Source organism: Neltuma alba, unplaced genomic scaffold, assembly GCF_004799145.2.
Source record: "Neltuma alba isolate B1F8T4 unplaced genomic scaffold, ASM479914v2 tig00003662_pilon, whole genome shotgun sequence".
Classification (NCBI taxonomy): Eukaryota; Viridiplantae; Streptophyta; class Magnoliopsida; order Fabales; family Fabaceae; genus Neltuma; species Neltuma alba.
The window spans coordinates 1-63,073 of NW_021633374.1; the positions used below are offsets into that span (position 1 = coordinate 1).

Genomic DNA, 63,073 nt, shown 5'->3' on the forward strand with positions numbered 1-63,073 from the left:
AACAGGGAAAACCCTAGGCTCTGATACCATGAAGAACGAAGGGCTTTAGATTATCCAAGAAGGGAACACAGCATTTCAGAGAAGAAAAATCTTTTTATTCATCTGGAATAAATCCGGTAAATACAAAAAGAAAAAAACACAAAATGATGGGCCATCTTATCTGGTACATTAGAGGCCCTATTTAAAGAAGAAGAACTCAAGTCTACAAGCAGGCCCAAAACGAGAGTTTTAGGCCCACACTTAACTAGAACTGACCCCTACTAAATACAAGTATTCCTTATTTCTTACAAAAGAGAAATTCGGATTGGTGCTGGAAGCTGATGAGTTCGACATAATCTGTGAAGTTTGTCGATGGAACATACATACTACTGAAGGCACCATTATTCGATGCCCCTGCGGACATTTCGTCCACTCTATGTGCATCATCGGTCACCTGAGGGCTAATGCGAAGTGTCCCTATAAGAACTGTAGAAACTATGAGATAGAAGAATAATGAGAAAATGAAGAACCCTCATCAGCATTTGAAATCGGTCAGAAGCACATGTACATTGGTCTTAAACGATTGGATAACAAAGTGTTTTCCTATCAATGCTGTTAAGCATCTTTTTTCTTTTCTTTTTTTTTCCTTTTTTGTAATAATCTGTTGAGGATCCTTACATAGATGGAGGCGCGAGGTTTAAATTGTAATATCCCAAATTTTATGGATTTGAGTAAAGCATGATGAAGGAGAAATTTTTAGAGAAATTGTTGAGATTAAGACCTTTAAAATATGGTCTAAATAATTATAAAGTTAATTTCAGGAATTTAGGACCTGTTTTTTTGGAAATTCAAGGAAAAATAGTTAGAGGATAATTTTTGAGTTGAGCTGAGATTTTTAGGAAAATTATTTCATAGACCAAAGGAGCTAATGGAAGAAGAAAATTCATATAAAATATCCAGGTTTGATTTCTGGAATTATCTTATTATCCTGGAAAAATAGAGAATGATCAAATTGAAGGGAAAATAAAGACCAAAGGGTGTAATATTTGATTGGCAAGTTTCTTGACCCTCACTCTCACAGAGGATTTCGAGCCCGCCCATGCCCATTGTAATATGAAGAATTGAGAGCCAATTTTGTTCTGTGTTTTAGCACCAAATTTCAGTCCTTGGAACAAAGTGAAATAAAACATTAACTGATTTAGTTTTGAATTGCGCACAGAGGTGGCTTTCTATTAGCTTTAAAATTGAAGATACAATGATTGGCAATAATTGTCTTGATCAGAGCTTCATTAGATGTCACAATGAGTACTGCCATGAGTCATACATACTTATGGCTAAACTTTAAAATTTTACTCATTTTAGGTTCTTATATAATATTGTACCGTTCTTGAACGAAGAAAAGAAGAAACAAGCTAAAGTGCAGGATAATGATGTCTAAAGTGTAGGAAAGCTAATTTAAGAGTACAGATGTTCACAAAGCTTGACCATGTTCATTATATTCAGTAAATAGGTAAGTATGTTAAAGAAATCAAAATATAAAAACCCTAATTTTATCAGTGTAATATTCAAATAAATCCTCATTTTCCCCCTCTCACTTTGAAGTATTTTATTTCTCTTTATTTTATTGAAATAGGTTATGCAGTGTTTACTAAAGAACTCTACCAAAAGAAGTCGAAGAATTACAACTCAATAAAATCAGGGAATGCACATTTGAAAAAAGCTTGGGATAAGTTGTTTGAGAAGCAAAAGATGGAATATGACAGAAGGGCAAAGGAATTAAGACCAAATATCAACATGGGAATAAAGTGCTATCTATACTATTAGGCTTCAACCAAAGCAAGAAGAGGAGATAGGTCTAGATGGATTATGCTTGGATGCTTATGGAAATGATGTTATTTTATTTTTTTCTCACTTAGGCGTGGCATTGATTGTAAGGTTATTGACAGTTAAGGGTGTTTGAAATGACTACTGATAGTTTCATGGTTGATAACTCATTTTGTAGCAAGAACAAATTTAATTATGTTGAATTCTATATAACATTATTACTTAATGTTCTCTTCATATATTACATGTTTTCTTATTCTTTAGGTTTTAAACAAAAAAATGAGAATATTACATTACATTATATTAGCAGAGATATTAACAAATGAAGGCTTATAAATTAACAACTGTTAATGTATAAATTAACAGGCGTATGTGTCCAGATTAACAAGTGATGGTCCGATTGACAGTAAATTTTGCAGCATAAAAATTGACAAGTGATGTAATATCATCAATTACTTTCATATTCATATATAACATATTTCTATGTTTTTTTTAAGCTAGAAACAGAATAATTCTCAAAATGATAACATATGTTAGCAGAAAAATTAACAAGTAACAGTACTATTATTAACATTTATGGCTACAGACATTGAAAACGGATACATGGAGTATTGACAACTAAAGGTGTTGTTAACCTCAAATTTGCAATTCAATTATAGTTAACTTAAAATATGAATATTATATCATATTATAACACATTATAACTAGAATGTATTGCTGAAATTTATGTTAATTGAATGACATATTTTAAAGGATTAAGATGCAAATTTGCCCTGAAAGTTTTTGCTTAGAAGCTCTAAATATCCGGAAGTTTTTTTTTTTTAGCTCAATACTACTCTGGAAGTTTTCAAATCATAGTAATGCCGTTATATCTAGGTTAAGTTTGACTACTAGTTGATCAAATATGTTGAGTTAGCAGGTCCACGTGTCATTCACATCATTTTTTTAAGGTTAAGGTGCAAATCTACCCCGAAAGTTTTTATTCTGGAGCATTGGGTATCCGAAAGTTTCCAAATTGTTGCAATATTGTGCCAATTGTTATATATGTTAGGTTTGATCATTAACTGACCAAATTCACTAAGCTGGTAAGTCTATGTGTGATCTACTTCATTTTTTTTTTCAAGTTATCTACTTTATTCCTGGTTCAAAACCCTAATTCTATTTCTCCCACAGAAAAATAACCCTTTGCACGCATTTGTTGTTTCATTATTCACTCTTAGTTTGCTACTTTTTATAAGAACAAAAATATAGCGGAAAAAATATAGTAAATAATAAATGTAGAGGAGAAGCTCATGAGTGTTCTTGAAAATTTTAATGATGATGTTGATCTCGAGAATATCTACAGGCTTGGAAAGTATAGAAGCAATGATTTTTCCCAGATAGAGTTAGTGCTAAATTCTCAGTTTGAACAAAAATGAAGTGGATGACATGTGGACCTATACCTTAGCATATTTGGTCAGTTAATGATCAAATTTAACATGGATAACAGTTGGAGCAACATTGCTCCAAATTGAAAACTTCTAGACATCCAGCACTCTTGTCTAAAAATTTTAAGGGTAAACTTGCACTTTAGCTCATAAAAGAAAATGACGTGGATGACATGTGGCCTCGCCAACTTAGCATATTTGGTCAACTAATAGTTAAACCTAACCTAGATAAAAGCTAGGCCGACATTGCTACAATTTGAAAGCTTATAGGGTGACATTAAGCTCAAAAAAATTTCTAATACCTGGCATTTCTAAGTAAAAACTTTCGGGATAAATTTGTACCTCCATTCTATAATAATCCATGTATTTGGTGAATACATAAGAGAACTTGTACATGCCCTATATTTTCAAACTCTTTTAAGAACTCTTTTTCTTTTGCCAACGATCTTTTTAAAGAACTAGCATTTATATGTTGCAGTGGAGTAATCACTAATAAACACATAGCGAACAGGTAAATGTATAGACATTAAACTTAAAAAAATTGTTGGCAAGAAAAGGAAAAACTAAAACAAGTTAATGTTGTAATTTTATTGTTCTTCTCTGACTATATGGAAGCTTGTTTTCCTCCAAAAATCTAATCAGCCTCAGAGTATGTGTAATTTTTTGAAAACAAAATCTTATATAATGATATAGTGTTCTCGTGAGTTCTCAGAATCCAACTCACCTAAACTTTTATGAAAAAAAAAAAAAACTTTGTTCATTGGGTTGTTTTGGATATATTGTTAATCAAAATGTCTTCTTTGATAATTTTATTAGTTGATTTTTTTAATTTTCCTCCATTTCTCTTTAGAGTTCTACAATAACTATCTAATTTACAACTTTTACTAGCTCCTCCAACGGCTTTTTCTGAAAATGTCTAAGCCACCTTAAATAATTTTCTATTATTTTCTCTTTAATAGATGTCACACCAACTTTTCTTTACATAAATTCATTATGAATCTAATTTTTTTTTATATGACCACATATTCATCTTAATATTCTTATATTTGATGTCTCAATGCTATGCTTGTCTCTTTGAAGCTCAACATTTATTACTGTATAATATATTAAAGGTCTTTTGTAATTGTGAAACTTCCCTTTAAGCTTACTTGGCACTTTCGGTTAGCATACATCTCATTTAAATCATATGCAAAAGCTATTTGAATTTCAATTGTGAGATTTATGCCATTAAATACAAAATTATATTTAAAAAAAAGATTGAGAATCATGACCCTTCACACCGTTGATTGGATGGAAAAAAAATATGGGAGGAAAGAAAAGGAGGGGAAAAAATGGAGGAAACAACTTTTCCTCTTCTTGAATGAGGAGGAAAATTTAAAAGAGATAACAAGAAGAAAGAAAATAGTTTTATAGCAGGAAGAAACAAAATGTGTGGTGAAAGAGAAGGTGTGAAAATTAACTAAAATAATATGAATAATATCAAAATTAAATAGAAGTAAAATGGGAAATTAATAAACAGAATTTGAGACTACTTGTAAATATCTCTTAAAAAAAACATGTCGTACTCCACAATTATCTCTTACGAAAAAGATGGAGAGGGCAGTAAATAGCTACCCTTTTCATTTACTAAAAAAAAAAAAAAAAACCATATTAAAAAACAAAAAATTTAAAAAAAAAAACGCATACTAAAGCGTCTTGACAAGGGAGGAGGTAGTATTTAAAGTTGCCCTGCTGTAAATATAAACTAAGTAGGTGCGTGCAAATTTCTTTCTTTCTTTCTTTCTTTTTTTTTTGGCCAGAAGGTCATTGCAAATTTCACATCAACACTTTCTTTTTTATTTGATTATATACTTTATTTTGCATAACAAACATCTAACCGTCAACCTTTAAACAGAAAACCGTTAAACAGAAAAAGAAGCAAACTTTGAACTGTTGTCAATAAGCTAGTAATTACTCCTAAAATTTATTTTTACAAGAGATAATTAATCAAAGTATATTATTTAAAATACTGGTTAAAATTAGTTGAAGATAATAAATATGTAATAAAAAAATGTAACATTTTTTTCTAAAAATACCATCATTTATAAGAAAGAAACAAAATGTGTGGTGAAAAGAGAAGGTGTGAAAATTAACCACAATAATATTAATAATATCAAAAATTAAATAGAAGTAAAATGGGAAATTAATAAACAGAATTTGAGACTACTTGTAAATATCTCTTAAAAAAAAAACATGTCGTACTCCACAATTATCTCTTATGAAAAGATGGAGAGGGCAGTAAATTGCTACTCTTTTCATTTACTAAAAAAAATATATGAAAAACCATATTACAATACAAATTTTTTTTAAAAAAAAACACATACTAAAGCGTCTTGACAATTTCAATTTGTAAAGTTTTCCAAAATTATTTTTCCATAATTTAAAAAAATTGCAAACCTCCTCACATTGGCAAGGTTTTTATAAATGGAACTTTCATAATAAAAATAAGAAAAATCACATGAAAAGAACCTAAAAATGACTAAACTTCAAATCAGGAATCCTTAATTTGTAAGTTAAATCCAGTCAAAACTTTTAAAATATACGAAACAAATCTGATTTGAGATTTTATATTTTTCTAATTCTCTTTATGGGATTTTTTTTTCATAAAAATATTCCGTCATTTTTTTGCGAAGTTTTTATTTGAACTTTGCAATATTATAAAAGACTTTTAAATATAAAATATATAATAAATTTTATTGAAAAAATAAATATACAAGAACAGTCCCCTTAAAGCCTCAACTCTTACTCCGTTATTCTCATCCTCGAGGAAAGACGCAAACTGGTAACAGAATTTGAGAGAAAGAAACGAGAAGCTGAGCGGAAGCAAGACCGCAAGAATGGTTCGTCTTTTCTTTGATTACTTCATTACTTATATTGTGTTCTTCATTGATCTGCTTCGGTTTTTTGTGCGCGCTGTGTTCTAGGAAATCTGCGTGTTAATTCAAATGCTGTAGGCTCTGCGAATCTGAACAGAGAAAACAGAGAAAGCCTTTTGCTAATTTCGGTGTCCTTTTACATTCTTGCATTATGTAGCGATGGGCCATTCTTTCTTTGACATAACTAGACGGAAAGTTTGTGGCGCAGTCAAATGCATTTGTAGATTTCATATTAAAGGTTCAAATGCACAAGTCTTTGCAGTTTGATTGCTCTGTCATTCTTTTTTTTCTTCATAACTTTTAGAATTTTCAAAATGGCGCTTGTTCCGTCTCACGCTTCGATGAAGATGGAAAGAAGAGAGTGCTAAAACCGACTATATTCTTCATGCCACATTGTCCAGCACACTTGTACAATAACGTATTGGAAGCAAATTGGAATTGTGATCTGTTACGTAAAGTTGTCATATTTGAGAACAGCTTTAATTCCTATAAGATGACGGGAAGGCCAGATCATTTAAGACCTATTTGGACTGCTCACAGATTTACAGATGAACTCATAATGAGGCATTATTGTTGTGTGTCAAAAGAAGTGACGAGACATTATTGTTTACCTGTTGAAAGCTTGAGTTGGATGTTTTTCAGCCCTACTGCCGAGATGGATCTACGATTTATGGAGAATATTCCTCGCAAAGTAGAAAAGAAAATAGAGTTACAGATTGATCCTTGTAGGGTGAAAAACATTGATAAAAACAATAGAAAGTGGCATCGACAGGTTTTGAGAGTTATGAATTCTATCGTTAGGAATGAACTGAGACAAAAGGGATGCTCTGTATGGTCATATTAGTATGAATATTTGTTGTAAATCAATTTTTGACTATTTAACTAGCTGAGAAAGTATCACCCTCCAATATATATGACTTGAATTGAATGAGCATCTATACATATTGAATTTCTCTATTTTTTTTCTTTTTACTTTTAAACTACTACCTCCTCTTTTTCATGTAACATCTCGTTTGAATTTTATTTTGATCCTAAATATAAGATTCCAATCTATTTTGTCTCTTATATTTATTTATTTTTTTTCAAGATAGTTCTTCTAATAATGATAATTATAGTCAACAAACTTGATTAGTAAGGATATTTTAAAAAAAATAACACTTATTTATTACAAATAACTAATTTAATTTATTGTCTTAATCTACTCACTTTAAAGATTCTGAATACTCATCACTCCTGACTAAAATTTTTTGGGACAAATTTGCACTTTACCCCAGAAAAGAAAATGACGTGGATAATATGCGGATCAGCCAACTTAGCACATTTGATCAACTAACAGTCAAACTTAATCTAGATAAAAGCAAGGCCGACATTGCTATGATTTGAAAATTTTCAAGGTGACATTAAACCAAAAAAAATTCCTGATATCCAGTGCTCTTAAGTAAAAACTTTCGGGACTAATTTACACCCTAATCCTATAATAATCCATGTATTTTGTGAATACATAAGAGAACTTGTGCATGCCATATATTTTCAAACTCTTTTAAGGACTCTTTCTTTTGCCAACAATCTTTTTAAAGAACTAGTACTTATATGTTGCAGTGGAGTAATCAATAATAAACACAGAAAACTAATAAATGTATGGACATCAAACTAAAAAAGCTGTTGGCAAAAAAGGAAAAAACTAAAACAAATTAATGTTGTAATTTTATTGTTCTTCTCTGACTATACGCAAGCTTTTTCCCCCAAACTCTAATTAGTCTCAGAGTATGTGTAATTTTTTAAAACAAAATCTTTTATAACAATACAGTGTCTTGGTGAGCTCCCAAAACTCAACTTACCTGAACTTTTGTCAATAAAAAACTTTGTTCATTGGGTTGTTTTGGATATATTGTTAATCAAAATATCTTCTTAGATAACTTTCTTAACTGTTCTTTTAATTTTCCTCCATTTCTCTTTAGAGGACTCTAATAACTGTCTAACTTATCACTTTTGCTGGCTCCTCCAACGGCTTTTTTTGAATATGCCTAAGCCACATTAAATAATTTTCTATTATTTTCTCTTTAATAGATGCCACGCCAACTTTTCTTTATGTAAATTTATTATGAGTGTAATTTTTTTTATATGATCACATATCCATCTTAACTAGAACCTTCTTCCCTGTGCAATGCACAGGATGACACATTAAAATGGTTGATACTACTGAAAAATATTTTATTATATTCCTCCTCTTCTATTGTAAAAAAAAAAAATTCATCTTTTTTTCTTAACTTTTGGAAATATGATTTTTCTTATATATGATTTGGACAATAAAATATAATATTTAAGTATCTAATGTTGACAGGTTTACTAAATACTGATTTCACATTAAATTTTTTAGTAAAACTACCTATATTGTTATTCTCCCTGATAAAACATCAATGTTTAGTTTCAAAAAACTGTGAAAGGTGTAACCACAATTATTGTGTCATTAAAATAATTAAATTCACAAAGGTAGAAAACAAAAAGGTTGAGTGTCAGTTTCAGGATAACATATATTGCATAAATGAGATGTTAAGAAATTCTATGAATAATTTGTTTGCGAAACTCCATTTGCATCTTTTCCAATAGCGTTTATAGTGCCCCTCAACTATCAGTTTCATAGTATTAAGTATCAATTGGATAGTTATTTAATTACCTAACCCGACCCATTTTGACATTATCGGGTATTACGAGATTTTATAATTAAAGTAGATATCCTGATATTTATTATTTCAGTTTTATGCTTATCTCTTTAAAACTCAGCATTTATTACTGCATAATATTAGTGGTCTTATATGATGAAACTTTCCTTTAAGTTTACATGGTGCTTTGGGTTAGTATACATCTCATTTTGAATCATACAAAAGCTATTTTAATCACTTTGACGACAATAAAGCTAACATTTTCCACTCTCCTAACTGAACAAAAATCGCATTTCCCCTCTTCTTCGAAGCACATATATAATTAAATCCGATAAGCATACTCCTAAATCATTCTCCTAGTTACGATAAATTAATAATTAAAATGGAATATAACATCAAAAATAGTGAAAGATACTGTATCTCCACAATACGATCGTAATTCATACCATCCCAATCATTTAAAGGCCCCTTCCTCCAAAACATGAAGAAAAATACTTCATTGACTTAGAAGTCATGAACAAAGACTTTAGTGCCACTAGCTTATTGACAACTGATAGTCGAAGTTTGTTTCTTTTTCTGTTTAAAGGTTGCTGAATAGATATTCATTGTCTAAAATAAAGTACTACCTCCAGTCCTTAATATAAAATCCTGTTTGACTTTTATTTTGATCCTAAATATAAGATTCCAATCTGTTTTGTCTCTCATATTTATACTTTTTTTTTCCAAAGTAACCCTTCTAACAATAATAGTTCTAGTCAATACACTTAATTAGCAAGGATATTTTAGGAAAGACAATATTTATTTAGGACAAATAACTAACTCAACTTACTTTCTTAATCTCTTCAAATTAGTCAACTGGCTCTTATAATTAGAACCGGAGGTAGTATAATTTATCTCTATTGTTGATGACTAACTCTTCAAGGTAGTCAACTGGCTCTTATAAACTTCTCTTTAGAATTAACTGGGTGTAAAATAGATGGCTCGTGCGGAAGGCGGTGGAGAATCCGACGAGGGCGACAAAGCGAAGCGCTTGAAGAAAAAATACCGACAAACCAGCCACACAGGTGATGACGATCTAAACAGAGATGATGACCAGGTTGAGAAGACGAAATCCTTCAAAGACTCCCTTCTAGGAGGCCAAACTGAACAGGTGACGAAAGATGAGAAAGGACGTGGAGTGTTTGAGGATGCATGGGCGGAATACATCAAGGGGCTCCAAAACTTTTTTACTGCAGAGAATGATGGCTCACTCCCGAATGGGTCAACAGATGGGACAGAGGACGAGGATGAAGAGTGCCCTACTCTCAGGATTTCGAGGGAGGAGTATGAACAGTGGTGCGCACCTTGGAGGAACTCCCTCATAGTGAAGCTCCTCGGTAAGACAGTTCCACTCTGGGTAATGAGAGACAGTCTCCACAAGATATGGAAGACAGACAAGCCGTATTCTACGAGGGACATCGACAATGGTTACTTCGTGATCTCTTTTGAAAATGAAGACGATATGAACCGCATCTATAGTGAGGGACCTTGGATGGTTTCGGACAGGTATCTAGTGGTTCAGAGGTGGCGACCAAACTTCGACCCGTGGTGTGCAGAAATCCAAAAAAAGATCGCAGTGTGGGTTCGTATACCTCTTCTACCTCTTGAATTTTTCAATGCAGTAAGTCTAAAGAGAATCGGAGGCTTATTAGGACAGACCTTAAAAATTGATCGTATGACATATGCTAGCGAGCGGGGGAGATTTGCCCGAATCTGTATCGAAATAGATCTGAATAAACGCCTGAAAGCAGCTATCAGAATCTTTGGGAAGAGAAGGTGTGTCGAATACGAAGGCTTGCACCTAATATGCTTTAGTTGCGGCAAGTACGGTCACCACAGGGATATGTGCCTAGAGAGAGAGGTTCCTCATGCTCAAGGCCCAGACAGCCAAAGAAACCGGAAAGCCAACCCAGCAGAAGGAACGACGGAGGAAATTGACCCCAAAATCAGGAATGATGAAAACGGAGCCGAAAATGTGCAAAGTACCAAAGCCGCTGAAGCTTCAGGGGTAAAGCGCCACAGAGGGACCAGGAATACCACGGTGGCAGACGACGGCGCTCAGGCGTTGCAGGAAGGACTAGGGGTCTGGAACCTCGTCCAACGGCCTAGGAGGCGAAGATCGGGAAATACCGGGAAATCAGGCGGTGACTTTCAAAGCTCAGAGAGATTGGCGCGATATGCAACTGAGGAGCGTGGTCTTCGGGAGCATAGTGCCCGAGGTCAACACATTAATATAAATGAGGCCTTATCTCAGGAGACATATCAGGCAAGAAATGAGCAATACAAATATGAGAAACCCAGATCTTTTGGCAAGGAAATAACGAACCAAAAAAGGTGGGTCCCTGTGACCCAGAGAAACACACCGAAGGCAGGGAAAAATCTCAACGGTAAAGAGAATCTGTCAAGAAAGGAAAACACAGGAGGCGGGCCGACTCTGCCTCAGGCCCAAAACGCAAGAGATCATTTCCTCAAAGCACCCAACCCCTTTCAAGCTCTCTGGACTGACCCAAATGAAGAAGCCATGGATGAAGAACGTGGGCCAATCACAGAAATTGAACCAGAAACTCAACAAAACATAGGAGTGGCCTCATCCAGGGGTAAAACGCAAAGCGAACGCAACCTTCAAAGCTTGACATGTGTTGCGGAATCCTCAATAGTGGCGACCGGAACTGAGACTGACTCGCACAATATGAACTCTAGGGGGCCTATAAGCATCGATCCCCCCAGCAACGGTTTCCCATGATTTGCCTCTTTTGGAATTGTAGAGGAACCGGCTCCAAAATATTACCGGGGCTAATAAAAGAAATCAAAAAAAAATATTGTGTTGACTTCATTGCACTCTTTGAAACTAAATGCGGAGGTTCGCAAGCTCGCATGAGATGCCAAAAACTTGGTTTTGACAAGTACGAAATTGTTGACGCAAATGGTCTCCAGGGAGGTATTTGGATAGCTTGGAACGAGGTGGATCTCTCCGTCTCAGTTGTTCAAAGCTCAGATCAATTTATTCATGTTCTGGTACAGAAGAGCCAAGATAAGATGCTTATCACCTCCATCTATGCAAGTACTAATGTCAACAAACGACGGCAACTGTGGTATAATCTAGCCAACTTACGTCCTGAAGACAACTGTCCTTGGATTCTTGGAGGCGACTTTAATGCCACCCTATTCCACCATGAACGCTACTCAACCGCTACCCACCCCACCTCAGTTGACAGAGACTTCATCTCATGGTTTGAGGAACTGGAACTCAATGATCTCGGGTGTCATGGCCCGCTTTTCACCTGGAAAAGGGAGGGTTGTGAGAGCAGATTAGACCGAGTTGTGGCAAACAATAAGTTCAACGAAGTCTTTGGGGATGCATCAGTGAGAAACCTGCCGTGGTTCAAATCTGATCATAGGCCGATACTCCTATCAACAACTCGACATCAACCAAGAACCAAACAAGAACGGCCTTTCCGAGTGGTAGCTTCGTGGTGCCTGCATGAGGATTTCACCAGGATGGTCAAAGCTGCATGGGAAACCGAGGCGCACTGGACGGAGAATGTCAAAAACTTTACTAATGAAGTTGGGTCGTGGAGCTATAATGTCTTTGGCCACCTCGGTAAACAAAAGAGCCGAATTATGGGGCGTCTGGACGGCATCTCTAAGGCCTATGGCTATCAAAATTACACCTCCTCTGTGGATCAACTCCAGAAAAAACTGTGGCTGGAACTGGAGGAAATCCTTATTCAAGAAGAGCTCTTGTGGGCCCAGAAGGCGAAATGCGACTGGTATACAATGGGGGATAAAAACTCCAAGTACTTCCATGCTAGAGCTAACGGCAGGAAAAAAGGAACAGAATTGAAGCACTCAAGAATGAGAGAGGGGATTGGATAGATGACGTTCAGGAGATAAAAGGATGGCTACCAGCTTCTTCATCAATTTATTCAGAAATGACGACCACATCGTCCACCCCACGCTCTCGTGCTCCTCTTTTCCGACTATAGAGGAATCCATTCTAACAGATATCTCGAAGGCGGTCACAAATGAGGAAATCAAGGCGGCAGTTTTCAGCATGGGGGCACTCAAATCCCCAGGCCCTGATGGACTGAATGCCTTATTTTTCCAAAGCCAATGGGAGACAATTGGTCCTTCTGTTATCAAGACGGTTAGGACAGCCTTTGAAAAGCCGGAGACCATTCGAAGCCTCAATAACACATTCATAGTGCTGATTCCTAAGAGGGAGTATCCTGAGTCTATTAGTGATTTTCGCCCTATAAGCCTTTGTAACGTGGTTTATAAGACTATTACAAAAGTTATAGCTAACCGAATAAAATGCTTTCTACCGCAGGTAGTCTCCCCCAACCAATGCAGCTTTGTTCCCGGCCGTACGAGTGCTGATAATATCATTGTCGCTCAAGAAGTCATACACTCTATGAAAAACATGAAACGGAAGAAAGGCTTCATGGTGATCAAAGTTGACTTAGAAAAAGCTTATGACCGTGTCCGTTGGGATTTCGTCATGGAATGCCTCACTGAACTAAACATACCTCACAAGCTACAAGAAGTCATTAGAGCCTGTATTTCAACCTCCTCCATGCAGATACTTTGGGAAGGGAGCAAGGCAGATGAGTTTACCCCCTCTAGAGGCCTACGACAAGGGGATCCGATTTCCCCATACCTTTTCGTGTTATGCATGGAAAAGCTAGCACATCTGATCCAAGAAGAGGTTGATGCTAAAAGATGGAGACCAATACGACTAGGTAAGGATGGCCCCCCTATTTCTCACTTATTTTTTGCTGACGATCTGCTATTGTTCACAGAAGCTAATATGGAGCAAGTCGGAGTCATTAAGCAAGTTCTCAAAATTTTTGCGAAGCCTCAGGACAACGCGTCAGCATGAGCAAAACTAGAGTTTTCTTCTCTAGTAACATCAACCACACTCGGTGTTCGCAGATGAGCGGAGAGCTGGGCTTTTCTAGATCGACCAATCTTGGGAGATATCTAGGGGCTCCTCTGCACCACGAGAGAGTTACTTCGGAGACCTACCAGTTCATACTCGATAAAGTCCGTAGCAGACTAAGCACATGGAGTGCGTCTCGGATATCTTTTGCAGGCCGCGATACCTTGGTCAAGGCTGTTATTGCTGCCATGCCGACTTATTCCATGCAGACGGCTAACATCCCTACTCACACCTGTGACAATGTAGAAAAGAGAGCCCGAAACTTCCTGTGGGGCGCTACCGACGAAACAAGGAAGATCCACCTCATCTCTTGGGACAAAGTGTGCAGTGAAAAAAGGTTCGGCGGTTTGGGTATGAAACACCTGAAGCAGCAGAATCGCGCTTTTATGATGAAGCTGGGCTGGGGACTTGTCAAGGACCATCAGTCTTTGTGGGCTCGAGTCATCAGAGGGAAGTATGGGTGCGGTGATGACCTTCTGCCACATATAAACCCCCGAAAACCAGGCTCGAATGCTTGGAATGGCATCAAGAGAAACTGGAAGGAGGTTGCAGATGGCATCCAACAGATTCGGGAAGGCAATGGCGACGTGCGTGTCAGATGGAAATGGGAAAAAAGCGGCGAGTTCACTGTTCGCTCGGCCTATCGGTCACTGGACCAACAGCGTGACGGCTCTTCGGTTAGATGGACGGAGATGTGGAAGCTCAAAATTCCTCAACGATGTAAAACCTTTGCATGGATTCTGATGCATGACCGACTCATCACAAATCAGTTGAAGAAGCGCATTAACCTTCATCCTACGGGTTTATGTGATCGATGCAAACACCTCCCCGAAGACACTCTTCACGCAATGAGAGACTGTGCCGAGATCAAGAGAATGTGGGAGGCGCTCATCTCACCTTCGCACCATAACAGGTTCTTCTCTTGCGGACTACATGAGTGGGTTCACCTGAATATGGCGAGAAAGGTGAGTGACAAGTCTAGTTACTGGAAGGGATTGTTTATCATTATATGCTGGCTCCTATGGAGGGATAGGAATGAATATATACGCATGAACGCTGAGACTAACATCCATGGCATCCATGGCCGAGCTACTGCCATCTTGGGGAGCATGGTGAATGCGCAGAAGAAGCTATCCAGTGTGAACCTTCATGGTGTCAGGATGGATGATAATGCTGACAACCTAAATTTAAAGGATTTTGAGGCGTCGGTTGAGGTTGATGGGGCTTTCTCGCACTACAGCCAAAACGCTGCATGTGGTGGCGTTTTGAGAGAAAAGGAGGGTAGAGTGGTTGAAGGCTTTCAGTTTAAGCTCGTTGCAGGAGATGAACTCACGGCTGAGTTATGGGGCTGCTTAATGGGACTCAAAAGAGCTTGGGATAATGGGCTCAGGAATATTCTCCTCCGATGCGACTCACAAAGGGCGTTGTCCCTTATACATAACGAACCGTCAGACCTTCATGATGACTTTCGCTTGATTACAGAAATCAAAGAAATGCTGAGACGCGATTGGCGAGTAACGTGTAGGTATATCCCTCGTGACGATAATCGGGTAGCAGACTCTTTGGCAAGAAAGGCACTGGAGCTTGGTATTGGGCTACGAATCCTAACCCCTGAGGCCACTAGGAACTTCTATCAGGAAGACACAGGGGACTGAGGGCCCTTGTATTTGCTTTTCTCTAGTGTTTTGTTCTCTTAGTTCCAGTATATCAAAAAAAAAAAAAACTCTTCATCTCTCAAGCTAGGATCCAGACTGGAAGTTATAATGAGAAGGTTTTGGAGTGGTTTTCGAGTATTTATTATCATATTCTACAAAGAAAACATAGCAAGTGAATATTGTTGACAGTTCCAGCATCATATGATTGAGTTTGTTCAAAACTTATTTATATATATTCTTTGATATGCCAATATATGATATAGAAAGCCTATTACAGGCGGCTTTTGGAGTTACCTCTTTGGAATGAGGGAACGGGTAGCCCAGCTATCTTCAAACAAAACTGATTTCAAGGACCCAGCAATAGGATGGATACTTGGATTTCTCTTTATTGTTGGCTTTCTTGGCCTCTTCTCGGTTGTGCCTCTAAGGAAGGTGTGATGCAAAATTGCTCTTTCTTTTTTTATCAACTCATCAATAATTATACTTTAATTAAAATAAGAAACCTGCATATTCTCTATCTCTTTATAGTTACTTCAGCAGCATAATGCTTCATGTCTTTACCGCTTTAGTTTTTTTTTTTAATTCATATTTTGTTGTATCTTGCAGATTATGATCACTGACTTTAAATTGACATATCCAAGTGGGACTGCAACTGCACATCTAATCAACGGCTTCCATACTGCTCAAGAAGCCACACTAGCAAAGTAAGGCACTGCCAAAAAAAAAAAATTACAAAATCAAATATTGGGCAGAAGTTACTAATCCTAACTAATTGAATTGTTCTTCCAGGAAGCAAGTGAAAATGTCGGGAAAATTCTTCACTTTCAATTTCATATGGGGTTTCTTTCAGTGGTCCTACACTGCTTCTGATGATTGTGGATTTCAAGCCTTCCCTTCAATGGGGCAGAAAGCATACAAGTACGCCATCACATCTCCTTCCTTTCTAATGACACACTTATTTAATTGGGGAAAAGTAAATTTTAGAGCAGCATCATCTTCAACTATTAGGTGAGTTCATTTCAGCCTTTAGTTATTTGCAGGTTCTGCTTTGATTTTTCTACAATCTACACTGGAGTGGGAATGATTTGTCCACGTATCATCAATATATCACTCCTGCTTCGAGGAATTCTTTCTTGGGCGATTGGTACCCTCCAGGTCTTGACGAAAACAACATGCCAGATCTTGAAGGTTACAAGGTAAGTCTCTTGGTTTAAAGCATCTTATTGGTCTATATTACTCTTGATAAGCATCTTAATTTTGGCTCATTATTAGATCCTAGAAGATGACAGAAGCCTATGGATAAAGTCTGGGCTTCACCTAGCCAACAGTATCTGAAATTGGATCTTCTAAATTAAGAGATCGTCTGAAGTATTCAATTTAGTGATTTGAGTTACCTAAGTTTTATATGGATGGTCTACGTTGTTAATGTTTTGTTATTTATGTTGATATGTATATATAAGGGAAACAAAAATAAATCTGATAAAAACACTTCTCATTGTAAACTTAAAAAGAACTGTAAATTGTCTAAATTAAATCCAGGTAGCTCAAATTGCTCAATTGAACAAATTACAAAATCCCTCATCTAAGAGGTTCCAAGTGCAAATCTATAACTGAGCAGCCTAAGCCGTGAACAGCTCTTGCCGCTATGTTTACTAACTATCTATTGATCTTGAATTCAGATATTCATAGCCATAGCCATGATCCTGGGAGATGGTTTGTATAACTTCTTCAAGACGCTAGGCCATACCATCACTGGATTGTATCAACAAATCAGGGACAAATGACGGGAAAATGTTCTTCCTGTTGTAGATCAGAACTCTCCTTCACGTCCTCAGCAATCCTTCGATTTCCTCCCATCTCTTTCTCAAAGATCAGACCCCCACATGGTTTACAGTTGCAGGCTATGTTCCAATTCCCATTGTCTCAGTGATTACTCTTCCACACATCTTTCACCAGCTAAAAGAGTACTACATGTTGGTTATCGACATTCTAGCTCCACCCTTAGCATTCAGCAATGCTAATGGTTGTGGCTGACAGATTGGTCACTTGCATCCACTTATGGAAAGCTTGCCATATTCACAAATGGAGCATGGGCTGGAGCATCACATGGTGGGATTCTTGCTGGCCCGGTAGCCTGCAGAGTGATGATGAATATCGTCTCCATGGCCTCTGACCTCACACAAGATTTCAAGACAGGCTACCTTACCCTAGCTTCACCGCGCTCCATGTTTGTGAGCCAAATAATTGGCACTGCAATGGGACGTGTGATTTCTCCCTGTGTCTTTTGGGTTTTCTACAGAGCACTTGATGACCTTGGGACTCCTAAAAGTGAATACCCTGCTCCATATGCTATTTTGTACAAGAACATGGCCATCCTTGGGCTGGAGGGCTTCTCATCTCTACCAGAGAACTACCTCCTGCTGTGTTATGTCTTCCTTCGCTCTGCCATTTTGATAAATTTGATTAAAGATCTGATGGGTCAGAGAGGGTGGTTCATACCATTTCCAATGGCAATGGCCATACCTTTCTATTTAGGGCCATATTTTGCCATTGACATGTGTGTAGGAAGTCTGATATTGTTCGTTTGGCAGAAGGTAAACAAGGCAAAAGCAGATGCTTTTGGGCCAGCAGTTGCTTCTGGTTTGATATGTGGGGATGGAATATGGACTCTACCTGCTTCAATACTTGCTCTTGCTGGGATTAAGCCAACAATTTGCATGACGTTCTTTTCCAGAGCTACAAATAAAAGGGTCGGTGAGTTTTTAGGTTCTTGAGGCAAAGTTTGGCTTGGTATCAATATCTTATGCCTTACTGTCTGTCATTCTGTTGGACAACACCTTTTTTAGTTATGAACTTTGAAGTTAAAGATGTGCCAGGCACCAATATAGGTGAAGCAACTAAAATATGAAGAATGAAAAAAAAAAAAAAAAAGTGGTATGTTATAAAGCAGATATATCATAGGGGGGGAAAAAAGTATATGTGCACAAGTTTAGATTGCATTATGTGATTTGAGGTTTCTAGAAGACCTCCATTTCAAATATGCTTTCTCCAAACTCCGTATAAATTTCACTGCATATGATATTATTGCTGCTTATCAGCGTTTACTTATCTTCTTCCACCAAGACAAAACTGACAATCACCAACTTCAGTAATTTCCTAGTCACCATGTTTTCGGACAGACGTTTAAATGTAAGAGAAGAAGAACAATAACTAGAGTGGGGTAGGCACGTGATCTCAAGCATTGTCAACAAAAATTAATTGTCCCAAAAAATCGAGATGAAATACCCATTAAATATATGTCCTCTATTCTTAAAAAAAGGTAATTTTAGGGAAAGCATTAAATCCTCCATAATTCTTCTTCTAATATCTATGGAAGGCCTCAACCAATATGTAGTGGCTCTCTCACTTTTTAATAGATTGCCCACGTAACACTCAAGGAAGATAAGCTTGTTCATTGAATCCCAGTATGAAAAAGAAGAAAACGTTAAAAGAATTTCATTCTATCTTCTAGTCACGATGGGGTTTGTGCGTGCGTGCTTGTGTGTGTGTGTTTCTCGTTTATAAGCCAGAGTGAGGCGTGTTCAGCAAAGCCGTTACTGTTCAACCATTTTAACGAGGGAAATGACAGCACGCTCTCAATGAGTCCAATCTTCTTCGCTTCCGTCAGTTTCCTAGATAAAACAAATATAAATGCAATCAGGAAACTATCAGGTTAGGAGTGCCTATTACTGCTGTAAACTATCAACTGTGAAAAAAAGGGTTTAGTGGCCGCTAGGGTGAATGCCTATGAAAGCCAGCATGCGAAATCTCATCAATAACTACCTTTGAAGTACTCGAAAATTCTTCAATGTCATCATCATTTTCGGCCTACATTGTAATGTACGACGTTAGATTCCCGACTCCAATAACCATCGCTAATAAGTTGGCTTTTACCATTGGCAAAAACGAAGTCAGCTATTTCCTTGGCATTTTACACAACGTTATTTTGTACTTAAAGATTCGCTTAATATTGACATTAAAATAGTTGAAATTCATAAAATATGCAAGAGGTGTGAACCATCCTCACATTTCTCCTCACAGATACGTTGCATTTGATATCCATGTTAGTATTCTTAAAGTTTACCTCTTGCTCCACTTTCCTGAACAACGTGGATATGGTAGCCTGAACAAGTGAAGCGCGATTACCAAACGAGACTTCTTTAGATGGAGCCATCAAAGAACATTCAAACAGTTTCTTGGACTTAGATCCCGAAGCATACTTTCTATTCTTCTGAAGGACTCGAGTTCCTCTTAAAGCATTATCATGACGAAGATCAACTGCAAGAGCATATGGATTTCCTTTCCGTGTCTATGAATTAAGGTTAATATTAATAACGTAGAGTTGCACCAAATTAATCAAATTATATTATTTAAAATACTAGTTAAGATTAGCTGAAGACAATAAATATGTAATAAAAAATGTAACTTTTTCTCTAAAAATACCCTCATTTATAAGAAAGAAAATGTGTGGTGACAAGAGAAGGCGTGAAAATTAACTACAATAATATAAATAGTATCAACAATCAAATAGAAGTAAAATGGGAAATTAACAAACCGAATTTGAGATGACTTGTAAATATCTCTTACCAAAAACAATGTTATACTCCATAATTATCTCTTATGAAAAAAAATGGAAAGGTAGTAAATTGTTACTCTTTTCATTTACTAAAAAAAAATATGAAAAACCATATTAAAAAGTTTTTTTTTAAAAAAATGCACACTAAAGCGTCTTGACAATTTCAAGCTGTAAGGTTTTCCCAAAAAAATTCTTTTTCCATAATTTAAAAAAAATTGCAAACCTCCATACATTGGCAAGGTTTTTATATATGGAACTTTCATAAATAAAAATAGGAAAAATCACATAAAAGGAACCTAAAAATGACTAAATTTCAAATCAGGAATCCTTAATCTGTAAGTGAAATACAGTCAAAACTTTTAAAATGTGCAAAACAACTCTGATTTGAGATTTTATATTTTTCTATTTTTTTATGGGATTTTTTTCATAAAAATATTCCGTCATTTTTTTGTGAAGTTTTTATTTGAACTTTGTTATATTACAAAAGACTTTTAAATATAAAATATATAATAAATTTTGTTTAAAAAAATAAACATACAAGAGCTTTATGATTCACAAATATAAAATATATAATATTTAAAGTTTTTATGTACATTTATTGATAAGATTTAGATCTAAATATTCAAAAAAAAATACTAAGCACAATACTTTTTTTTTTTAAAATTCTAATTGTTTTCTCCCCATACATCGTATATTTTGCACCAAAAGAAAAGAAACTTGGTTTCGTAATATAAATATTTATTTCATGCTCACGAAAGATGGGGTTCCTAATCACCCCTCAAGAAGTTCCTTAGTCAAATCTACTGTTGAAATCTTGTGTTTCAACCCAGCAATTCTCTCAGAACTCAAAAGGCATCGTAACTACGTTGATGCGAGATAATGCAATCAACCATCCTTTTCGCGCTGAGGTGGAGGAAACTAGGGAAGTGCTTTATAATTTACCGTCAGTCATGCTGTTGCATGCGAAACGAGAGGCAATGGCATGTGCTGATATTCTAGCAAGGGAAGCTCAGAGAATGGGAGACGACTTGGAAGTATTATCTCAGGTGCCAATATCATGCAGAGCGCAAGTCGCGAGAGACCAAGAATTGGTAGATGTCAGTTTTAGAAATGCTGACTAACCTCATCTTTTTGTAACCCAAGCTTATGCTTGCCTTTCCACTCGAAAAAAAAAAAGGCATCGTAACGTTTTTATTTGATGTATGCAAAAAATAATATTTGCAAAACTTAAATAAAAGTATAAATAAATTTAACATTTATTTTTTTTTTTAAACTTATACCATTTATGCGTGAATTATTTTATAATTTATTCCTATGTATCATTAACCATGTGTAAAATAAATATAATTATTTGAAAAATATATTAAAATATACGTATGATAAGTATTATGATTTATGAAGAATTAATGATTTTCAAATTTAATTATGAGACAAATTTTAAACCTGGTTATTTGATCAACAAAGAATTATATTATTAAACAATTTTAAACCAAATTGTTGTAATTTTTTGTATTGAAATCCATTTAATTATATGACAACCTTGCTCGTATCTTCATTAAAGAATAATAAAAGTAAGCACTATCAAATATTTATTTAATAATCAACTAATAACGTCACAAAAATATCACACATTGTGTCCAACTCCAGGAAAAAAAAACTTTTAAGTTTTCTTTTTCTCTTTATGAATCAAACCATTCATTTTTTTTAAAAAAATTACAACTCAAACTTTTCACAATTATCACCTTCGTTTTTGAAGTTTGAATTTTTAATATCATTTATTCGTATGGTTCTTATTTACATTTACAATAAGAAGGAAAAGGAAATACCTGTTTATAATTACGATGTTCATTTTATCTTCTGCTTTTTAAAAAAAAATTTGCAAACAGTATTTGTTTATTTGACTACTCAAGAATAAGCTCTACGCTACTCTACAGAGTAGAAACTACAAAACTCACAAATCAAGTAACTGGATGTAATCGCGTGTAATCGTGCCCATACAGCTTCAACTCTATATTTATATCGATCTCCGCCTCGATGATCTCGTTCTTCTCATCCACAGTAATCCCATTCAATTCTGAGCCTATTAGGCTCAGCATTTCAAGGCCATAATTTATTTTTTTAAATTTAAATATGTCCTTATAATAAATGATTAAAAAAATAAAAAATATGATATTAACATGAGCTTATAAATAATTTAAAATTATTATATTATGTAAATTGATAATTTTTTCATTATTTAAAAAATCATACTCATTTTGGTAATTTTAGAAACTAAAATTACTTATTCAATTATAATTCAAACAACTTACTTTCACAAACTAACTTATTTATAAAAATTAATCTAAACATAAGTCACATTACCCAAAGTAACTTTTACTCAATCTCACTTTTCTAAAAATCAAATTACAAATAATTTACTTTTTTACACTGCTAATCCAAATATAACCTCTATAAATTAAAGTAATGAAGTGAGGATTGAGGAAAGACGCAAAGGGTAGTGGTAACAAAGCTGTTGAACTTGAAAGAAAGAAGCGAGGGGCTGAAAGTGGAAGCAACAATGGTTTGTCTTCTCAAAATGTGAAGTCTCACATCGGCTGGAGAGAAGAGATGTTACATTTGGTATCAGAGCCAGGATCGAATCGGTGTGCTAGCAAGGACGCTGGGTCCACATCAGCTGGAGAGGGAGATGTTTCATTTTGGTATCAGAGCCTGTAGTCTTGCAACTCTATGATTTGTTTGTTGCATTGTATATAGATGATGGTGACATTATACAGTTTTCAACATATCCTTCCCTGCTAACATCTTAGTTTTATGTGTTATATTATTTTTTTCTTCTTTTGTTTTGTTTGTGTTAAGGTGGGTTGCATCCTTAAGAGAGGAGAAATGGTATAAAACTAAGAAGTTCAAAACATTATTATTATTTTTTATTTATAAGTAAAAGCAATGCAATTTTGAGCTGGCTAAAAGAGATAATATTGCATTTGTATAAATAGATTTGAAAGTTAGACATGAAATTAATAGAATGAGATGTCAAATAAACAATAAATAAAAAGAATCATGTGCATTAAGCTTGATAACTAAGCTTTGCATCGCATTTAACAACAAAATTGTATGAGAAATATATCTTTTAACATAAGTATGAAACTATTGATTTGAGTATGAATAATATTAATAATAGTGCAAACAAATGTTTCTAGAAATTTGTTATTTAGTTAGACTCTTCATAGGAGAAGCAATAAATACATTTCTCATGATAGCTTGCCCTTATTATTTTTTTTATGCAACTAATTCATCAGGAGAATTCATAAAATTTATTATCAAATATTTTCTTACTATTTAGAGGAAAATGTAAGACCTTTTTGATGACAAAATAAGTGTAAATATGAAAAATAAAGGAAAAACAAATTCTGTGGACTTTTAAGATAGTGACAATTAAAACTTGATGATATTAGGTCAGAGAGAGAGAGAGAATTGTTGTAAGTGCATGTTAAAATCTTGGGTGATTATATTATCATATGCTAAGTCTTGATTGTAGGAATTTGTGGTAAGAGGGTCAATAATAATAATATGTAATTGAGATAATCTAATAATTTTTAAATGCATAAAAGATAGTGTCTGACATTAATACCTTGAACCACAAAACTATAAAGAATACTGGCCATTTAATAACAAGTAAATGAAAACCAAATATTTGAAAAAAGAGTGGAATTAAAATGAATGCTCTTTATTAAGAGATATTAAGTAGATTGACTTAATTTGACGATATTTAAGCTCATCTCATGAGGATACATAGCTTGTGATTTGACCTAAATGTCTTGTATACTTAAGAATGCATTTTTGAAAGTATAAGGAATTTAAATACGATATGAGTTGTCACAGGTCATAATGAAAAAGCAATGTTGAAAATATACGAGTTATATGAAACTCAAGGCAATAAGAAACTATTGTACGATTAAAACAACAACTCTGATACAAAATTAGTGATGTACAATGTTTTTGATAATATATATGTTGGTGTTTGATGTTGGATATCGTAGATTGTGCATTAAATATAAATACTTCTATATGCGTTTATTTTTTTATTAATATAATTGATCGATAAAAAGAAGAAAAAAAAGAAGAACAAGAAGGAGAAATAGAGATTAACTGTTAGGAATATTAATAAACAAGAGAAAGATTTAGTAACTGAAACTTAAGGTATATGTCACCAAAATATGTTGTTGATAGATACTTTGAATTAAGTATAAGACCATGGGTAATAGTAAAGACACTATGAAAATTATGAATAAATATATAGTATAATAGAGTGGCTAGGGTTAAATGAATAAAAGCTTGTTTTTGATATATATATATATATATATATATATATTTAAGTGTGGATTTGTTTGTATTGATGTATTTTTTTTGACTTAGAGTTCACATAAAGTGATGTTGGCAAGATAAAGTGTTTAGTGAATTGCTATTTCTCTTTTTGAATTTCCAAAATTTTACATTAAAAACACTTTTGAATATTTTACTTGAAAGTCTAGGAATCAAAGAATTTTTCCTATTAAATTCATTCTCAAATTTTTTTTGAAGGTTGGTAATTATACATAAATTAAATAATGTTATTTCTTATTTTTCATGCTAAGAAGATTTATCTACCTATAAAGAGAGTAATAGTCAAACTTTATTAAAAAAAAAAAGAAAAAGAAGGAGAAATTACTTTTGAATGGGTAAAAAAAAAATTAACATATTTTTACATGTTAACGAACCTAATAACAATATGATCCTTGGATTACAAATTCTTATAAATTCTATACTCACATAAGAAATGTTATAAAAGAGTGAGCAAAATATATACTACCTCCGGTCCTTAATATAAGACCCTGTTTGACTTTTATTTTGGTCCTAAATATAAGACCCCAATCCACTTTGTCTCTTATATTTATACATTTCTTTCCAAAATAATCCTTCTAATAATAAGAGTTATAGTCAATACACTTGATTAGCAAGGATATTTTATGAAAGACAACACCTATTTAGGACAAATAACTAACTCAACTTACTTCCTTAATCTTCTCAAATTAGTCAACTGGCTCTTATAATTAGGACCAGAGGTAGTATATAATAAAATGAATGAGTACTTTAGATAATTAATAATAGAAAAACAAGTATTCTTGTACTTCAAGTATTATTTAAAGTGAAATGTTGGATTAGGAAGTATGACTAATTTCATAGAAGTTCATTGATATCCTCTTTTTCTAAAGCAAATCGACTTCGATTCTTGAATAATCGACATCACTTCTGCTTCTATTGTAACAAAAGATTTCCTTTTTATGTGGAAAAGGCCTGTATCAATAATTATGATTTTACGTATGGACAATTCCTCAATAATTGTGAGTATTATTCATATGAAAGTGTTACTATCGGTAGCTTAGGATTATCTACCTAGGGAGTCTATCGCCTCTAGGATTTTAGAAAAATGAGAACTCCTTTTTCTCTGGTTCCTTAAACTCTGAAGAATTCGGCGGAGCTGCCTGTTTCGAGAAGAAGCGAGCTGTTCTGAATGCTCGATTAGTTCCACTAGGTAAAGCTCCACTCCTTCTCGGATGTTCGATCGCCAGCTAGGTCAGATTGGAACAATAATTTGTTAGAACATATTATCTTTTTATAAGCTTAAAAATTTTTATTTACACATATATATAAGATTTTTGAAATTTTATAATAAATTATTTTATTTTTAATTTGAAAGATGCCTTTAGAATCAGAAGGAATTAGAAAACCCTCGTAAATGGTGTTTTGACAAATAATATATGCTCTGAGTATATGTGTGTGTATATATTTTCCCTCTATATGTGTATGTTTAGTATGTTGCTCATGATATATTAGTTTGGCATTGTGCTGGTGACTAGTTTGAATGTATTATTCCTACTATATTTAAAATAAAAAATCTAAGGCATACTATTATGTAAATTCATGCTCTCATATCATATTTGCTTATTTTGAAACAATCTCAAGGTTGAATGATGAATAAAATACATATGTACAGGAAAGAGTTGATTCGCTTAATGATAAGCATTATATTAGTGAGTATGAATCTATTTCAACTTGTTTACAGCCCATAAGATGATACTCCTCCGGTCCTTAATATAAGACCAATTTAACTAATTTGATTAGATTAAGGAAGTTAGGTAAATTAGTTAATTATAAGAAAAGTGACACATTTTTCCTAAAACACCATAATCATCTTTCTTAATATTCCCTCTCCCTCTTTTACTTGATTATGGTTGAGGGAGTATTTATAGGGGTAATTTAGAGAAAATTGATAAATATGAGAAAGGGGTCTTATATTTAGGACCAAAACTAACTCAAAAATTGGGTCCTATATTAAGGACCGGAGGAGTACTAAACAATATTCAATAAACGTACACATGTATGTGTATTTTAGATACAGTAGTAAACTTCATCCATATCTTATATGACTGCTTTACCACTAAAACATTACTGAATGTTTGAATAAATAAAAATTTATCCTTAAAGATGAGTTAAGAAAAATGCTGTGAACTAGAAAATTTTTTGTGCAAATTAAAAGAAAAGGAACATTCTTTGAATTATAATTGGCTCAGTATTTTTAATCAATATTCATTCTTCATTTATGAATATTTTATTCAGAAAGTTATAGAAAATTATTTGAAAATATTCCAAAACATTAGGGAATAATGATAAATAATAGTTACAGGTGTGGGTTTGTTCTTAACATACATCCATTTAGATGAAGAAGATGGAGTTGTATTAAAAATGGCATGCATAGTCTTCTAATTATATTTTGAAATAGTCATATAAATTACTACAGTTAAACATTTTGATTAAATCCTAAGATTAGTTTCGTGAGAAAATTAGAGGATAAGGGTTACTTACACCTAAGGTTTATGGCAATCGTCTCTGTATGTGGATGTGACATTATTTATTTGTATGAAATTAACATAAATAAATGAAAAAAAAAAAAGATAGAGTAAATTGGTTGAGATTTTTGATAAAATAGTAGAGTTAGTAATATAAAATGCATGGCTCTTAAGAATTTTTTTTAAAAAAAACAAAGATAAAAAGACAATAGTTAGACTAGATAGTTATGAATAGATGAGAATAAAAGTTTTTAGATGCACTCCATTTGATAAACTTGAACAAATCAGGGATATATATATATATATGTATGTATATATGGAAGCACCGGCGCAAACTGCTTTGAACCAACCACGTTGTAGGGCAAGAATAAAAGAACCGTGGACTCCAAGTGATTTACGTACCAATCGTGATAGACAAAGAACATTGTTGCGGAAAGTGGAAATATGTACGAAGATTCTCGGCAACTCTCTATTCTATCACGATTTTCGACACCTCCTGCTAACTTAATCGATTTCTAAACATCTACGTAGGGTTTTGGGTGCAGAGTCAAAGATGCGGATGGTAATATATGGTTTGGTAGCTTTGAATCGTCTCAGGATTCTATGTGGCAGCTTTGTCTTGCAATATTGATGCAAGAAGATTTCAAATGGATTGGAAACATAGAGATATTTGATCCTATTCTTTCTGTAACGGAATGCCAAGTTTTAGACGCTCTTCGTTGTTCCGTGCCACGTTTCGATGAAGATGGAAAGAAGAGAGTGCTAAAACCGACTATATTCTTCATGCTACATTGTCCAGTACACTTGTACAATAACGTATTGGAAGCAAATTGGAATTGTGATCTATTGTCATATTTGGTGACAGCTGTAATTCCTATAAGATGACGGGGAGGCCAGATCATTTAAGACCTATTTGGACTGCTCACAGATTTACAGATGAACTCATAATGAGGCATTATTGTTATGTGTCAGAAAAAATAACGAGACATTATTGTTTACCTGTTGAAACTTTGAGTTGGATGTTTGTCAGCCCTACTGCCGAGACGGATCTACGATTTATGGATAATATTCCTCGCAAAGTAGAAAAGAAAATAGAGTTACAGATTGATCCTTGTAGAGTGAAAAACATTGACAAAAACAATAGAAAGTGGCATTGACAAGTTTTGAGAGTTATGAATTCTATCGTTAGGAATGAACTGAGACAAAGGGGATGCTCTGTATGGTCATATTAGTATGAATATTTGTTGTAAATCAATTTTTAACCATTTAACTAGCTGAAAAAGTATCACCTTCCAATATATATGACTTGAATTGAATGAGCATCTATACATATTGAATTTCTCTATTTTTTCTTTTTACTTTTAAAATACTACCTCCTGTTTTTCATGTAAGATCTTGTTTGATTTTTATTTTGGTCCTAAATATAAGATTCCAATACATTTTGTCTATCATATTTATCTATTTTTTTAAAGATTGTTCTTCTAATAATGGTAGTTCTAGTAAACAAAATTGATTAGCAAGGATATTTTGAGAAAAATAACACTTATTTATTACAAATAGCAAATTTAATTTATTGTCTTAATCTACTCACTTTAAAGATTCCGAATAATCATCACTCTTGACTAAATAATTTGGGACAAATTTGCACTTTAACCCAGAAAAAAAAATGACGTGGATGACTCATGGATTAGCCAACTCAGCACATTTGGTCAACTAGCAGTCAAACTTAATTTAGATAAAAGCAAGGGCGACATTGCTACAATTTGAAAATTTTCAGGGTGACATTAAACCAAAAAAAATTACGGATATCCAGTGCTCTTAAGTAAAAACTTTCAGGACAAATTTGTATCATAATCCTATAATAATAATCCATGTATTTTGTGAATACATAAGAGAACTTGTACATGCCATATATTTTCAAAGTCTTTTAAGGACTCTTTCTTTTGCCAACAATCTTTTTAAAGAACTAGTATTTATATGTTGCAGTGGAGTAATCAATAATAAACACATAGAAAACTAATAAACGTATGGACATCAAACTAAAAAAGTTGTTGGCAAAAAAACTTTGTTCATTGGGTTGTTTTGGATATATTGTTAATCAAAATATCTTCTTAGATAGCTTTCTTAACTGTTCTTTTTAATTTTCCTCCATTTCTCTTTAGAGGACTCTAATAATTAATTGTCTAATTTATCACTTTTGCTGGCTCCTCCAATGGCTTTTTTTGAATATGCCTAAGCCACATTAAATAATTTTCTATTATTTTCTCTTTAATAGATGCCACGCCAACTTTTCTTTATGTAAATTTATTATGAATCTAATTTTTTTATATGATCACATATCCATCTTAATATCCTGATATTTATTATTTCAGTTTTATGCTCATCTCTTTAAAGCTCAGCATTTATTACTGTATAATATTAGTGGTCTTATATGATGAAACTTTCCTTTAAGTTTACATGGTGCTTTGGGTTAGTATACATCTCATTTTGAATCATACAAAAGCTATTTTAATTTAAGATTGTGAGATTTATGTCATTAACTACAAAAATTATATATAAAAAAAGAATGAGAATCATGAACCTTCACACACTTGATTAGATGGGAAAAAAATTATGGGAGGAAACAAAATAAGGAGGAAAAATGAAGGAGGAACCAACTTTTCCTCTACTTGAATGGGGAGGAAAATTTAAAAGAGACAAAAATAAGAAAGAAAATGAATGAGGGGACACACCACACTTTCCTTCCAAGAGATTTTGGAAGAAAGCTTCAACCTCTTTCCCGCGTTCCCCACCCTTCTTGCTCTACTCTGAAACTCTTCATATTCTCAGTACCTCCAGATCCCACCTTCCAACTTTGGTTATGCAAATATGGGATTTTTTTTTTTTTTTTTTTTGCTTTTAGGTCGAATAACCAGATAGATTAGAAATATTGACAATGTTTTACTCTGAGCATGTTGCTCCATCCCAAGGAACGCTCGCTTTCAGCACTTCTGCGTTTTGATTTTGTGTCAAGACTTTGTTTGCCGTATTTCACACACACACACACGTGTGTGTGTGTGTGTGTGTGTGTAAGACTGTGTGTGTATTTGAAGCTCACGTGATAACCCGCGAATTAATGGAAATTATTTGCTTTCAGAAGTTAATCACTTTGACGACAATAAAGCTAACCGAACAAAAATCGCATTTCCCCTCTTCTTCGAAGCACATATATAATTAAATCCGATAAGCATACTCCTAAATCATTCTCCTAGTTACGATAAATTAATAATTAAAATGGAATATACTATCAAAAATAGTGAAATATACTGTATCTCCACAATACGATCATACTTCATACCATCCCAATCATTTAAAGGCCCCTTCCTCCAAAAAATGAAGAAAAACACTTCATTGACTTAGAAGTCATGAACAAAGACTTCAGTTTTTCTCACTCCGAACAAAAACTACGTTCACTTCGTGGGCTAGAAAATGCTTAGTTTTTCTGCAAGGGACAAAAATCTCCGAAATAAAGTCATTCTGTGTTTGGATTCAATCACATTACGACACAAAAATCTTCATGTCCTATTAGATGAGCTGTGTGGAGCATCCATTTCTTATTCAAGTCAGACACACTATTCCAAATTTCTGATGTTGATATTCTTCAATAAATACTCAATGAACCTTGTGCGGTATCTTTCAACTTTAGCCAAACTTCTCAGCAAGACTCATACCCTCAAGAGATTCCAAATCCTTTTACAAAATCCCAAGATTCTAACACATTCTATGCTCCCTATAGAGAGAAGAGAGAAATAGCTCAAACAGAAGAGCAGAATCACAACATGAAGGACATGGAGTTAGAAAAAGAAGACCTTTCTGTGGAGAAGGTGTTCTTTGTGGTGAGCTTTGTGCTAAGTGTACTGTTCTGTTCATAGTGATGAAACTGAACCTCACCACTGGGATTATACCTTCACCTAACGTTTCTGCCGGGCTATTGGGTTTCTTTTTTGTGAACACTTGGACTAAGTTCTTGAGTAAGTCAGGCATGTTAAGGCAGCCATTTACAAGGCAGGAGAATACTGTTTTCGAGACCTGTATTGTTGCCTCCTCTGGCATAGCCTTCAGTAGTAATATCTCCTTTCACAACATATCCTAGTCCCTAATATAATTTATCTCTATTGTTGATGACTAACTCTTCATCTCTCAAGCTAGGATCCAGACTGGAAGTTATAATGAGAAGGTTTTGGAGTATTTATTATCATATTCTACAAAGAAAACATAGCAAGTGAATATTGTTGACAGTTCCAGCATCATATGATTGAGTTTGTTCAAAACTTATTTTATATATTCTTTGATATGCCAATATATGATATAGAAAGCCTATTACAGGCGGCTTTTGGAGTTACCTCTTTGGAATGAGGGAACGGGTAGCCCAGCTATCTTCAAACAAAACTGATTTCAAGGACCCAGCAATAGGATGGATACTTGGATTTCTCTTTATTGTTGGCTTTCTTGGCCTCTTCTCGGTTGTGCCTCTAAGGAAGGTGTGATGCAAAATTGCTCTTTCTTTTTTTATCAACTCATCAATAATTATACTTTAATTAAAATAAGAACCTGCATATTCTCTATCTCTTTATAGTTACTTCAGCAGCATAATGCTTCATGTCTTTACCACTTTAGTTTTTTTTTTTTTTTAATTCATATTTTGTTGTATGTTGCAGATTATGATCACTGACTTTAAATTGACATATCCAAGTGGGACTGCAACTGCACATCTAATCAACGGCTTCCATACTGCTCAAGAAGCCACACTAGCAAAGTAAGGCACTGCCAAAAAAAAAATTACAAAATCAAATGTTGGGCAGAAGTTACTGATCCTAACTAATTGAATTGTTCTTCCAGGAAGCAAGTGAAAGTGTCGGGAAAATTCATCACTTTCAATTCATATGGGGTTTCTTTCAGTAGTCCTACACTGCTTCTGATGATTATGGATTCCGAGCCTTCCCTTCAATGGGGCTGAAAGCATACAAGTACGCCATCACATCTCCTTCCTTTCTAATGACACACTTATTTAATTGGGGAAAAGTAAATTTTAGAGCAGCATCATCTTCAACTATTAGGTGAGTTCATTTCAGCCTTTAGTTATTTGCAGGTTCTGCTTTGATTTTTCTACAATCTACATTGGAGTGGGAATGATTTGTCCACGTATCATCAATATATCACTCCTGCTTCGAGGAATTCTTTCTTGGGCGATTGGTCCCCTCCAGGCCTTGACGAAAACAACATGCAAGATCTTGAAGGTTACAAGGTAAGTCTCTTGGTTTAAAGCATCTTATTGGTCTGTATTCCTCTTGATAAGCATCTTAATTTTGGCTCATTATTAGATCCTAGAAGATGACAGAAACCTATGGATAAAGTCTGGGCTTCACCTAGCCAACAGTATCTGAAATTGTATCTTCTAAACTAAGAGATCGTCTGAAGTTTCAATTTAGTGATTTGAGTTACCCAAGTTTTATATGGATGGTCTACGTTGTTAATGCTTTGTTATTTATGTTGATATGTATATATAAGGGAAGCAAAAATAAATCTGATAAAAACACTTCTCATTGTAAACTTAAAAAGAACTGTAAATTGTCTAAATTAAATCTAGGTAGCTCAAATTGCTCAATTGAACAAATTACAAAATCCCTCATCTAAGAGGCTCCAAGTGCAAATCTATAACTGAGCAGCCTAAGCCCTGAACAGCTCTTGCCGCTATGTTTACTAACTATCTATTGATCTTGAATTCAGATATTCATAGCCATAGCCATGATCCTGGGAGATGGTTTGTATAACTTCTTCAAGACGCTAGGCCATACCATCACTGGATTGTATCAACAAATCAGGGACAAATGACGGGAAAATGTTCTTCCTGTTGTAGATCAGAACTCTCCTTCAGGTCCTCGGCAATCCTTCGATTTCCGGCACCACACCCAACTCTTTCTCAAAGATCAGATCCCCACATCGTTTACAGTTGCAGGCTATGTTCCAATTCCCATTGTCTCAGTGATTACTCTTCCACACATCTTTCTCCAGCTAAAAGGGTACTACATGTTGGTTATCTACATTCTAGCTCCACCCTTAGCATTCTGTAATGCTAATGGTTGTGGCTGACAGATTGGTCACTTGCATCCACTTATGGAAAGCTTGCCATATTCACAAATGGAGCATGGGCTGGAGCATCACATGGTGGGATTCTTGCTGGCCCGGTAGCCTGCAGAGTGATGATGAATATCGTCTCCACAGCCTCTGACCTCACACAAGATTTCAAGATAGGCTACCTTACCCTAGCTTCACTACGCTCCATGTTTGTGAGCCAAATAATTGGCACTGCAATGGGATGTGTGATTTCTCCTTGTGTCTTTTGGGTTTTCTACAGAGCTCTTGATGACCTTGGGACTCCTAAAAGTGGATACCCTGCTCCATATGCTATTTTGTACAAGAACATGGCCATCCTTGGGCTGGAGGGCTTTCATCTCTACCAAAGAACTACCTCCTGCTGTGTTATGTCTTCCTTGGCTCTGCCATTTTGATAAATTTTATTAAAGACCTGATGGGTGCGAGAGGGAGGTTCATACCATTTCTGATGGAAATAGCTATACCTTTCTATTTAGGGCCATATTTTGCCATTGACGTGTGTAGGAAGTCTGATATTGTTCATTTGGCAGAAGGTAAACAAGGCCAAAGTAGATACTTTTGCGCCAGCAGTTGCTTCTGGTTTGATATGTGGGGATGGAATATGGACTCTACCTGCTTCAATACTTGCTCTTCTGGGATTAAGCGAACAATTTGCATGAAGTTCTTGTCCAGAGCTACAAATAAAAGGGGCGGTGGGTTTTTAGGTTCTTGAGGCAAAGTTTGGCTTGGTATCAATATCTTATGCCTTACTGTCTGTCATTCTGTTGGACAGCACCTTTTTTAGTTATGAACTTTAAAGTTAAAGATGTGCCAGGCACCAATATAGGTGAAGCAACTAAAATATGAAGAATGAAAAAAAAGTGGTATGTTATAAAGCAGATATATCATGGAAAAAAAAAAAAAAAGTATATGTACACAAGTTTAGATTGCACTATGTAATTTGAGGTTTCTAGAAGATCTCGATTTCAAATATGCTTTCTCTAAACTCCGTATAAATTTCACTGTATATGATATTATTGCTGCTTATTAGCATTTACTTATCTTCTTCCACAAAGACAAAACTGACAATCACCAACTTCAGTAATTTCCTAGTCAACATGTTTCGAACAAACGTCTAAATGTAAGAGAAGAAAAACAATACAACTAGAGTGGGGTAGGCACGTGATCTCAATCATTGTCAACAAAAATTAATTGTCGCAAGAAATCGAGATGAAATATCCATTAAATATATGTCCTCTATTCTTAAAAAAAGGTAATTTTAGGGAAAGCATTAAATCCTCCATAATTCTTCTTCTAATATCCATGGAAGGCCTCAACCAATATGTAGTGGCTCTCTCACTTTTTAATAGATTGCCCACGTAACACTCAAAGAAGATAAGCTTGTCCATTGAATCCCAGTATGAAAAAGAAGAAAACGTTAAAAGAATTTCATTCTATCTCCTACTCACGGTGGGGTGTGTGTGTGTGTGTATTTCTCATTTATAAGCCAGAGTGGGGCGTGTTCAGCAAAGCCGTTACTGTTCAACCATTTTAACGAGGGAAATGACATCACGCTCTCAATGAGTCCAATCTTCATCGCTTCCGTCAGTTTCCTAGATAAAACAAATATAAATGCAATGGAAAATATCAGGTTAGGAGTGTCTATTACTGCTGTAAACTATCAACTGTGAAAAAAAGGGTTTAGTGGCCGCTAGGGTGAATGCCTATGAAAGCCAGCATGCGAAATCTCATCAATAACTACCTTTGAAGTACTCGAAAATTCTTCAATGTCATCATCATTTTCAGCCTACATTGTAATGTACGAGTACGGCGTTAGATTCCTGACTCCAATAACCATCGCTAATAAGTTGGCTTTTTCCATTGGCAAAAACGAAGTCAGTTATTTCCTTGGCATTTTACACAACGTTATTTTATACTTAAAGATTCGCTTAATATTGACATTAAAATAGTTGAAATTCATAAAATATGCAAGAGATGTGAACCGTCCTAACATTTCTCCTTACAGCTACGTTGCATTTGATATCCATGTTAGTATTCTTAAAGTTTACCTCTTGCTCCACTTTCCTAAACAACGTGGATATGGTAGACTGAACAAGTGAAGCGCGATTACGAAACAAGACTTCTTCAGATGGAGCCATCAAAGAACATTCAAGCAGTTTCTTGCACTTAGATCCCGAAGCATACTTTCTATTCTTCCGAAGGTCTCGAGTTCCTCTCAAAGCGTTATCATGACCAAGATCAACTGCAAGAGCATATGGATTTTCTTTCTGTGTCTATGAATTAAGGTTAATAACGTAGAGTTGCACCAAAAACACAATGTAAAGTCAGTGTGTTTCTGATAATACATGTAAATTGGTGAGCAAAGACCTCAAGGCTTAAAATAAAGTCCAAAAGAAAAAGTTGCTGAAATTCTCTAACAAATCAATTATAAGGATATTTAAACTACTACGATCATTCACAGCAGTCTTAGCTTCCACCTCTTTTTTGAGCACAGAAACATCAGGACTATCCAAACCAGAAGAAATTTCCGCAAATCTAAAACAGCAAAACAAATAAGTATGCATTTCCGTCTCAGATGACAAATTTCAACTTAAGCCAGCCAGGTCAGTTTAAAAAACTTAGTGTAATTTAATTAGACATAATGCCTTAAGACAACCGGGAATATAAATTTCTTATGAATTCATGGCTGGAGATCAGATCTAAGTGATGAAAAGGCTAATACTTGTATGTTTTTCCAGAAGGTCTGTCTGAGTGATGAACTGGAACCACCTCCTTCGCATCTTCCAAGATGTCTTCACTCTTCGACATATAATTTTCAGGTGTCTCTGGGTGCTCCTTTGCATGCTGCATCTTATTTTTGGCAGCACGTTGAGTGGCTGCGGATGCGGAACCAGCTCCACCTGCAAACTCATAGTCAGCTTGTTGTCCCTGGAAAAAAAGTCAAGAATCAGCTTAAAAGACTTTACTCTCATTATTCCTCATTCCGTATAAGAGGAAGTAAAAGCTGCTTCTCATATAGCCGTACGCAACTGTCATTGATCAACAACGTTTACCTCATACATTTCCTTTGGAAAATCAAGTCTAGTTTCTTCAGGGTTTTCATCTTTCCTCCCAATCCACCATGCATCTGAAAATAGAATCTGGGAAATCTAGATATTGTGAATAACAAACACGGGTTTGGTTGGCGGGAAGAAGTTGAATGGAATGATAGCCCATTACTGTTAGTTTAGGAACAATAACAAGCCACAAGAGGATGAGCGTAAGAAAAATGCAGAATTGTCAAAGGGAAGAAAAATGCAGAGTTGTCAAACCCATAAAGATTGCAACTGCGATACAATTAAGGAAAATACCCCCCCCCGGCGATTTGCAGGCGAAAGATATCAGCTCAGATTCTCAAAACACATATCCTGATTATTACATGCACAAACATCTGCCGAGGCCTGAGAGGCGCGTTGGGAAGGGATAAATGCAAATTACAGAGAATGCAATCTTACAGTTTCACCTGATCGCTGCAAGCATAATTCATGCCTGCATCAGCAGATTTACAATTTTTGTCGATGTTGAATCCAAATCAGAATGCCGAGCTTGTTTGTTAACTTCCGTAATCCACTTCGTAGCTCTCAGAGTTAAAATTGAAACGGAAAGAGCGGTTCGGAAGAGAAAAGTGTATAGTCAAGAAGGGAAGTAAACCAACCATAGTATCAAAATAATCCTCGCACAGTGCATTCCTTCCATCTCTGGAGAACTGCAAAGTTAGATATCCGTTCTTTGGATATAAGATTGTTCCAAATAACTTCATTTGGCCCTGAAAAAATGGAAGTAAATATGAATCAGATCAGTTGATCTACTGTAGAAAATCAAATTTTCACACTTCTCAAATTTATAGAGTGCTCAAGATGGTCCAAAATAAAAAATAATGAAAGAAATATATATTTCCTCTTTTACACTCTGGTTTCTATCCACCAAACCAAACAAGCATATAGGAACATGCACTAATAAATCAGCGGCCATCTTTAAAATGCTCTTAAAAATGACCAAGTAAGCGTATTCACGCTGTAAACTTGCAACCACAAATAGTGATTCGAATTGAAGGCTGAGAAAATTTGCAGTCCAATGTCCACGTTACGACTTCCGCTCTCATACCCGTAGGAACCAAAAACACAGCAAATGCATCAATTGAAACTACAAAATGCGTTGAAGGAAAGCGTTGAAAAACCTGAGGGAAATCGACGTAGAGAACGGGGTTTTTTGTTCCTAAATTCTTGAGATCACCGATCTTGCCGCCGCGGCCGATGGGAGCAATGTGACCTGGAAATGAGAAGAGGTACTTGTTCCTTCGCTGGGATTTCTTCACAATGTCTTTGCCGAGGTGCTTAAGCACTGTGTTTGAAGGATTGAGACGACGAGAGGCTTTGGCTGGGATCTCAGAAATTACTCCATTAGAGAAGGCCAATCTTTTGAGCCTCTGGCGCTCTGCAGCTTCTGGATTTAGCTCCTTACGCGCTTCATTCTTCTTCTTCCAACGCCGGATTGCCATTCTTGTTTCGTGATTCTGTAGAACAAGTCTCTGGTCCCAGGATCAGGAAAAGCACTCACGCTCGGCTCTTCCGCTGAGTGGCGGGAAACAACTTTTTTTCGGGGAGGAAGAAAACTAGAATAAGTTTTTATTCTTAATTTTCCTATCAAATTTTGTTATTGTTTAATTATTTATATGTAATTCTAAAACTTATTTTGTAACGTAATTTATATTATAAATTCAGCCTTATATTTATATTTATATTTAAGGCTAAAAGGGTATAATTTACGAATACAAATTTAAAGTTGCTCTGCTGTAAATTAAGCAGGTGCGTGCAAATTTCACGTCAATACTTCCTTTTTCCCCCCCTTTGGATTTGGAGAACCATACCTCATATACTTTATTTTAGATAACGAATATCTATCCAGCAACCTTTAAACAGAAAGAAACAAACTTGACTGTCAGTTGAATAAGCTAGTGGCACTAAATAATGAGTTAGGGACTCTTTTCGTTTACTGAAAAATGGAAAACCATTTTCACAAAATACTGATTTTTTTTTAAAAGACGTACAATGAAAGCATCTCAACAATTTCAATCTGTAATGTTCTTCCAAAATAAAAAATAAAATTCTATGCTTGAAAAAAATTGCAAACCTCCTTGCATTGGAAGGGGGTTTTTTATACACGAAACTTTCATAAATAAAAATATTCTGTTATTTTCTTTGTAAAGTTTTGTCTAAACTTTGTAATGTTACAAAAACTTAAAATTATTATTAGATTGTACATGTCTTTAGCAAAAGGAAAAAAAAAAAAAAGGCTACATACCTATCCATATAAAATATAAATATAAAATAAATTTTATAAAAAATATTAACTATACAAGAACTTTATTATTCACAAGTCAATTTTTCCCGACCATTATATAGGTTATAATATTTCAACCCTTTCATGTACACGCATGGATAGGATTTCGATTTAAATATTAAAATGCTAATATAATACATTTTTTAAAAAATTTAATTATCTCTCTCTATTATATTTTACCACAAGAAACCTAATTTCATAATATAAATATTCATTTCATGCTTAAAATTATCAAAAGTAAGAAAAGCGAAAAAATAAACAAATATAATTTTGTTACTCGCATCTTCGTTAAAGAATAATAAAAATAATGCCCTATCAAATGTTTAATCAACTAATAACATCACAGAACAATACATATTGTGTCTGACCCAGGTGAGAAAAAAACTTTTAAATTCTCTTTTTCTCTCTATGGATCAAACCATTCATTTTTTTAAAAAAATACAAATAAAACTTTTCAAAATTATCAACTTAGTTTTTGAATTAAAAAATTAAATTAATATTATTGTTGCATCACAAAACTTATCATAAATTTCATAGTGCTTAATATTTTATTCATTAAAACAAAATTAAGATTTTCTGACGTTTTGATTAGTTTGAATTTTTTTTAATGTCATTCATTAAAAAATTTTTGCATGGTTTCTTATTACATTCACAATATAAGAAGAAAAAGAATAACTATTTAAATTATGACGTCTATTTTTAGCTTTTTCTTTTTTTTTAAAAAAAAAAAGGCAAACGGTATTTAACTACTACGGGAAATCTACTCTACAGTCTACACAGTTACAAAACTGGGCAAATCAAATAATTGCATGGTAGTCTCATGTAATCCCCTAAGCCCCGTACAGCTTCAGCTCCATATCGATCTTCGCCTTGATTTTTCCGTTCTTCTCATCCAGAGTCCACACTAGCTTCCATGGTTGCTGAATCAGAAGTTCACAAAATTTCCCCAATGCAGCGTTTCTGGGAACCCCAATTAACGGAAAACGACACTGAAGCTGATCGCTACTAGTGCTGCTTTAGGGTTTTGGTTCTGGGATGAGAGCTCATGGCTGTTGCTAGTGCTGCACTGATCGCTCCCTCTTTATATTGCATTTCTCGATTCAATTATAATGTCAAATGCCAAGAAGATCATAAGGTCTTCCTTTCGGACTTCCCTGCAGAATATGGCTCTGGGTTTTGTGGTTCGATTCTTTGTATAGGGTCACAAGCGAAGAGGACTGATATTGTGACTGGGAAGAGGAGATTGAATGCAGTTGATACCCGCATTGTCGAAAATGCTCAGACGAAATCCACGATTGAAATCCCAATTACCTGCTACCAGGTGATTAACCTCTTTCTGACAATTGTTTTTAGGATTCTGTTTTCTTTATGGACCCGTTTTCTTAAAAATTTACGTGGTTGGTTCAGTCATATTTTGTGTCCTAACTATTCAGTAATTCTTCTTGTCTTCATTCTTAACTTATTGCGAACAGAAGACATTTAGGTGTTTGGGAATCCGTTGGATTTGGTCACAACGTGGTTTTGTCTAAAATTATGAGTAGTTTTTGTCTTGTAAATCGCAAAACCATGTTTTCGACTCAGCACCTCTGGAGTTTTGATTTCATGGTAATTAAATACTATGCGACGTTCTCATATTAGGATGGTGTTCCCCTTCCAATGACATGTTCACGTGCATGGAATCTTGGTCTTAGAAAATTGGTTCCCGATCTTATTAGACACAGGATCTACCAAGATATCTTCGATGAGTAAGAGAATGTGAGATAGAATATACTCACTGGCATCTCTTAACTTTTCATCTTGTTCCTATAGCCGCTTTTCATGTTAGATTTTGCATGGGATGATTGTGGATTGGGTGCAGGGGATGAGTGGTTTCAGTAGCTGTGCTGAGTTGTATGATTTCAAGTTTAAATTTGGACTTTAAAGTAAAGCATTTGTAAAATATCCAAATGTCCACCTTTTAATACCCCATCCATGCCAACTCTCTTCCTCTTCAGATGTTTATTATGCAACTTGCTTCATATTATGTTGCAGCTAATTGGAGTTCCTGATAAAGCTGAGAAAGATGAAATTGTTAAGTCAGTCATGGCTTTGAAAAAGGCAGATATTGAAGAAGGTTACACCATGGATGTTGTTGTATCTCGCCAGGTAGATAAATAATGTCAATTATATTTTGTGATATTTCCCCCCTTTCTTTTGCACTTTTTGGTCTTAAACAGATGCACACAGTTATCTGTGTTGTTTTTCTTCTTACGATATTATAATTGATTTGTAGGATCTTCTAATGGATGTTAGGGATAAGCTTCTTTTTGAACCAGAATATGCTGGCAGTCTAAAAGAAAAGATTCCCCCAAAAGCTTCACTACGTATTCCTTGGTCTTGGTTTCCTGGTGCTCTTTGCCTTCTTCAACAGGTAGACATGACATATGTTCCAGTTACTCCAGATCTTAAATATGTCTCGTGTGCAATAGTTTTTCTATCTGAAGATTTTTGACTGCTAGTTTTCTGTTATTTCGATACAGGTTGGAGAATCACAGCTTGTGCTTGACATTGGACGTTTAGGTCTCCAACATCAAGATGCCAAGCCATATGTACATGATTTGCTTCTTTCTATGGCTCTAGCTGAGGTAATCAATGTCAACAGGGAGGTCGGAAACTTAATCTGGAATTTTATAGAAGCATTCTCGTGCACGCTTCCTAATGATAGATGCTTTTTTGAAGTGTGCGATTGCAAAGATTGGCTTTGAGAAGAACAAAGTGTCTCAAGGTTTTGAAGCTCTTGCTCGTGCTCAATGTCTTCTAAGAAGTAGACCATCTTTAGCGAAAATGACATTGCTATCACAGGTAAGACACATCTTCTTTACATTAAATTTATTGCTTAATTCCCTTAGGTGTTGATTTGTTGTTCTACATGAAGCTTATATTACAAGACAAAGATTTGACTTTAACCACCATGCCCAAGAAAAGATGAAGAAGAAAACAATCGTTGATTCTTTTGATGTGATTGCAAGACATCATCATGCTCTTTGGAACATTCATTTACGTCTAGGATAATTTCCTTGGCAGAGAAAATGTTTATTTACACTCTGTGGTTAGGTAATTTTGCTAGCAATTATTCAACAAGAAAGTCTGGTTCCTGATGCTTTGGCCATCCTCCATGAATCCCTGATATTATTATAAATTTATCATTTTGGTGTGCTTCTCTAATTTGTGTGTTCCTATGTTACTGTTAATTATCTCTGCCATCATATTTTTGTCAATCTTCCTCGCTATCCTCTTTGCTTGCTTATGTTTTTTGGCTGTTATTGCAGGAGCATTTGCAATGTTTACTGCACATATTGAAACAATTTAAGAGACAACGATACCATTTTATTCATATTTTTCTTAGGCCGTTGTATTCATACTATTCACACCTGCTTCTATAATTATGTGAACACCAATGTAATGTTTATTAATTTTATCCAAGTTAATATATTCGTCGCAGAATCTTCTTTTTCAGTGTTAAATGGATCTCCTATTTCTTGTCAACATTATGGGTTTAGAAAAAACAGCTAGATCATGAATAATAATGTGTTTGGGGCTGCTTGGTGTCTTGTTCAGACGAAAGTGTGATTTGAATAACTATCTCCGTAAGAGATTTCACAGCCAGAAATATGAAATTGCTATCAATGTTAATCCCCATAATGAATTAAACAGTGGAAAGTTACAAATTATCGAATAATTATTACTTAATTTCCTCATCCTAGAAGATTTAATATAACATTAAATTATTTAGTTATCTTAATTGTTAATTGTCAAATAAAATACATCTGAGCCATTAATTATTTAGATGTTTATACTTGATATCAATATACAAATTTAATTCATTTTATATATGATTTTGAGCATAAAATCAATACAAATCTATGACTAATTACCATGAACGTTTAATCACATTAGCTCTCATTGCTATTAAAGGTCTCTGTTGTCTTTACTTGTAAATTATTCTGTGCTTAATCTCTAGATTGAACAATCTCTTGAGGAGCTCGCACCTGCTTGCACATTGGAACTATTGAGCATGCCACAAACCCCTGAATATGCTGATCGCAGACAAGGAGCAATTGCAGCTTTGCGTGAGTTGCTGAGACAGGGTCTTGATGTTGAAACTTCATGTCAAGTTGAGGATTGGCCTTCATTCCTAAACCAAGCCTTCAGCAGGTTGCTGGCTGCTGAGATGGTTGATCTTCTTCCCTGGGATAACTTAGCTGCAACAAGGAAGAATAAGAAGACAATTGAATCACAGAACCAGAGGGTGGTTATCGATTCAAATTGTTTCTATAGGGCTTTTATAGCTCATGTGGCACTTGGATTTTCAAGAAAGCAAAAGGATTTGGTAATACGATTTTCTGAAGCTTCATGATTATTTGGATATCTTTCTCTTCCCCATGTAGTCTACCATAGCATGAATACATTTAATACTAATCTCCAGGGTAAACTACCATTTACCTCTTGTAGCTTGGCCCAAAATCAGCATGCTCTCTATTAATGTGTCATTTAACGCCTTATGATTTGTTCAATTGCCACTTAACCACCCTGTAATATTTTCAATTTTTAACAAAAATAAACATGATTGTACCCGTTGTACTACTTCATTGTTAAATGTCCTCTTCACTCGTATCTAGAACATGTCCTAGTGTGTTGGGGCTATTGCTGGGATTCAGTGGACAAATTTATTTTCAAGATATCATCTTAATACAGTATTTTAATGAAGTGAAGCATACTTTAAAAAATAAACTGCAATTTTTCACCATTCATGTGATCATATCTTCAAACGTTAATATTGAAATTCCATGGTGGTTAAGTGTTAGAAATTAAAGGGATTCGAATGAAGCACTTTACACTTTAGGGGAACAAATTGATTTAATCCCAAGCTGTATGGGATAAAATAATCACCCCCTTTCTACTATTTATGTCATATCATATCTGATTATTTTGCATTTTTTTTACCCTCCCTGTTGCTCCTAGTTTTGGTGTAAATTAATTATTTAAAATATTTTCACGCAGATTAATAAGGCAAAAAATATATGTGAATGTTTGGTAGCTTCAGATGGCGTTGATTTGAAATATGAAGAAGCTTTTTGCCTCTTCCTCCTTGGTCAGGTATGTCATTTGTTAGTCTTGCCGTGGAAGAGGAGTTGGATAAGTCTGGCTTTTAGTGGTTTCAGTTCCGTTACTTTCTGGAGTTTGCTGTTATTTTTATTGTCTGGTTGCTTTCATTTGTGGTTGCTGTATTGAAAAATTCCATTGAAATATAATCTTGTTTCTGTTGGCAAGAGTAAAGGTGTATTGTGTCATTTTAATTCTGATGATAAGCAGCTTTTTTCTTTGTCATTAAACACTTTGAATCTTGCTTTTAGCGAAGATGAAATTAATCTTTAATTTCACATTCTCCCTGAAATATCTACATAAGTTTAATGAAGTTCTTTTAATCTCTAGGGCACAGAAGCTGAGGCAGTTAAACAACTGAAGCAGCTTGAGCTGAACTCAAGTTCTAGTAACTCAGTCTCAGGGAAGGCTATAGTGGATGTATCTGCTAGTAATCTATCATTGGTATCTTTCTCTCCCTCTGTGCGTGTGTGTGTGGCCTCCATTGGTATTTCTCTTTATGTTATCATTGTTGTTTCCCTGCAGCACATGTACTGGAAATCCTTTAGATGGATAACTGAGGTCTAGCCTCAATTGAGAATATACTTGATGACGTATGCATTCCATATGTTTGATGCATGAAACTTCTAATCATTGTTGACTTATACAATGTTCAATTGCTTTTCTTTCACTATGGAAGATGTAACAGTGAGCTATGTGCTTCGAGAGCTTTATTACATTCCTTACCTTTAAGTTAGTGATGACCTTTTTTTTTTAATTTCTTATTTCTAATCTGACACTACCCACTGAATTTGAGCAGGAAATGTGGCTGAAGGATTCTGTGCTTGCTTCATTTCCAGATACCCAAGACTGTTCTTCATCACTGGTGAGATCATTTATAGCAGGCAAAAGAAAAATTAGTTGCTTTAGTTCTGACAAAACACTCCTCATGGATGGTGGACATCTCTGCAGGTCAATTTCTTTAATGCTGAAAAGAAAACCACTGGAAGCAAGAGAAGTAGAGGAGGTCCAGAGACCTTGTCTACAATAGGTCGTAGACCTCTCTCGGCCTCTGTAGCTTTAGAACGGAGAGACTTTGAAGAGCCTCGCTCATATATGAACTCTTCTCATCTAGGGTTTGCTGTCAAGCAGCTGACTCCTACTGATTTGCAGAGTTCACTGCTGTCTGGCAAGAAGGACAATGGGAGCAACCTTAGTGAGTCACCTGCTCAGTTGAAAAGGAGCCTTGGCAGTCATCGCAATGGATTTTGGGATAGTTACTCTAGTCATGCACACATATTTGGAAGAATAACATATATTACAGTTCTAGGTTGCGTTGTATTTGCTTCCTTCAAGTTATTAGGAGTGAACTCAAGCAAAGAAAAAGCTGGTTCTCATTGGGCTTCTGCTAGAGCCAACGGTAACATTGTGTTGACAGCAGATTCTTCTGTGGACCACAATGTAGGATCCGCTTATATAAAGGGAAGTAAATTTACCGACGGACTGAAGAGACTTCTGGCAATGATAAAGTTTATGCATCAGTCAGATGTTGGAAATGGACGTGGCTCATGGCCAGCTTCTACATCACCTTCCTCCCTTATTAATAAGAGGCCAATGCCTATGGAAGAAGCAGAAGTTCTAATTAAGCAATGGCAAACTGTCAAAGCTGAAGCTTTGGGACCTAACCACCAAGTTCATAGTCTAGCTCAAGTTCTTGATGAGTCAATGCTTGCTCAGGTAATTCATGTTGTGCTTGGACTGCCAAGTTAATTGATGCTGCCTTACGTATTCAGCATCACTGAATGCGTCATTACCCCTCCATATTATGAATAATTTAGCTGTTACATGTTTTTGGTATCCATTATCCATCCAATTTCTTATTTGTTAGTAATGGATAACATACCTCGTGTAAAATGCTTGGAACTACGTCAAATTTCTTTGTTTCATTGAGGGCTGAGATACAGATGAATGAAAAGGGCGAAGAAAGTTGAGTATCCATACTAATTTTGGCTAGCTTTGACAGTGGCAAGCTTTGGCTGACACAGCAAGAGAAAAGTCTTGTTATTGGAGGATTATTTTGCTCAAAGTGTCTGTCCTGCGAGCTGACATTTTAGCAGATGGGAATGGAGAAGAAATGGCAACAATAGAAAGCCTCTTAGAAGAAGCAGCTGAGCTTGTTGATGCTTCTCAGCAAGATAATCCTAACTACTATAGGTAAAATGAAATAGCACGATACTCAGATATTAATTAATCTTGTATACCTTGTCCATGGCTGGACACATATGTCTCGAATTTCTGTGCCTCTATTGGATTTTGCCCTTTTTGTTTATTATCATCCTTGTTTTTCTTGATTGCAGCACCTACCTAGTTAAGTACGTGCTGAAGAGACAAGATGATGGAAGATGGAAATTCTGCGAAGGCACTATAGAAGTACCCTAATATCAAGGTCTATTCCTATGACACGCCAGATAGTTAATGTTTCTGCTAACATGGCTCTTTTCCAAATTCTCACTTCTAGAGCCTTCAACAAAAATTTGAAGCTGATCCAAGCATAGGCAGATTATAATATCTTTACTTTTTTCACTGTACATCATGTAGAAAACTGATTTACCTTGTCCTTTTCCCCCTTGGTGCTTCCTGATTACTTGTAAAGGCCTGATTGATTGATGCATGCATAGGTTTAACAAGCAATTTTCTCCTCATTTTTTCTAGTGTTAACAAAAGTAATTCTGCAACCAAGTTGTTGGATTATTAGTTTTGTGCCTCCACTATTCGCCATGCTGTCTAGTTTGAAATGATTTTTATCTTTAATATTTTGATGCCAGGCAATAGTTAAGATGTTAAACGTTAGTATGATTCTAAGCAAAATAATTGAGAACGTGTGAAATATGTTTTAATATTTTCCGAATCCTTTTCACTTCAACGAATCAATTACCCCTGCTATGCCTGAGGATATTAATCCTCAGTAGACTCGAGGAAAAGATTTTTAATGAGTTTAATTTTGAAAAAAAAAAAGGACAAATAAGGCGGTAAAATTTTAATAGAAAGAATATGTAAAAAGGAAAACAAATCAATCAAACTTTTCAATCTCAATTTTTTTTGTTCAATTCGTTTTTCAATCAAGCTCATTAAAATATCATTTCTTTCGACAAACCAAATAAATCATAAAATTTATTAAAAATTAAATATTAAGTAAATATTAATTTCACAAAAAAGTAAAAGTATTACGAGTGAATACTCTCAACCATAACTATTAAGAACATAAATAACTACTTATTTAGTTCTCATGGAATTTATCTTAGAATTTGTTACCCGAGCTCCTACATTTCACGCAGCAACAAACTTCACACAGGTCTTTGCCATTTCATGTACCACACTACACTGCAATCGTCCGGAAGCTAAAACAACACATGGAACTCCAAGAAAACTTTATTCTATTCTTCTCAAAATACTGAGATGGTTCTGATCTGAGCAAGTACTAGTACAGACCCTAGCAAGACAAGTACTACTAAATTTAAGTGCGTAGAACGATTTCATAAACATTGCGAAACACCTAACTTTAAAAGCCACCACGGAGACGCAAAACAAGGTGAAGGGTAGACTCCTTTTGAATATTGTAATCAGCCAGAGTCCTTCCGTCCTCCAGTTGCTTTCCTGCAAATATCAACCTCTGCTGATCCGGCGGGATTCCTTCTTTGTCCTGAATCTTGGACTTCACATTATCAATGGTGTCTGAACTCTCAACTTCCAATGTAATCGTTTTCCCAGTAAGAGTCTTCACAAAGATTTGCATTCCACCACGGAGTCGCAGCACAAGGTGAAGAGTAGACTCTTTCTGAATATTATAATCCGCCAAAGTCCTTCCATCCTCCAACTGTTTCCCAGCAAATATCAACCTTTGCTGATCAGGTGGGATTCCCTCTTTGTCTTGAATTTTAGTCTTAACATTGTCAATAGTGTCTGAACTCTCGACTTCCAATGTGATAGTTTTACCAGTGAGGGTCTTTACAAAGATTTGCATCCCACCACGGAGTCGCAGCACCAGGTGAAGCGTGGACTCCTTCTGTATGTTATAGTCAGCAAGGGTACGGCCATCTTCAAGCTGCTTACCAGCAAAAATAAGCCTTTGTTGGTCCGGAGGAATGCCTTCCTTGTCCTGAATCTTTGCCTTAACATTGTCAATAGTGTCAGAACTCTCAACCTCAAGGGTAATAGTTTTTCCCGTGAGGGTCTTCACAAATATCTGCATTCCACCACGGAGTCGCAACACTAGGTGGAGTGTGGACTCCTTCTGAATGTTATAGTCAGCAAGGGTTCGGCCATCTTCAAGCTGCTTGCCAGCAAAAATGAGTCTTTGTTGGTCCGGAGGAATGCCCTCTTTGTCCTGGATCTTTGTCTTCACATTATCTATGGTATCGGAACTCTCAACCTCAAGGGTGATGGTCTTGCCTGTGAGGGTTTTGACAAAAATCTGCATTCCCCCACGAAGCCGAAGAACAAGGTGAAGTGTAGACTCCTTCTGGATATTATAGTCTGCCAAAGTTCGGCCATCCTCAAGCTGCTTTCCAGCAAATATGAGACGCTGCTGGTCTGGTGGGATGCCTTCTTTGTCCTGGATCTTTGTCTTCACATTATCTATGGTATCGGAACTTTCAACCTCAAGGGTGATGGTCTTACCGGTAAGGGTTTTCACAAAGATCTGCATCTGACGTCAATTTAAGCAATCAATCAACATGATGATCCCAATGGACAAAGAGAAACTTCCCAAAATTCTCAGAATTTTCTACTTGCAAAAATAAATAAATAAAAAACAAAGGAATTTCCTTCGCGCCATGAGATTCCGATCCAACGTCAGTTAAGATTTGAGACGTCAATAAACAATCGAATTCAACAAAAATATTAATTTTAGCATAAGTTGTTGCGTGAAAACTCAACAATTCTACTGTAGGAAAAGAAGAAGTGCCATCATGATCGTGATCGCAAGTCGGTAACCCAAAAACTTCAATCAAAGAACACAAATCCAAACACTAAAGGCAATTGAATCTCCGCGCGTATACGTAGCAACGAAACCCAATAACTCACATCAAGATTGAATAATTCCAAACAGATAAAAATCTAAAAAATCATGAAACGCGATAAAACTCAGAAGCCCTAAATCGATCAAGGGGGCTTCGTTCAAACCCTAGCCATAAAACAACAAACCCAACAGATCAAACGAGAGAAACAAAAGGAATTCAGAGAACACAAGAAATATATCATCTACGTAGTTCCGCAACCGAGAAATCAAGAAATTACAAAGTAATGGAAAGATAACAACACATATCAATCAAATCAAAGATCTTAAACATAACCGGCAAGAACCATAGGGTTGAAGACAAACCTTAAGAGATTGTGGATGATCCTGATTGCTTCCGGAAATTGATTAAATGGAGATGTGATGAAGAAAGCGTTTCGTGTAGCTCTATTTATAAAGATAAAATACTGAGCCTCATCACCGCAGAACCATCGCGCGACGCACGAAGACACGTAAGAGGGTACGCGTGTGGAAAGCCCTAGATTAATCCAGCACGCATTGTGCTGGTCAAAAAAAAAAATCCAGCACGTACTGTACTCTGCCTTAGCCCTGAGGTTTTGTTTTTGGGCTGTACAGTACGGCCCATGTTGGTATGTTGAAATTTACCCATTTAGCGTATAAAATAAATTCAAAATTAAATTGGAATTAAAATTTAAATCGTATCTTATAATAAAACATATCTTAGATGGATTTCAAATAGTTAATATCATATGAACATATGATTTTTATATTACATATAATATAGAGAAAATCAGTCATTTGATTCTTTAACTTTTAACTTGACTGCAACTTAATTTCTTAGAGTGAGGCAGTGAGCTGATATTTAAAATAAATACTGTTAAAAATATAAAAATAAATTGATATTAGATGTAAACTGTATAGTTTTAATTAATTTGAAAGATGTAAATTTGGCTCTCCAAAACTCGTTCTGAGAGAAAGTCAGCAAACTTTTTTTTTTTAATTTCAAAAGTGAGACCTTATTTTATTTCAAAGAAAGATAATAAAAACGTTGGCCAAAAAAGCAAAGAAATATAATAAAACATATTAATATATTTAGGTCAAAATAAAAAGAAATATGTACAAATAAAAATGGAGACGAGAATATAATAAAAATAAATACTAAAAAAAAAGAGAGAAGGAAATGGGGTTTGGTAATTGGTATGTTAATGAATATAAACAAAATTTTTGCATGGCTTTGATAGATTACAAAAAGGCGTGGAAATAATTTAGAACAATAAAACTAAACTAATCCATCTGCTTTAATTTTTTTCCCCCCAAAAACAGATATAATTTGATGAGAGAATATTGCCTTCTCAAATTTCATTTATAAACAAAATTTTATAATTAAGATTGAAGATAGTAGTTTTTTTAGGAATTCAATGATCTAATATCACTGAGTATTAATAATATAAATAGCATATATGCTTAATTGTATTGATATACATAAGCTCATCAAACATAATTAAAATGTGATCAAGCTAGATGCTTTATATATAATTTTGAGGTAAATTATTTTATTGATGATTTTTATTCAAGAGAAGTGAATGTTTCTAGAGAAGAATTATCATGCCTAATTTCAAGAGAGACGTCCAAATGAAATATTTCACTAATTATCAAACTTTATTCCATGAGTATTTCAATCTACTTTGCTTCATAAAAGTTATCTTCTCTACAAAAATAAATGTTATTCCTCCGACCTTGAATATAAAACGTATTTAACTAATTTGATTATATTAAGAAAGTTAGATAAAAGTTAGTTAATTATAAAAAATATGACATATTTTTCTTAAAATCCCACGATCATCTTCCTTAATATCCTCTCTCCCTCTTCTACTTGGTCATAGTTAATGGAGTATCTATAGTGATAATTTAGGAAAAATTAATAAATATAAGAAATATGTCTTATATGTAGAATCAAAATCAACTCTATATTAGGTCCTATATTAAGGACTGGAGGAGTATTATAATTATAATCTTCAGTGCTGAAAGACTACTTTTAAAAAGTTGCTACATGTTATTTTTCTCTGAAAAATCTAATTTTTTTAATCTTTCTCTAAAAAAAAAAACTAATTTCATGTATTTAAAATAGTAATTATTTTTACTCTAAACAAGAAGCTGTTTCACTAACCTTCTTCTTCAATCTTTCTGCTAGTTAGCAATTTTGGGTGTGTTTAGATTGACATTGGGCAAAACTAACTTCTAATCCAACTAACTTTTGTAGTTGAAATTAGAGTAAAAATCAGTTAGTGTAATACGATTTATATTTAGATAGGTATTTATAAAAAGTCAGTTGAAAAAATTGAAAGTTGTTTGGATTATTAATAGAAAAGTTAGTTTAGTTATAAAATGACTGAAAAGGACATAGACTTTATTAAATAGTAGTGTTTAAAATTTTATGTTTTTAATGTGATAATACTTTAAAAAAATACGTAAAATCATTATGATAAAATATAAATAGTTTATTTGTGAAATTATAAAATAAAAATATTTGTTATGGAGAAAAATTTGAAAACACATTGTAGATAATTAATTAAATATACATAATGGACAAACATAAGTATAAATTAAAATTCATTTGGTTTCTAATTAAAGTAAATGAAATCACATAACTAATTAGATTGTATGTTTTGTACAATTTTTTTATAAATCAGTTAGAAAAGTTAATTCAGATTGCGTTTTCATAAGTCATTTGGAAAAGTTACTTTCTTCTATAAGTTAGTTAGAAAAAATTTTCTGAGCCATAATAAGCCAAAAAAGTCAGTTACACACTTTCTCGTGTACTTTTTTCATCTTCATAGGATATCCAAACGTAGCCTTCATGTTTGTTTTTGTCTGTTTCCACTATTTTTAATGCTTTTGAAATTTTGGGTCCTTTGATGTCATTTGCCCTTATTCCTTTGAGCACCTTTTCCTTCAAAATTTTCATTCTGCGAAAGCCGCGTGCCCTAAAGTAAAAAGCTCGTCAAGAAAATGAAAAATATGGAGTCTTGAAGGACGAGCATTGTGTTGTAAACTTGTAACAGCTAGCGAACGTTGGAGCGGCGAATCACGCCCCAGGGGACGATGGGTCGCAAGGACGTAGTCAAGTTAATCGGCTCCGTTTTGTCACGCAAAACCTCTCCATTGCCACTATTTTCTCGCTCTCACATCCGCCATTATACGGCGGCTGCGCCACCTCCTCCAGCCGTCTTCGCTGATAAAAACACGCGCGTCATTTGTCAAGGCATCACCGGTAAAAATGGAACTTTCCACACCGAACAAGCCATTGAATACGGAACCAAGATGGTACCTTAATTCCTCTGCGGTGTTTATGTAAATTCTACGCTATGTTCGTTTCAATATTCTTGTGACGTGTGGTTGCACGTTGCCTGTGTCTGGTGGGCTATACAGGCCTTTCTTCTAGTGGAGTTTATTTATGTTTAGAAAATAATTTTTTGTTGGTTATGTCTGCTGATCACAGTGCTGAATTCCGAGACTTTCGGAATTTCTAATGGGAATTGAATTGTCATGCATTTGATTTCATTGGGCTTCAGTAATGTTTCCATTATACTTATCCACTTATGTTTTGTTTGCTCGAGTAAACGCAAGGCCTTGCTGAATCTGATTGTAATTGCAGCCAACTGTTTCAGAACTTTCTAAGAAGTTTAGTGGCCTGTCCTTGGCTGAATACGTATTTATATCACGACTCAAATAGGAAGCCTGTATGCAACAAGGGTTCTGGGCATGAAAACCTGAGCGTTCAAGTACCTTCCCGGGTGTGGAAATTTAGGACCTCTTTTGGGTTCCCAGTAGCCATGCTGTCACTGAAAATAGTGACTTATTTGGGGTTTTATAAGTATGAATTGTTCTTAACGGATGGGCGAACTTGTTGAAAATAGATGTATGTATTCTACTACTTTAATTAGATTCTTTACTTTGTTCTTGTTGCACTCGCAGCTTTGGGCACAAACGGATTCAGAAGTTGATTTGGTGTGAATAATGTATCTAATGTCCGCATGTGTCTGCTTGTGTGTCTCATTGTTTTTGGTTGCCGAATAAGCAGCCATCTCTCATTCCACTGACGCAATGTTGCTTAAACAGGTGGGTGGTGTAACTCCAAAGAAAGGCGGAACAGAACACTTAGGACTTCCTGTGTTTAACACTGTTGCTGAAGCAAAAGCTGAAACTAAGGCCAATGCCTCAGTCATCTATGTTCCTCCACCATTTGCTGCAGCTGCCATTATGGAGGCAATGGAAGCCGAGTTGGATCTTGTTGTCTGCATTACTGAAGGAATTCCTCAACATGATATGGTAATTTCATTTTTATGACGGACAATTATGTTTCAGGCTTGAGTTTCTTATATGGCATTGAGAATTATTATTTCTGCATTGACCTGCAAACTTTATTTGGTGCTTATTTAAACCAAACCACGTATTTGGAGTATTAATTGTTAGATAATTTCTTTTCTTACATCGTTCTAGTGATTCTCATTAATTATGATTATATATATAACTAATGCATAAGTATGGCCTTACAATGTTTCCATTTGGATGATTCGGGTTGGGTGTGTATATTTTTGTGTATTAGGCTGTCTGTTTATGTGAGATTAGATGGCCACTGCATAACTGTGTTGAGATTATTTCTATTTATTGAACTGATCTATACAGCAATCTAATGTATTGCATAACAATGGCTTTTTATTCGGACTTGGGTAGTAGTGCACGGTAGTTTATCCTTTGTATGTGAATGGCACTTGATCTCAGAGAAAGGTATGTTTATATGTATGGCACTGAACTAAATATCTTGTAATTTCAGGTACGAGTGAAAGCTGCTCTTAACAAGCAATCCAAAACTCGATTGATAGGACCAAACTGTCCTGGTATAATTAAGCCTGGGGAGTGTAAAATTGGAATTATGCCTGGTTATATTCATAAGCCTGGAAGGGTTGGAATTGTTTCTCGCTCTGGTACCTTGACATATGAAGCGGTGAGCCCTCATTTTGATTACGTGACTCAGGAGAACTCATTAACGGAGCTGCTCTTTTCATTGCTGCACTATAAATACCTTATGAGACTGATTTTTGTATGTTTGTTTTAATAGATTTTCCTTTTAAGGGACAATGCTTATCAGTTATATCCAAAGCAGAAGATTTAAGCACATTGTATAGTAGTCAATTCTATATTATGGAGGCCCAAAAAAAGTTCTGTATTCTTAACATCTAGAACTGGCTTGGCTCTTCCTACTGCAGAGTTGAAACACAACAATTCGCATGTTAGGCTTCATTGGATTATTTTATTTGCTGAATATTGCACACCTGAAATAGAAGCATCAACCATCATACAACTTCTTCCAAAACCAGGAATGCTTGTTTGTCATCATATGATAGGCTTATTCCCTAGAGTTTTTTTTATCAACTGTACCTTTAAAATTTTTCCCCGTTTACAGAGATGCCATTTTCCGTATATAATAGGATAAATTATCGACGACGTATTTGTTTCCAAATATTCAGGTTTTCCAAACAACTGCCGTTGGCCTTGGACAATCTACTTGTGTGGGTATAGGGGGAGATCCCTTCAATGGAACAAACTTTGTAGACTGCATTGAGAAGTTCCTAGCAGATCCTCAGACAGAAGGTAATTTGTCACATGTTGCTGCCTGATAAATTGAACATTAGTATGAAAAAAGTCCATTTTATAGGATCTGGGTGTTATATGCATTAAAGTGGTCTGTTATCCCTTAAGTGTTTAAGTTCTTTATATGTTTTATTGCCCTGAGAAACAGAATTTTGATAATGCATGCACTTGTAGAGCCTGGGTTGAGACAGTTTTTCTCTCCAGATTATGCATTTGTTGTAAAAATTTGTGTAATTTTTCTCAAATGGAGGAACAGTTTGATCCTTCAAGGTGACTGAGCGAATAAATGTTAATTTGAATATTGAAGTGCAGTTTGAGTGTATAGTAAACATTTGATCCACTTGGATAGTATGTTTTATTTAACTATATGTAAATACCTGGTTTTTGTATCTTAGGACGTGTTGAGTTATAGCTATTTTTATACAAAAGAAGAGATTAACACTAGATTGGAGTTATGGAGGACTTTGGAGTCGAAAGGTTTCCGCTTGAGCAGGAACAAAACGGAATGTATGCATTGTGATTTTGGGGGCAGGCAAGGCAATGGGGATTTGGAGGTGAAGATGGGGGATCAAATCATTCCTCAAGTACCAAAGTTTAAATACTTAGGATCCATTATAAAAGAGGATGAGAAAATTGATGGAGACGTTTCTCATACAATACAAGCTGGCTGGTTAAAGTAGAGGAAAGCTATTGGAGTTATTTGCGATAAGAAGGTACTTGAGAAACTTAAAGAAAAATTTTATCGGACTGCGATAAGACTAGCTATGTTGTATGGTAGTGAATGTTGGGCAATAAAGGGAAAACAAGAGCACAAAGTCGGGGTAGCAGAAATGAGGATGTTGAGAAGGATGTGTGGTCATACAAGAAAAGATAGGATTCGAAATGAAAATATCAGGGCAAGAGTCGGTGTGGCACTTATGCAAGAGAAAATGATTGAAAATCAATTAAGATGGTTTGGACATGTGCAGAGAAGGCCATTGGAGGCCCCGGTGAGGAGGGTGGATCAAATAAGATGGAGTCCCATAAAAAGTGGTAGAGGAAGACTGAGAAAAACGCTTAATGAGGTCATTAAACGAGACCTTCTAGTCAACGACATATCTAAGGACTGGGTTGTTGACAGAGCACGATGACGTCGTGTGATTCATGTAGCCGACCCCACCTAGTGGGATAAGGCTTGTTGTTGTTGAGTTATAGCTATTTTTAGGTGAGCATTTTATATGCTTATGCATGGAGAAATGGTACCCTGAATTGGCTGGTAGTCTGTTTAATGCTTGCTTGCAAAAACCATGGCAGATGTATAAGGACAGCTATCCACTCGTACTTAAGCCATATGAACTACCAAATTATATAATTTCATCCACTCTGGATAACTTCTTGTTGAAGACTACATTGGAAGTAAATCTTTTATCTTGGCATAGAATATTCTGTCTTTTGGGAAATAGGTAAAGAGAAGGAAAGGACATAAATCATATTTTGCCTGGCAACTTGGCCCTATTCATCACATTGAAATTTCTTATATATGTCATAAGGTTAGGTAATAATGCTTTTCAAGCACATGAGTATGTTTGAAAAGTAGTTTTTTTTTGGTGTATGTTAACTGGATTAGGTCGTATGACATGTAATGAGCTCAAACCTTTGACCCTATGTCTTTTGCTTGTTAGGTTGAATTATCATATTATAACCTGTTTTGTTTGTTTGTTTGTTTGGTTGTTTATACTCTTTTTTTCCCTTTTGGCTTAAGCATTACCGTGTATACTTTAATTTTTTTTTTAAAAAATTACTCATTAACCTCCCCTCCCCCCCCCCCCAAAAAAAAAAAAATTTCAGGTATCATTCTTATAGGAGAGATAGGAGGGACGGCAGAAGAAGATGCTGCTGCATTAATTAAGGTTTGATTTTATGACATTGGTGCATAAAATTTTGTTCTTTATGCATAACATCAGTTATATGTTTTAACTATGGTGGTTTTCTTGTGTTAAAGGAAAATAAGTCATCTATTATATTTCTGGAGGGAGATGTAGTTGTAATTTTGTTGGGAAAGCTTGTAAACATGGTTTCGTATATGTCATTTTTTTTATTTGGTGAAGAGAATTTAAATCTTCTTTATGTTGATGGTTTAATTGATGATATACATGGCTCTACTATTTATTCTATAGTAAAAGAGAAACATAGGTGCTCATATTTATTATTATATTTTAGTTAACTAGTTAATATATCTGCACATGAATTCTTAAATTGATTTTGTGAGTGACAATACAGGAAAGCGGTACTGAAAAGCCTGTTGTTGCATTCATTGCTGGATTAACTGCTCCACCTGGTCGTCGTATGGGTCACGCTGGAGGTAAATCCTCTTGTGAAGTTTTGTTTCTCTTGGCATTTGATAGCAAATATATTTAATGCATGATGTCCGCTATGATAAATAATTAAATTTGTTGAATTTTTCTTTTTTATCTGTAAGAAGAGATTCGGTCTAATTGACTGTCCTTATGATAATCAATACCTTTTGTTGTTCTTAGATGAGGCAACCTTATTTGCATAACATGCTACTTTTTGTTGCTTTTGCCAACCATTTTTACATTATTTTCATTTAAATCTCCCTTTTACTTTTTGGTTACCTCTGGTTGATGAAGATCAAAATTTGTACCTGGAGTCAGGTAATATCCATCAATTGTCAAACCTGGGTAACATTCTACAATTGTCAATGAATTAGTGATTGAACTTCACCTGGTATGGTCATATGATTTATAGGAGTTAGGGTCGTGTAGAAAATTGTAAGCTCAAGACTTACCATGGCAAACAGAATTCATGTAGGCAACTTCTATTAGTTTGAAAAATTGACAGTGTATTAATATTCTGGGTAGAGCCTAACCACTATCAAGTTGGAAAACTCAGTTTGGCTGAACTGAAAGCTAGATTTATGATAGGGGCTGGGTAGCATGGGATGCTCAAGTCTCATATCAAGTAACATGAGATGCCTTAGTTCTACCATTTGGTATCATTAAGGTCTATTGGATGATAGGGACTGGATAGTATATGTTTTAACATCCGAGTAGTGCGATTTGCTTGATTTGGTATTTAAGAAAGAGTATGTCTCCCTCCTTGACTGCACATTCTCAAGAGTAGGTTTTCTATCCTCCTTGGATCCTATCAATTTATTTGTGCAAATGTGTTGGTCTAATATGTGTTTCACACAAGTTGTTTTTCTCTAGGGCTATTAGCAAAATGCCCTTTTTGGGGAAAAATTAATAAATTCTTGTTCTAGATATATGACTAAGTTTTTTTCTGTATGCTTAAGAGTAATAGACGAGTTATCAGTTCAAAATTAGTTAGTTAGTTCTTCATTATGCTGTATTTAATTAGTTAGTTCTTCATTATGCTGTATTCTGTTTGATAGTAACTGCACTTCAACAATTTGCTTGCCTTTGCTTTTGCAGCTATTGTATCAGGTGGTAAGGGCACTGCACAAGACAAAATCAAGACTCTCAGGGAAGCTGGGGTCACAGTGGTGGAGTCCCCTGCAAAAATTGGAGCTGCCATGCTAGACGTTTTCAAGCAGAGGGGCCTAGCTGAGTAGTTTGAGTTTTGGACATCTGACTTCATTTAGTTTCATCAAAGCCTTTGGTTTTTCTACAAGTTGCAAACACTTGATTCTTGTGGATTATATTGGCTCTTTTCCTTCTTTTTTTTTTGCCCTTCTGAGCAAGGAGAGATAAGTTAAAATAAAAGATATTTTAGGACCTCGAGGCTACTAAAAAAATTTTTTTACCACACCCAGTCATCTCCAGTTTCCCTGGTGATGGATTGTACACCCTTCACACCCTTAGTGATGAATTTTAAATGACTTCAACTTGCTGTTTCTGCAAGGTTGTTTGCTTTGTAATTTTGTGCGTCTGGGTAAGTTATGGCGATCTCTGTCATTGCACTTCTGTTATCAAGCCAATTCATTTATGATGCTTTGAAGGTGCATGTATCATTCACAGGCATGTTTTTCTCTCTAAGCCATGGACTAGTAGAATGACATAACAGTTATATTAATTGGCATGGCTCCCCTGGTAGGCAAACGCTTAAACAGGAGAACCGTTGCCGGCCTTAACAGAAGAGTGTAAAACCTAAGGCGGGTGAATGAGAAAGCGTTGGGAATCGTGGGTGACTTCTGGCGACTTGAAGAAGTAAGAAAGGCTGGGAGTGGTATGGCACCAGTTTTCATGAACATCAGATGGGTGAATTCTGGGAACAGATCAGTTAAAACCAACAGTGATGGTCCTGTTGTATTATTGAGGAGCTTGAATGTCGGTATTGGTATGATCTTACACGGATCATGTGGGCAAATTCGCTAAAGGCATAGGAAAGAATGAAACTGGGCTATGTTCGTGGCTAAATGTTTACCACTGAAAGAAGCATTACTACGAGTAACTGTGAAGAGTTCAAGGAGGGGTGACGCATGTATTGAAACAGATTGTAAGGAATGCCTTTGTTGGGACATTCGTCAAAAACGATTTAAAAGCAATAGCAAGCTTAAATCATGAACTGCACAACACATTCTTCAAACTTCAAATATTTTTATTTTTATTTTGAGAGGCACGGGAGGCAATATCTTGGTGTGTTATGACTATCATTATATTAGAAGTAATATCTTAGTCTGTCAAGATGTGAGGAACTAATTCTTTTCACTAAATCTAATTAAATACTCCTCCAGTCCTTAATATAAGACCTAATTATTGAGTTGGTTTTAGTTCTAAATATAAGACCAATTTCTCATATTTATCAATTTTCTCTAAATTATCCCTGTGGATACTCTTTCAACCATAATCAAGTAAAAAAGGAATAGAGGTATTAAGAAAGATGATTATGATATTTTAGAAAAAAAAAAAGTGTCATATTTCTTATAATTAATTAATTTACCTAACTTTTTTAGTCTAATCAAATTAGTTAAATGGGTTTTATATTAAGGACCTGAGGAGTAGTTCAATTTTTTTCGGGCCAGGCCTAACAATTTGAATACTCATTCTTAGGTCAAATTTGTTTGTGTCCTGAACCCATATACATAGAATCTGGTACAAGAGCCCTTATATATTTGTTTCAGTTCTGGTTTTCCCATAGGCCCAAAAGAGAGCCGGCTGGCCCATTTCAAGGAGTTGTTGCACGTGCTTAGTAAACACTTGGCTTGGCTCCAAAACCGAAAGCCTCTCGTACCAAAAAAAAAAAACCGAAAGCCTCGGCGTTCTTAAATAAAGATTAAATTTTTGTTTTGTTTTGTATTATTTTTGTTTTGGCACCATAGTAACTGGGTTGGTAGGATCCTCCTATGCATCTCTGGGCTGCCTTTCGCTTTCTGAAAATTCTTCTCCTATTGCCAATTGTGATATCTGGGAAAGCCGGAATCATCCTCTGTTCCCACCATTTCTAGATCCTTGAACATCCTTTTCCCCAAGTACCAACACTGTAGCTTCAGATTGGATACCAATCACAATCAACACAGTAGTTTCTGAACCACTCACTCGTCACTTTCCTCGGAGGTTTCTTATGGGAAATTGAAGATGCTGATTCCCTTTAGTTAATTTCGTCCCGATATTGTTGGGAGGGTTGATCCCTTGAATAGAAGTGGGTGTAATCTGGGTAAAACCAGAGCAGTTCGGAGGCAATGCAGGCTTCGGCGACCACCTTACAGTCCAGTCTGTTGAACAATCTCTCTTTCAAGAGCTTTAAGCTCAAGACCAAGCAGCAGGAGCTGCTGATTCGGGTTACGATTCTATGCCTCGTCTATGTCTTGGCTTTCATCACTCGCCTTTTCAGTGTTCTGCGTTACGAGTCTATGATCCATGAATTTGATGCGTACTTCAATTACCGGACTACTCTCTTCTTGACACAGAAAGGTTTTTATGAATTCTGGAACTGGTTTGACTCTGAGAGTTGGTATCCACTTGGACGGATCATCGGAGGCACTCTCTACCCTGGTCTCATGGTTACGGCCGCTATAATTTACTGGGTTTTGCGGTTTTTGAGGTTTGCTGTTCACATCCGAGAGGTCTGTGTGTTGACAGCTCCATTTTTCGCATCGAATACTACATTGGTCGCTTATTTCTTTGGTAAAGAGATTTGGGATTCAGGTGCTGGTCTTGTTGCTGCGGCATTGATTGCCATTTGTCCTGGTTATATTTCAAGGTCCGTGGCTGGATCATATGATAATGAGGGTGTTGCGATTTTCGCCTTGTTGTTAACATTTTACCTGTTCGTGAAGGCTGTGAACACTGGGTCTCTTGCATGGTCTTTGGCTTCGGCTTTTGGTTACTTCTACATGGTATCGGCTTGGGGTGGTTATGTGTTTATAATTAACTTGATCCCACTTTATGTGATGGCTCTTTTGATCACGGGAAGGTATTCGATGAGGCTGTATATCGCCTATAATTGCATGTATGTTGGGAATGCTGCTTGCAATGCAGATCCGATTTGTGGGATTTCAGCACGTGCAGTCAGGAGAACATATGGCTGCCATGGGCGTGTTCTTCTTGCTGCAGGTTTCTTCTTGTCATTTGATTCATTTCTCTTTATCACCTCATCGTGTTGCATGTAGCATGGCAAAGAAGCTTGTACCTAGTTGCGTACTTGCTGTATTGCCTAATGATGCTTTTAGAAGTTCTATGAACCTGTATCTACTCTTTGCAATGATGGGATTTTCTTCTTCTTAAGAGTGGGATTTAATTACGTGAAGAAAGCACTTTTCCAGTTGTTTTGCCTAGTTACTCCTTTCACATTGGGTTTTGTTTGTTTGTCATTCTTTCCCTCCTAAATACTTTTTTTTTTTTTTTGGCTAGCGATAAATGAATTCTCTCCTCGAAAAATGATGTGTAAAGGGTGAATCTGGTTATCCCACAAAAAAAAAAAAAAAAAAGCTGGCCAGATTCAGGAACGAATGAATACATCCTTCTAAATTATTTTATTCTTATTTGATTTACCGCTGGTTGACTAGCTTTGATTTCATGCGTAACCTTCCCAGTAATTAGCATCTGTGATCATATCGGTGGTTCAGATTTCCTTGATAAAAGTAATTTTCTCTTATTGCTAACTTGCATTATCTTTGCAGGTATTTTACTTTTGGGATTGGGTAAGATATTTGCTTAGTGACACAAAATTGTTTCAAGCTTTCTTGAGGATCACTGTAGCTTGTGCAGTTAGTGTTGGTGCTATTGCTTTGGGAATAGGCACTGCATCTGGTTATATTTCTCCATGGACAGGCAGGTTCTACTCGTTGCTTGATCCAACATATGCGAAGGACCATATTCCAATCATTGCATCAGTCTCTGAGCATCAGCCAACTGCGTGGTCATCCTTCATGTTTGATTTCCATATCTTGCTATTTCTATTCCCTGCTGGGCTCTATTTTTGCTTCAAGAGGTTGTCAGATGCCACAATATTTATAGTTATGTATGGTCTTACTAGCATGTATTTTGCTGGTGTTATGGTCCGATTGATTCTTGTTGCTACGCCTGCAGTATGCGTCATTAGTGCTATTGCAGTGTCAGCCACTGTAAAAAACTTGACTCAGCTGGTGAGGGGCAAAAAACAAAACTTTCCAAGGTGGTTCTACCAAAGGAACTAGTGCTACTAAAGGTTCATCCAAGGTGAGATTTTTTAGAGGAACTTGTGTAGAAGGGGTTCTTCTAATGAGTTGCATCATACCTTTTTCAGCTTTTCTAAGCTTCCAGCCCACTAGTGAATCTTTATGGTGTGGTGTTAAATGTTGTGCATGAATTATATACACAATCAGTTGTCTCTAAACTAATATGGTTGCACATTGAATCTTGATGTTATTCAAATGTTACTCAAATGGGTAATACATATGATAATTTAGTTATTGCCATGTTCTTTCATTGCAATCAGCAGTTCATTTTGGACTTCATTAGTTGATCTAATTTCAACTAGAATCTTTGTGTGGTTGTTATATAGTTAAGGTGGTGTTTCATCTCTCAATTTGAGCAATAAGCCACTTTCCTGCTGTTATGTGTGTGATGCGATTAAATCAAATAGCTTTATTATTATCAAAAGGGGTGTAGTTGATCATTCCCAGCCTTCCAAAGAAATGGTGCTATTGTGTTACTTCTTGGTGCTTTCTATCTACTCAGTAGATATGCCACTCACTGTACCTGGGTCACATCAGAAGCTTATTCATCTCCATCAATTGTCTTGGCTGCAAGGGGTGCTCGTGGCAATAGGGTCATCTTCGATGATTATCGTGAAGCTTACTTTTGGCTGCCGCCAGAATACTCCACCAGATGCTAAGGTGATGTCATGGTGGGATTATGGTTACCAGATTACTGCCATGGGAAATAGAACTGTTATGTTGACAATAACACATGGAACAATACACACATAGCAACTGTTGGGCGTGCAATGTCTTCTTATGAGGATGAGGCTTATGAGATTATGAGATCGCTCAACGCGGATTATGTGTTAGTTGTCTTCGGTGGTGTTACTGGGTATTCTTCTGATGATATTAACAAGTAAGGCTATCTGATAAATTTTATATTTTGATCTCCAAATATTTTAAATATTACTTTATGCATGTAGCAATTTTGTTTTTGGTATTGAGCATTTTCATCTTTAGTGGTTTATGATCTGCGCTATCTTCTTTGTTATCTTCACACTATCCTTAAAATAGAAGATTGTTTTGACCTTCTATAACCATGTTGATGCATTTATTTTGGGCTCTGTGTGTGTGTGTGTGTGTGTGTGTGTTGTGTGTTTAAAATGTAATGGCAAGACCCTAGGAGACCGGGGTTATGTTTTCATGGCCCT

At 35.3% G+C, this 63,073-nt stretch overlaps 5 protein-coding genes, 1 long non-coding RNA gene and 2 pseudogenes across 6 annotated transcripts; 5 read left to right on the plus strand and 3 right to left on the minus strand.

The window, feature by feature from the left end:
* Positions 1 to 13,241: 13,241 nt before the first annotated feature.
* LOC114742144 (uncharacterized) lies at positions 13,242 to 17,255 on the minus strand. The gene is made up of 3 exons (XR_003739838.1): positions 17,189 to 17,255; positions 14,965 to 14,967; positions 13,242 to 13,254 (listed from the first exon to the last, which is right to left on the minus strand). It is a non-coding gene; the product is annotated as an uncharacterized LOC114742144 (long non-coding RNA).
* Positions 17,256 to 17,468: 213 nt separating this feature from the next.
* On the plus strand, positions 17,469 to 18,230 carry LOC114742143 (probable metal-nicotianamine transporter YSL8). Its single transcript, XM_028930403.1, has one exon. It carries the CDS (start codon positions 17,586 to 17,588, stop codon positions 18,213 to 18,215), a length of 630 nt encoding a protein of 209 aa, XP_028786236.1. The 5' UTR covers positions 17,469 to 17,585; the 3' UTR covers positions 18,216 to 18,230.
* A 12,907-nt stretch (positions 18,231 to 31,137) lies between these two features.
* Positions 31,138 to 34,117, plus strand: LOC114742141 (probable metal-nicotianamine transporter YSL7; annotated as a pseudogene).
* Positions 34,118 to 34,649: 532 nt separating this feature from the next.
* Positions 34,650 to 37,630, minus strand: LOC114742138 (DNA-binding protein RHL1-like). Its single transcript, XM_028930401.1, has 8 exons — positions 37,310 to 37,630; positions 36,788 to 36,898; positions 36,147 to 36,233; positions 35,816 to 36,021; positions 35,553 to 35,628; positions 35,142 to 35,366; positions 34,835 to 34,879; positions 34,650 to 34,685 (listed from the first exon to the last, which is right to left on the minus strand). Exons 1-8 carry the CDS (start codon positions 37,628 to 37,630, stop codon positions 34,650 to 34,652), a joined length of 1,107 nt encoding a protein of 368 aa, XP_028786234.1.
* A 1,826-nt stretch (positions 37,631 to 39,456) lies between these two features.
* Positions 39,457 to 46,366, plus strand: LOC114742139 (plastid division protein CDP1, chloroplastic). Its single transcript, XM_028930402.1, has 12 exons — positions 39,457 to 39,793; positions 40,504 to 40,617; positions 40,745 to 40,882; positions 40,992 to 41,096; positions 41,191 to 41,313; positions 42,473 to 42,841; positions 43,513 to 43,608; positions 43,945 to 44,058; positions 44,414 to 44,479; positions 44,566 to 45,330; positions 45,617 to 45,807; positions 45,951 to 46,366. The coding sequence occupies exons 1-12, from the start codon at positions 39,518 to 39,520 to the stop codon at positions 46,030 to 46,032; spliced, it is 2,439 nt and encodes an 812-aa protein (XP_028786235.1). The 5' UTR covers positions 39,457 to 39,517; the 3' UTR covers positions 46,033 to 46,366.
* A 646-nt stretch (positions 46,367 to 47,012) lies between these two features.
* LOC114742137 (polyubiquitin) lies at positions 47,013 to 49,035 on the minus strand. Its single transcript, XM_028930400.1, has 2 exons — positions 48,974 to 49,035; positions 47,013 to 48,298 (listed from the first exon to the last, which is right to left on the minus strand). The coding sequence occupies exon 2, from the start codon at positions 48,296 to 48,298 to the stop codon at positions 47,153 to 47,155; it is 1,146 nt and encodes a 381-aa protein (XP_028786233.1). The 5' UTR covers positions 48,974 to 49,035; the 3' UTR covers positions 47,013 to 47,152.
* A 2,589-nt stretch (positions 49,036 to 51,624) lies between these two features.
* On the plus strand, positions 51,625 to 58,253 carry LOC114742136 (succinate--CoA ligase [ADP-forming] subunit alpha-2, mitochondrial-like). The gene is made up of 7 exons (XM_028930399.1): positions 51,625 to 51,952; positions 52,748 to 52,957; positions 53,463 to 53,633; positions 54,157 to 54,280; positions 56,108 to 56,169; positions 56,540 to 56,621; positions 57,715 to 58,253. The coding sequence occupies exons 1-7, from the start codon at positions 51,731 to 51,733 to the stop codon at positions 57,852 to 57,854; spliced, it is 1,011 nt and encodes a 336-aa protein (XP_028786232.1). The 5' UTR covers positions 51,625 to 51,730; the 3' UTR covers positions 57,855 to 58,253.
* A 1,339-nt stretch (positions 58,254 to 59,592) lies between these two features.
* LOC114742142 (dolichyl-diphosphooligosaccharide--protein glycosyltransferase subunit STT3B-like) lies at positions 59,593 to 62,782 on the plus strand (annotated as a pseudogene).
* Positions 62,783 to 63,073: the final 291 nt, after the last annotated feature.

Coding starts and splice junctions, on each gene's coding strand:
- LOC114742143 (XM_028930403.1), top strand. CDS start 17,586: ATGATGAATATCGTCTCCATGGCCTCTGACCTCACACAAGATTTCAAG.
- LOC114742138 (XM_028930401.1), bottom strand. CDS start 37,630: ATGGCAATCCGGCGTTGGAAGAAGAAGAATGAAGCGCGTAAGGAGCTA. Junction 35,629..35,815: donor CCTTCTGGAAAAACATACAA/GTATTAGCCTTT, acceptor TTGCTGTTTTAG/ATTTGCGGAAATTTCTTCTG. Junction 35,367..35,552: donor AGGTGGAAGCTAAGACTGCT/GTGAATGATCGT, acceptor CTTAATTCATAG/ACACAGAAAGAAAATCCATA.
- LOC114742139 (XM_028930402.1), top strand. CDS start 39,518: ATGGCTGTTGCTAGTGCTGCACTGATCGCTCCCTCTTTATATTGCATT. Junction 41,097..41,190: donor TTTCTATGGCTCTAGCTGAG/GTAATCAATGTC, acceptor GCTTTTTTGAAG/TGTGCGATTGCAAAGATTGG. Junction 43,609..43,944: donor GCCTCTTCCTCCTTGGTCAG/GTATGTCATTTG, acceptor TTTAATCTCTAG/GGCACAGAAGCTGAGGCAGT.
- LOC114742137 (XM_028930400.1), bottom strand. CDS start 48,298: ATGCAGATCTTTGTGAAAACCCTTACCGGTAAGACCATCACCCTTGAG.
- LOC114742136 (XM_028930399.1), top strand. CDS start 51,731: ATGGGTCGCAAGGACGTAGTCAAGTTAATCGGCTCCGTTTTGTCACGC. Junction 51,953..52,747: donor TTGAATACGGAACCAAGATG/GTACCTTAATTC, acceptor TTGCTTAAACAG/GTGGGTGGTGTAACTCCAAA. Junction 56,170..56,539: donor ATGCTGCTGCATTAATTAAG/GTTTGATTTTAT, acceptor GTGACAATACAG/GAAAGCGGTACTGAAAAGCC.